This window comes from Phocoena phocoena, chromosome 5, assembly GCF_963924675.1.
Source record: "Phocoena phocoena chromosome 5, mPhoPho1.1, whole genome shotgun sequence".
Lineage (NCBI taxonomy): Eukaryota > Metazoa > Chordata > Mammalia > Artiodactyla > Phocoenidae > Phocoena > Phocoena phocoena.
In genome coordinates this window covers 13075135-13147223 of record NC_089223.1, presented here as the reverse complement: position 1 = coordinate 13147223, position 72089 = coordinate 13075135, and the positions used below count along the sequence as shown (strand labels likewise).

General features: G+C 38.4%; 1 pseudogene; it reads right to left on the bottom strand.

The window, feature by feature from the left end:
* Positions 1-14802: 14802 nt before the first annotated feature.
* LOC136123775 (pseudouridylate synthase TRUB2, mitochondrial pseudogene) lies at positions 14803-70218 on the bottom strand (annotated as a pseudogene).
* Between the last annotated feature and the right edge of the window lie 1871 nt (positions 70219-72089).

Genomic DNA, 72089 nt, shown 5'->3' with positions numbered 1-72089 from the left:
CTCTATTCTGCAGCAGTGAATTTCACCATTCTGTCTTCCAGGTCACTTATCCATTCTTCTGCCTCGGTTATTCTGCTATTGATTCCTTCTAGTGTAGTTTTCATTTCAGTTATTGTATTGTTCATCTCTGTTTGTGTGTTCTTTAATTCTTCTAGGTCTTGTTAAACATTTCTTGCATCTTCTTGATCTTTGCCTCCATTCTTTTTCCGAGGCCCTGGATCATCTTCATTATCATTATTCTGAATTCTTTTTCTGGAAGGTTGCCTATCTCCACTTCATTTAGTTGTTTTTCTGGGGTTTTATCGTGTTCCTTCATCTAGTACATAACCCTCTCCCTTTTCATCTTGTCTATCTTTCTGTGAATGTGTTTTTTGTTCCACAGGCTGCAGGATTGTAGTTTTGTTGCTTCTGCTGTCTGCCCTCTGGTGGATGAGGCTATCTAAGAGGCTTGTGCAAGTTTCCTGAGGAGAGGGACTGGTGGTGGGTAGAGCTGGGTGTTGCTCTGGTGGGCAGAGCTCAGTAAAACTTTAATCCACTTGTCTGCTGATGGGTGGGGCTGGGTTCCCTCCCTGTTGGTTGTTTGGCCTGAGGCGACCCAACACTGGCGCCTACCCAGGCTCTTAGGTGTGGCTAATGGTGGACTCTGGGAGGGCTTACGCCAAGGAGTACTTCCCAGAACTTATGCTGCCAGTGTCCTTGTCCCTATGGTGAGCCACAGCCACCCCCCACATCTTCAGGAGACCCTCCAACACTAGCGGTTAGATCTGGTTCAGTCTCCTATGGGGTCACTGCTCCTTCCTCCGGGTCCCGATGTGCACACTACTTTGTGTGTGCCCTCCAAGAGTGGAGTCTCTGTTTCCCCCAGTCCTGTTGAAGTCCTGCAATCAAATCCCACTAGCCTTCAAAGTCTGATTCTCTAGGGATTCCTCCTCCCATTGCTGGACTCCCAGGTTGGGAAGCCTGACGTGGGACTCAGAACCTTCACTCCAGTGGGTGGACTTCTGTGGTCTAAGTGTTCTCCAGTTTGTGAGTCACCCACCCAGCAGTTATGGGGTTTGATTTTATTGTGATTGTGCCCCTCCTACCGACTCACTGTGGCTTCTCCTTTGTCTTTTCATGTGGGGTATCTTTTTTGGTGAGCTCCAGTGTCTTCCAGTTGATGACTATTCAGCAGTTAGTTGTGATTCCGGTGCTTTTGCAAGAGGGAGTGAGAGCATGTCCTTCTACTCTGCCATCTTGAACCAAACCTGAGACATTTAAAATGATCTATGTTGACTGGCATTATTATATTTTCACAGGATGGCTATAGTTAGTCCACAGTTTTCTTCACATTCTCTAAAAGATTATGTTGGAGGGAAGGGTTTCCGAGTGTGAGCTGGTATAGAGTGCTTTAATATATGTCATCATGTTTGATATCTCACAAAAAAAAATAAATAATTAAATAAATAATAATACCAGCCATTTATAATACCTGCCATGTGACAGACAGTGTAGTAATCCTTACAATAACTTTATAAGACAAGTGTCATCCCATTTACAGTCAAGAAAATTGAAGTTGCAAAAGATTGCATCTTGTAACAGTTCCACAGGGCAATGACTGGAATTACCCTGTACCCATCTCTGCTTCTCCTCATCTATTTGATGCTAATACAGTTAGAGCCTGAATGAATCCAGGTTGACAAGACATCAAGAACTGCAGGCAGTTTATAGAGGTATCACTAGAGGGTAAGCATCTTTAGGTAATGAAGAGTTGAGAGTGTTATTTACCTATGCAAATTAGTGTTAGCTTAAAGACCATAGCCTGCCTCTGAATTCTCCTCTTCCTCCGACCACAGTTTAAAGCGGGGGGTGTAAGGGAAATGAACCAAATTCAAGAATGATGCATAGGTTTAAGTGCCCTCCAAAGAACCAACTGTATCAAAATGGCACAGACAGCTTGTTAAAACTGCAATTTCCTGGGCTCCAGACCCAGGATCCTTGCAGATGGGCCCCAAGAGTCTGCCTTTTTAACAAACAACCCCTCCAGGTCATCATTCAACTATAATGCTTAAAAACCACTTCCCTAGAAATATCCCTATATCCCCAATTTACTGTGTCCTGTGCGTCAGTGAAAACCATGCATCCCAGATAGCAGCAACTTATCTCAGTTTCCTCATCTTAAAAGAAATAACTGTAAATTACCTTTTGAGGTTATCATGAGGAGTAGAGATAATATATATATAAAGCACGCTTGGCACTAAGTAGGCGTTAAATAAATTGTAGCCTCAAATGTAAAATGGATAGCTAGTAGGAAGCAGCCGCATAGCACAGGGAGATCAGCTCGGTGCTTTGTGTCCACCTAGAGGGGTGGGATAGGGAGGGTGGGAGGGAGACACAAGAGGGAGGAGGTATGGGGTTATATGTATATGTATAGCTGGTTCACTTTGTTATACAGCAGAAACTAATGCACCATTGTAAAGCAATTATACTCCAATAAAGATGTTAAAAGAAAAAAAGGTAGCCATATGAAACTTTCCTAACCAATTAGATTTATTTATATATCACAAAAGACAAATAGAGAACTTTAGCATTTATTATGCAGGTACTATTTCTTGACTTACGTATATTATTTTATTCTTACAACCATATAAAGTAGGTATTTTTTTCCAAGGATGAATCAGAAAGTTGGAGATTAAGAAATTTAACCAAGGGCACACAACTAAATAGCGATAGAAGTAGAGCCGAGGGTCTGACTCCAAAAACCATGCCCTTTTCATCTCAACGCACTGCATCACAGTAAACTCAGTAAGTCATCCAGCTTAAAGACGAGAGAAAGAAGGTGGAAAGCTATAGCAACTAACATTGTTGAGGGCCATAGAGGTGCAATATGTAGCAAATTATAGAAATTAAATAAATGCTGAGTTACTTCTAAACAAGAGAAGACAAAACTCCTAAACCACTTTTGGTAGGGCATCTGCCTTAACTTGCTTTAGAATGAATTGACACTGAGCCATTCTGACTCCCCTACTCTGTCTCCCTCGTGACTAATATTTATGAAATGGTTGACCATGGTTTGAAGGTCAGTCTGTGACTACAGACTTGCAGGAAGATAACTGAACCATTGGGAAATCAGACCAATGTCCTTAACCTCATTAACACTATGGCCTAAGCAATGAGGCACTCACCACAAATAAAACCATATTAGCATCACTTTATCAAAACCAGCGCACAAAAAGCTAAATTAGAAAAGAAAAGTAGATCAAAAGATTAACTAATTTAGCAGGAAGAGTTTTTAAGAATATTCCACCTAAACAGTATTTGCCTCCATGTATAACTGTTTGCTCAAACATTTTATTATCCAATGTATGACTCAGAATCCTCTTGCAGTACTTCAAAAATAACAGAAACTTTAAATTATAAGATGGCATGGCTGTGAGGAGCTTTTACAGTTGCACCCAATAAACTATAAAGTGCCAATCTTTAAGAAGTTCCTTCGTTACTCTAAGTCAATTTATCTTTTAAGTCCTAATCCTGAAAGATAAATAAACCACTCATAGTTGTGAGTATTTAACGTTTAATATCTGGAATGGAGAGGAAGTATTAACTATTTTAATACCTAAAGAAACATTTGGTAATCTAGGGAGAAAGGCATACCGTCATTCTAAAGCTTACTACCGACTCGTGGGAGAAGGGCCAGAGCTAAAACAGGCCCAGAGAGTGGAAAGAAATAAATGGAGGAGAAAGAGTCTAAGAACAGATCCATGAAGCTTCGGTAACTGAGTAAACGCGTGCTTGAGGAAGAAGTTAAAAAGAAGTTTAAACTTGTTAAAACTAGCTTTCAAGTTTCAAGTCTGGGTTTTGGGGATGGTATTAATAACTGACTGATACTGAAGAAAGAGTGGCAAGTATTAAAATGAATATGCATTTCACTGGCAATTTCCAGTAAGCAAAAAAATCCAATTGGTAAGTGAGGGGTATCAATAAGAAGGGTAGATAGTAAAGACCCTGAAAAAAGTCCTTAGGAGCTCCAAGTTTGAGATTGCAGAAGGGGAGGAATGTTCCTCATGGTAAGATCCAGGTTTAGCCAGTCTGATGTTTTGCTCAGATAAAATCATTTCTTTCAGGAGTCTGGGGGAGTTTGAAAGGACAGACCAATATATGATTTTGGAGATGAGATAGAAACAAAACATGTAGGTCAGTCATTGAAAAAGCTGAAGAAAAATGTTATTTGAAGAAAGTCAAGAAAGTAAGAAATGGGCCTGGAGCATAACTTCCCTATTAGGTGGTACTACCAAGAAATCAATCTCCCTGGCCTGGGAGGCAAGACAGGCTGGGAAGAAACCTTATTCATTTTCCTATTTCCAATTTACCTTCACGTAAAAAGTTAAGAAGAAGTGTGTTAAGAAACCAAAAAGAGATAAATCTGAAAATTGTCAGCTTTCCATATATAACATCTTGCACATTTGTACTAAATGAGTTAAGGGAAGTGTGAAGAAAGAAGGTTTAGAATGCACATTGTGAGAGTGCTCACTTAGAAAGATTTTGCTTATAAAAGGTATTAGGTCATTTTTGGAGAATATACTGTGCCTACACCTCTATACAGTGTCCCTTTGTTAAGTCATTTTCAACTAAATACCTTTGAGGGTACCCTCTGTTCCCTCTCAGGATCCTGACTGATAACGTTGCTGGTGATTCTTTTTATCATCACCACCCTGGATAAATCATTAAAATGCTATGCATGCTTACTTATTGAGCATTTACCGTGTCCCATATTCTGTTCATATAAGTGATTTTAAAAGCAAACTCATTTGGGGGAAAATATTAGATTTTGCTTTTGGGGTTTTTTTAATGGATGACTTTATAGTAAGCATTTTCAGTTTTTTAGAAGTATTCCCATTATTAAAATGTTGTTGATGACTCACTGTCACTTAAAATCTGGAAATAAATATTTTCTTTCTATATTGTCAATTTTCTAACTAAAAGAGCTAGTAAAAATTGCAATTATTTAATACAAATAAAATACTTCTTAAATCAAGATCTTGTCTATGTATATATAATAAAGTATATACAGTGGTCATCTTTGGGAGATGGGATTATGAGGCTGTTACTTTTTTCCTTTATAATTTTCTAAATTTCAGATTTTTATAGAATATTTAATATATCTATAATGAGAATAAAGCAACACGTACTTGTTTTTTTAAAACTACATGAATTGACTAAATTCATCATAATAATATAAACTTATATTAGCCCCAAATTAATTTTAATTTAATTGGTGTTTAAATTTCTTTAAGTATGGTTTTGTCCCAAACCACTGTTGTAATCTTTACTGATCCATTAGGTAGTTTTTCACATTGTCTGGGTTTAGAATTTCTCATGCTTTTCCATGGTGGAGCCCATCAATGGTGGAGCTATGAGGACATAATTATTAACAAGACTAGTGTACAAATAAGGTCATTTAAGCAAGTGGTATTTTGGATTAGAAAAATCCTTGAGGAAATCTAATCATAGCAATCTTTATTTACAGTAAAATCTCTCCACCCAAAAAATAGTACCTCTACTGAGTATTTTTTAAATCCATTTACATACTCTGGGAAAAGCAAAGAAACTAATATTTTCATTGGAAGGTGTCCACATGTGTAGTCATAGTGGAATGCATTAAAGCATGTCATTCCTAGCCAGAATGTAAGGGCTGCTGTACAAAGAATGATGAATCAATTCATCAAAACTCTGATTAAAGCATAGAATTTTTTTTTTTTTTTTTTTTTTTTTTTTTTTGCGGTACTCGGGCCTCTCACTGCTGTGGTCTCTCCCGTTGCGGAGCACAGGCTCCGGACGCGCAGGCCCAGCAGCCATGGCTCACGGGCGCAGCCGCTCCGCGGCATGTGGGATCTTCCCGGACCGGGGCACGAACCCACGTCCCCTGCATCAGCAGGCGGACCCTCAACCACTGCGCCACCAGGGAAACCCACATAGAATTATTTTTTAAATAAGGAATGATATGAAGGAATAAATACGGACCAATAACATAAACCAAAACTATACTTAATTCCACTGAAAATGGATTATACATCACATCAAATTCTGCCAGTATGTAATATGCACATATTTATTGGCATTTAACTTCATAAAACTAATTCTAGGAAATTACTCAAAGCCATTTTCTGCCAGCTGTGAGAAGATTAACTAATGAAGAAAGTAAGCAAGACATTGTTTTAAATCTATGAGATATGAAACTGGAATCTTTAACTATCTTCATAATCTGATTATTTCATACAACAATATATCTTTAAACTATTCTTTAGCCAAAGTTCGATGTCTGCTTCATCTCAGAATTAAAAGCTTTAACAAAATAACTGCAGTTTTTGATATATAAATAGCAAAATTCATCCATTTTTGACTTAAATATTATTACTTTAGACATTAAGTCTTATGTTTTAAAAATTATAGGAAAGGTCTAGATATAAATGCTATCAGTGGTTGCCTCTGGGTAGTGAAACTTGGTGTAATTATATTTTACTTCTATTTGCTTTTTGTGCTTTTCAAATTTCCTCTGAAAACATTTTACTTTTCTAATAAACTGAAAATTAAGAGTAACATTTTTTGTATATATTAATACACATAACATTGTTATATACATTGGCATATACACATAACAAATATATTTGGAACAAATTAAAATTATGAACAATAACTCTTACTTATTAAATTCTAGTAGCTAGATACTCTTTTGAATCCTTTATATGTATTTCATCCTGATAGCAACCACAGGAGTTAGGTACTATTATTTTCAGATAAGGAAATGAAAGTACAGAGTTAATATAACTTACAGTCATACAGCCGGCTCGTATAGGCAGAGCTAGATTTTGAGACCAAAATATTTGACTATAGAGCACATGTAAAATAAGTGGGTGCTTTTACAGAGTATATTATGAAAGTTTGTATCTCTGAAAATTTCTTTTCAAGCAAGTCTGATTCAGCCCAGTGTGGGTCTAATTCAGTTTGTAAACGATGATTTTTATGTCTTCGCATAACTATTAGGTGAATAAGTTACAATAAGATAAAAAGATTGATCATAATAAAAGTCATTTCAGCATTAAGAGAGAAAACTCTAAACTTGATCATAAGGGAATTTTTCTTCAAATATTTTAATCTGAAACCATTATTTCTATGAAGATTTATAGCTTTCCCTACAGAAAAAGGCCTCGAAATAATAACATATCTTTCAATATGTGAAAAAGAGTTTTAAAAAAGCCAAATTAAAATCTCCACAGAACCTAAATGAATTTCTTCTAGGTGAGACAGGCTGGGACCCAGGACCCTTTGCTGCAGTGCTTGCACCTGGACACACCTCTTCTCGAGCTACAAAATACAAGGAAACTATATGGGAGTAAAAATAACTGCATGCATGCACAGTTAGGATAAATTCTGGACAAAAGACACAAAGAGGCCAAAAAACCCAACTGCCACTTTGGAAGAGCCTGGAGCAAAGCAGGGTACTGCGCATGCCCCCTGCACACAACACGACCTAAGGGGTGGGCAAAACACCTAAGCCACTCCTCCCCGGGGAGAGCAAGCAAGGGAACCTGTTGTTTGTTCTCACTCCCAGCTGCTGCAGCAGGGGCCCCAGTAAAGCCTTGCCTGAATTTCTTATCTGGCCTCTGATCAATTTCTATTGATTGAGGAGGCCAAGAACCCTGGTCAGTAACATGCTTTGTGGCGCCCAACATGGGGCACTTGTCCCATTCTGAGGAGAGGATCCGGGCACCTCCGGGACCACCGAACGCAGCTTCCCTGTGGGTGACAAGCAGTGGCCTGAACCTCTTGTTTCAGCATCACCCCTTTTCGTTAAGTCCACCTTCCTGGCCCCTGCGGGGCCTCAGTACCCTCATTCAGGCAACACTTCCCCTCTCCCCTTTGTCCTTTTCCCCCTCACCATTTTCCCTTTCCCCTTTGTCCCTTTCCCTCTCCTGAAATCTCTCTACTTCTCTGTCCTTTCCTCTCTCTGTCCTCTCTTACTTCTGTCCTGTCCTTCCGAGAGAGTGGACATCGGGCAGCTACAGCATCACTCCTCTCAGCTTGTGAGATCTGCTCTGAGGATCTGCTCTGGCCGGCAGCGGCTCACCTTGACAGGTGACAAGCAGAGGCGGGAGAGGCTTGCCTCACATGGTGCAGACCTTGGTCCAGTGGGCTCTTCCTGAGAGATTCATGAGAGCGATAGAGGTTCAAACCTCATGTCACGTAGTAGCTGGAAGGCCGATCATCCCAGTATTCTCACCTTTATTTTCCTGCCACCAAGAGAAGTCCCGTTGGGAATGGGCTGAAACAGCAGATTTCTGTATACTTGTGTACCCGTGGGTGAGGGTCCCACCTGTTGCTTGGGGACCCACAGACAACGTACAACTGGCTGGTTTCTGGGCTTGATCACCCCGGTGGGCAGTGGACAGGGTGCTTTATCCTTCACTGGCCCTTTCTGGAAGCACGCAGGTTGGTGCCTGAATAGACACCCGTAGGGGAGGGGTTGAAAAGGCAATCCCTCTCTTTCTGTCTCTTTCACTTTTTCAGTCTTTTCTGTCCCGCCTCCCTTTACCTCTCCCTTGGTCCTCGCACCTGCACTCCCATTCCCTTTATCCTGAAAACTTCTTGCGTGTGTCTTTAAGTTTTGTGATTGGCGTCTTTGTTTGTGTTGTAGTTCTGTCTGTCCCACTGCTCGTGCAAGCCTCTGCTGACATTGTGGTCATGGTGGAGCACTTCAGCCTTGAAATACAAACACAGCCCGCATTGCCTGAGACTCCAGCCTTGGGTTACTTAGTGGGATTTTAAAGAACAAAAAGAAAAGACAGGAGCTTGCATTCTTCCTGCCTCTGCTCTTGCAATATAACTATTCTGCCTGAGCTGGAGGGGCTTGCATCTCTCTCCTCCACCTTTGCAATGTAACTATTCTGCCTGGGCTCTCGGGAACTACCTGATTCATCTGCAGTCCCCAGACTGAGGAAAAAACAAAACAAGAGGACCATTTTAAATTCAAGCGAGGGTGGGTGGGGGGAGGGCTCCCCTGGTGGCTCAGTGGTTAAGAATCCGCCTGCCAATGCAAGGGACACGGGTTTGAGCCCTGGTCTGGGAAGATCCCACATGCCGCGGAGCAACTAAGCCCATGCACCACAACTACTGAGCCTGCACTCTAGAGCCCGTGTGCCACAACTACTGAGCCCACGTGCCACAACTACTGAGCCTGAGCTCTAGAGCCTGCAAGCCGTAACTACTGAGCCCGTGTGCCACAGCTACTGAAGCCCGTGCGCCTAGAGCCTGTGCTCCACAACAAGAGAAGCCACCGCAATGAGAAGCCCGTGCACCGCAACAAAGAGTAGACCCTGCTCACCACAACTAGAGAAAGCCCGTGCACAGTAACGAAGACCCGACGCAGCCAAAAATAAATTAATTAATTAAAAAAAGATTTTTAAATAAATAAATAAGTTCAAGCGGGAAAACTATGAGATCTCTGGTTGTATAGAAATTAACTTGTCTAGCTTAAACTTGTGGATTTAATTAATACAGACCTGTCTTTAGGGTCATCAACATAAAGTACAATACTTTCATTGTACCTAGGGTTCCTGGAAGTCAATAAGTGCATGTTGTTTCTGTTATAAGATCTGTCAACAGGGAAAAAAATCTGATATGATTACATTTTTAAGTAAATGTAACTGGGATAAGAACATTTTGGTAAACTCTATAGGAATAATTATGTTTTGGAAACATTCATCTAAACCAGTCTCTCCAAATTTTGGTAATTTGAAGCTAAATTAAGTCAAATGATAGGAATTAATTGAGTATCCAGGCCATGTCAAATAAGGTAAAATGTTGGAACATTAATTGCTAAACAGGTCAAAATTTACCTACTTTTGTCTTCTTGTGAGAGAGAAACTAAAACCGTTTGATGCTGCCTTGAGATGTTCTCTACCAGTTTATGGAACGCTAATGTAAAAGACAGTTCATGGCTGCTTAAGGAAAGTAGGACGTGTGTTTTCAAAAAGGAACGTACGAGGAACGGAAATACATTTTGTTAAGAGAAAAAGGGTGATTTTGTCCTAGAGCTGGCTGTTTCTGAGTGGGAAAAGAATAAGGGACAAAGTATGGCTACAGAAAGTTGCAGAAGGTGTGTGGAGGAGGAACATTGAGAAAAGAATTTTGTATGTGGTCAGGATTTTCTAGGGTTGGATTAAATTTAATTAGGTAAATGGATTTTATTACAAGTAGGCTGATGCAAGACTGGATTCGGTTTCTCTCTCGCATAAGAGAACAAAGTTGTCCTGGAATGCTGCTTTTGATAACAGATTGTGTGAGCTTCCGTGCCTTTTAGTGATCTCTTAACCTGGCAGGACATCACGGTTATTCTGGCCCACTGTTGCACCCCGGATGACAAGGAGCGCATACTGAGAAAGGCCAGGGAACACCCAGATGACCTACTGGCTGCCAATCCACACCAGCAAATTTATCAGGTGGGTGGGGATGCTATCCCAGAACATGACCCACGCTGGGACTGTGAAAATATGTAGGCCAGGCTAGGACGAGACATTATATTACTTGTCTATCAGAAGGAATGAAAAGGTGTATAGTGAAGCCTGTAAATGATGATAAGGTCTGAGAGGTTACGCAGGGAAAAGATGAAAACCCAGCAGTCTTCCTGAGCCGGGTGACAGAGGCATTCAGGAACTACACCAATACAGACCCTGAGCCCACAGAAGGGAGGGCACAATTGGCCATGCATTTTATCACCCAGGCCACTCCTGATATCAGGAGAAAATCACAAAAGCTTGAGGTTGGGCCCCAGACTCCGTTGTCAACGTTGGTAGAGGAGGACTTCAAGGTCGATAACGACCTGGACTTAACAGAGGCCAATAAGGATAAGAGGCTAATAAAGAAAACAGTTTTTGGCTGCTCGGATTCACCCACCATCTTGAGGGCACCCTGGAGGGCCAAGAAGCCCGGACAGACCACCAAGAAGCCGCCTGAGCCCGAACCAGCCCGAACCTTTTGTCGGAAGGAGGGCCGCTGGAAGGGGGGATGTCCTGAGCGCCCTCCTGTGGGATGCTCAAGGCGCAGCCCCAACTGGCCCCTGTTCCTTGACAATCTCGCGGATGAGAGATTCCCCTACACTGACTGGATGGGGCCCGATCGCCTGTTGGGCTCCAGATTCCACTCGATCCATCCTCATTACTCCAGTGGAGCCTTGGGGCACCCTCAATGTGGCAGGTAAGAGAACTGAATTTCTGATAGACACTGGAGCTGCCTGCTCTGTTCTGACTTGGCCAGCTGGCCCCCTCTCCAACGGGGACCGTGCTGTGACAGGAGTTGATGGACAGCCAAAGGTAAGGAGATTTACGTCTCCCCTTGCCTGCAGAATCAGGCCCATTATTATTACTCCTTTTTGTATATGCCAGAACGCCCTGTCCCTCTCCTTAGGAGAGATTTGCTAAATAAGTTATGAGCTAGTATCTTCTTAGGACCGGGTGAAGTCCAAGGAGGTAAAGAATTGAAACAGAGAATGCAACTCTTAGTAGCCCCAGATGACCCACCTGTTGGGCATCAGAATATTCCCCAAGACATCCCTCAAGAAATTAGAGAACAAGTAGATCCTGCAGTTTGGGATACCTCAGTGCTAGGAAGGGCAAAACGTGTTCCCCCAATAAAAACAAGGTTAAGGCCTGGGGAAAATACCCCTGGAAGAGACAATATCCTTTAGAGCCTGAGGCCCTAAGGGGAATCCAACCACTGCTCAGCAAATTCCTAAAACACTGACTCATTAGGCCCTGCCAATCCCCTTGTACCACCCCGATCCTCTACATTCAGAAGCCTGATGGGGAGTATCGGTTTGTGCAAGCCTTATGAGCAGTGAATGAGACAGTCATCCCTATTCACCCACTGGTGCGAAACACACACACGTCCTCGCCCAAGTGCCAGGGAGCACCCAGTAGTTCTCTATTTTGACCCTCAAAGATGCATTTTTCTGTATTCCCCTATATCCAGGCTCTTAATACCTTTTTTGCCTTTGAATGGAGGGACCCTGACACCCTGGAGGCTACACAATATGCATGGACAGTGACTTCTGCAGGGTTTTCAGGACAGCCCCCATCTTTTTGGAAGTGCATTAGCAGGGGAACTGAGGGAACTGAGCCTTGAGAAGGGAACTCTGCTACAGTATGTTGATGATTTATTGATAATTAGTGAGACCACACAAGATTCAGATCAAAATACTTTAGGGTCCTAAATTTTCTGGCTAAAAGGGGATATAAAGCCTCTACTTCCAAGGCTCAGATCTCACAACAATGGGTTCAATATTTAGGATTTGTTTTGACCCCAGGGGCACAGGCCCTGGCCATAGATAGGAAAACAGCAATTAGTGCATTACTATCTCCAACCACAAAGAGGCAACTCTGAGGCTTTCTTGGGATGGCTGGGTTCTGTCGTATCTGAATTCCAAGTTATGGCCTTAGGGCAAACCCCTATATGAGGCTTTAAAGGGAGGAGAAAGGGAACCCCTTCAATGGAATAAGGACCGCCAGCAGGGCTTTGAGACTCTAAAGCTTGAGTTGAGTAGAGCACCAGTGCTGGGGCTTCCAAACTGGGACAAGCCCTTTACACTCTACGTTCACGAGAGGTGAGGGATAGAACAAGGGGTCCTGACCCAAAAGCTGGGACCGAATCAGAGATCAGTGGCTTACTTTTCAAAACAACTGGACTCAGTGGCCCTGGGATGGCCAAGCTGCCTGTGGGGAGTAGCAGCCACAGTCCTGTTTGTTAATGAGTCTTCTAAGCTCATGCTGGGACACTTAGATGTGTTAACCCCTCATCAGGTACTATCTGTGCTGGAGGTCAAAGGACATCATTGGTTGACTGGAGGAAGGTTAACGAGATATCAGGCCCTCCTAATGGACAGTCCCGACATTACGTTAAAGGTATGCCAAACCCTGAACCCAGCGACTCTGCTTCTGGCGTTCAAGAGTGGAGACTTACTGCACCGGTGTATAGAGACCATAGAACAAACTTACTCCAACAGGACTGATCTAGATGAGCCTCTGGACAGCCCTGAGGTCAAATGATTTACTCATGGGAGCAGTTTTGTAGAAATGGGAACCCAAAAGGCAGGGTATGCCAACAGTTAGTCTAGATGAAGTCATAGAAGCCAAGGACCTGCCACCCCAGACATCAGCCCAGGAGGCTGAACTAGTTGCATTAATGAGAGCTTTGTAATTAGCAAAGGAAGAGAAATTCAGTATTTTCACTGACTCTCAATATGGGTTCCACGTGCTACACACTCATGCTGCCATGTGGAAAGAAAGAGGAATGTTAACCGCTAGAAATTCCCCCATAAAACATGAAGATTTGATTCTGGCTCTTTTAGAAGCAGTGCAGCTTCTGACCCAGGTGGCAGCAATCCACTGTAGAGGCCATCAGAGGGATGGATCCTTTGTGAGCCAAGGGAACAGCAAAGCTGATCAAATTGCAAAACAGGCAGTTCGACTGCAGGAACCTGAACAAGTTATGGCTCTAGTGAGTGGCCCCCCTGAACTCCCTAGCCTTTCCCAGTATTCCCCACAGGAACAAGAAAATGCTGAGAAATGGGGCTATGAGAAGGGAAGCACAGGCTGGTATAAAAAGGAGGATAAGGTTCTAATCCCTGAAGCCCAACAATGGAAACTCACTGAGAGTTACATGATGCCACCCACTATGGGAGGGATGCACTGTGGGACTTGATGCAAAAGGCTTTTTCAGGGAAGGGGATTAAAAGAACAGTAAAACAAGAAACGCTTGCCAGTGATTTATGTGCCCTTAATAACCCGCAGACCCATCCAATCCCTCCTTCATTTCTCAGGCCAGTTCAACACCGAGGGACATATCTGGGGGAAGACTGGCAGTTAGATTTCACCCAAATTCCCCCACAATCAGGTTATAAATATCTTCTGGTGTTTGTTGATTCTTCCACAGGATGGGTTGAAGCCTACCCGACCCAATCTGAAAAGGCTATGGAAGTCTGTAAGTCCCTCTTAAAAGAAATAATTCCTTGGTTTGGACTTGCAAAGTCCCTGCAGAACAATAATGGGCCCTCTTTTATAGCCAAAATCACACAGGGGTTCACAGTGGCCCTAGGGATAGACTACAAGCTACACACCTCTTGGCACACCGAGTTTTCAGGGAAGGTAGAGAAAATGAACCATACTTTAAAGAAAACCTTAGCAAAGCTCTGCCAAGAAACTCATGCACCCTGGACCAACTTGCTTCCTATCACACCCTTCAGGGTCCGCGTAGCCCCCAGAAGTGGTCTGAGGCTTAGCCCATCTGAAATGACCTAAGGGAGGCCTTTTCTTACTACAGACATTCTACTGGATGAGGAAGTGAACCAGGCCCTGAGATATATTCTTAATCTAGGACAAGTTCAGAAGGCCATCCAGGACTGTGCCCACAAGGCACTGCCAGCTCCCACTAAAAATACAGAGGAAGGAGTAGTTCCTTCACAAAGAAACCCCAGGGACCAAGTTCTTCTTAAAACCTGGAAAGAGACCCCCTCCCGCCCAAGACCAACTATTGCCAAAATGGAAGGGCCCCTATAAAGTTATTTTAACCACCCCTACTGCCGTCAAAGTGCAAGGGGTATCTAGTTGGGTACATTTGTCCAGACTAAAGCTTTTACCTCCAGAGACCCCGCAGGTCACAACAGAAGAACAATACACCTCTGAGCCAGTGGAAGACCCGAGACACGTATTCAAAAGACAGGCACCATCAACAGATAAGTAAAATGATGTAGTGGGTTGGTCCCTATTTGAAGCCCTAACGGGACTTGGGACTTCTCTTATTTTCTTGGCTGATGTGGTTCTTGACAATTGTCTGGCCCTTGAGTACCTTCCGGCAGAACAAGGTAGAGTTTGTGCGATAATCGATACTTCCTGCTGCACTTGGATCAATGGGACAGGACAGGTAAAAGTTAATATGAAGGAAATATATGCCTAGGCAGAGTGGCTTCTCAATTTTGGTGGGGCGATATCGCCTCCCCTGTCTGGTCAACAGTTAAGGAAGCCCAAAGTTAACCTGGTTCCTTCCCTTTCTGGCCCTTTAATGGCTATTGTTGTTCTCCTTCTTAGCCCTTGTTTGTTTAACCTTTTGGTTAAGTTTGTGTCTTTTAAGCTCCAACAGTTTGAAGGCTCACGATAGCCCAAGGAGTTCAGCCCATTCCAGTGGAAAGTGGCCCAGGTCCCTACAGGTCCTTGGAACAGTCAGCGAGGGACTTCTACAGCTCTAGGGTAGGCTAGGGTCTGCAGCCCCTGTCCAGTAGGAAGAAGTTTCAGAAGAGACCTTCGGCCCCTTACCCCTTAAGAATAAGTGTGTAGGGTCTCTTATAGGGTGATGAGACAGGCTGGGACCCGGGACCCTTTGCTGCAGTGCTGCAGTGCTTGTACCTGGACACACCTCTCCTCGAGCTACAAATACAAGGAAACTATATGGGACTAAAAATAACTGCATGCATGTGCGGTTAGGGCAAATTCCGGACAAAAGACACAAAGAGGCCAAAACACCTAACGGCCACTTTGGAAGAGCCTGGCGCAAAGCAGGGTACTGTGCATGCCCCCTGCACACAACACGACCTCAGGGGTGGGCAAAACACCTAAGCCACTCCTCCAGCCGACTCCTGGACACACTATGTGGCTTCTTTTTTTTTCTTTTTTTTAATCTTTCAACTTTTGTTCTTTTATATTTATTTATTTATTTTGGTTGTGCTGGATCTTAGTTGCAGCACGTGGCATCGACGTTGTGGCATGCAGGCTTCTTTTGTTGCGGCATGTGGGCTTCTTAGTTGCAGCATGCATGCGGGATCTAGTTCCCTGACCAGGGATCAAACCCAGGCCCCCTGCGCTGGGAGCGTGGAGTCTTACCCACTGGAGCACCAGGGAAGTCCCTTGTCTGGCTTCTGATTAATTTCTATTGATTAAGGAGGCCAAGAACCCTGGTCGGTAACATAGGAAGAAAAATTTGAGAACGTGTATATGGTTGTTCCATCAATACAAAGTCAAACATCCAAATTAAATCTGAAAAATAAAATATTCACAAATATGGTTTAGATAAAACCAAACTTTTAGATATTTTTAATATCTAATTTTATTTTATTTTTTAATTTAACCAAGGCACTTGGTATAGGTACACCTTAATCAATTTTAATAGAGCCATCTTAATCAAAGCTACATACAACATTAAAAGAAAATGTTGATAATTTTTTAAACAAACACATTCAACATACCATAGTATTAAAGTAATATGACAAAAAATACTGTGAAAAACATAGGCAAAATGAATACCACAGTGAGATAAATGAGGCACATTTTCCAAATTAACATCTGTTGAACATCTCCTTTAATGAAATTTATTAGGCTGGTAAGTCGTTCTACGTAGGATTTAATCTTTAGGGGGAGAAACAGGGCACCTCTAGTTTTCTGTCTGGTCAGATTTCTTGAAAACTGCTTGGAGCCTCGTCGTTATATTTAATATAATTTTATATTACTCATAAAGTATATTATTTATACTATTTATTCAATTTATACTATTTTGAATTTTATACTGAAATTATACAATATTATATAGTATAATATGTGAATTGTATGTATAATAATTAAATTAGTGTCGTCATTTCCGAACTTAGCCTCTGAAACACTTAAGCGTTTCTGACCTAAAGACAAGAGCATATTTCAGTTTTGAATAAGAGATCCTGTTGGTGTACAGAGGGACAGAGACCTTAGAGTACAAGGAGAACATCTAGTTATTTTAAGAGAAAACAGAAACACCCCTAGGAAAATCAAAATCCTATCTATTTCACAGATAGTTTATCTGTTTCACAGATAGCTCAATGTGATCCACAGGAGCAAACAAGTATGAACCCCTCCTGGAAGAGAAATGAGTTGGTTCATTCCACCTTGAGCCAAAGTATCACCTGTTACACACAAATCCAAATATAGTACCTCCTGGCAAAGAAAGAGCAGAGGCAAAGCTGATGGACACCTGAGAGCACTGCCCCAGCAACTTGAGCTCAAGTTTTGCTTGTTATGGAGACAGATACACTGAAAATCCAGGCAGTGAACAAATCATGTTACCTCAATTTTAGAGAGTTCTTTGAAGATGAATTTTAAATCTCCTGATATGTTTTTTTGTTTGTTTTTGTTTTACTTTTTATTGTAGAATATTCAAACATGCACAAAATAGAAAGAATAATATAAAAAACTCCCAGTGTATCCATTACCCGGCCTCAGTGATTACCAACAATAATATAATTTTAAAGTTTTACATATAGTTTTAAACAAAAATAAGTTTCATACATGACAAGATTCCCCAAACTATTTTTCAGGTTCAGTGAAAGAATGTGAATTTTAGTTCATCCATGTTACTCTTAAGGAGTTAGTAAAAAAAAAAAAAAAAGAAAACAATTGGCAGGTTTTTTCAGATTGAAACTCTCAGGGTAAATAAATCTTCGTGAGGTGGCCAACGATGAAACTGAGCATGTTCAGAACTCACATTTATTAGTCCACCTGTGGAACGGACAGACTTTCCGGGACACATTAGTGCTAAAAGTAATCTCACTAGAAGCTGATGAAAAACCCAGAAGTTCAGTTTATTAATTTATAATAAAGGATACTTGTGAAGCAATCTGGAAGGTTCTGGTCATTTCACTTCTAGGAAAGTCTAATTGAAAAATAAAATTTAGGTTCGAAGTTTGCTCAACAAGAATAGAATCAGAGTAAAATGAGGTGAATGAAGTTCAGGAGAGCCTCACCCTATTGGGGTGATCAGATGGACTTTTCCCTTGCTGGGGACTACTTCAGTAGGTCACTTATGATGCTCGGAACACACCTTCCCCAGTCCAGGGCGGGAGAACGCTAACAAGGGCTTTCTTTCAAACTTTTCCTAAAGCGGAAAGTTACTAATTTCCGCTTTTTTCCCATTACTAAAACACTTCACTATGAAGATATCCAATTTCTAAGCTTGTAGCTTACCTACCTGAGTAGCGTTTTAAATGAATGTCTTCCAATGGAAGGAAACTCCTAGCCCCGTTGCTGACGTTTATGAAGCAATCTACTTAGAAACTATTGATTCCTGGGTGCGCCATCTACCATCCCTCAGGTCATTTAGTCTGGACTACAGGCAAAACACATACAAATTTTTCCTGTTTTTCCAGCTTTCAGAGAAAGGACTCTGGCGGCTTTTTTCTGGGATTGTTAAAGAAAGACTAGCCTACAACTCAATCTCTATGGGATGGCTTCCCAAAGAATCAAAGTTCTCGCTTAGATTTTCAACTTGAACACCAAAAAAAATTTTTTTCTCATCTTTTTACAAGCTTATTGATTCTATTAATATTTGTTTCTCTATAACATTAATAAAACATACTCTTTGTTTCTCCTTTGTGCATGTACTTGCTACCAATTTGTTATTCCTATCTTAGCTTTTCCTTATCAAAGGCTTGAGAATTTAAACAATTTCAAAGAGCTCTCAGATAATAGGTTTAGAATTTCTGTTTCATTAGCTCTCTGTCTCTCACAGTAAGTAACAAATGAGACACTTTAGTTAACAGATCCAGAGGTTTTGGACTTCTTTCATTTGTTCTAAGTGACTTCCTTTTTAACCCAACTCTAGCCAATCAATAAGAATTTGACTAGATCAAACAGCCTGTCCACTGACTTTTATTTATTTATTTTTTTGGCTGCGCCCCGTGGCATGTGGGATTGTAGTTCCCCGACCAGAGAGTGAACCCGTGCCCCCTGCGTTGGAAGCACTGAACCGCCAGGGAAGTTCCTGACATGAATTCTTAAAAATCAATTCCAACCCAAAGAATAATATTGGAGAGCACTCCATTGTACCCTTAAGGGTTGCCAACACATTCAGACTCTGGCATTTATAAAGAGCAGTTTCCTTCTCTGCTAGTCTGTTCCAAGATGGTTGGCTAGTAGACCATGTAGTAACAAATGGTAGAGATGCTGAGGAATTTCTTGGGCTATAGCATTATCAGTAAGAGCTCCAAAATAATGACATTTGGTTATCTTTATGCAAATATAATGTTGGATGTAAATAATTTCACCAAAAATAATTCACTTCTTAGTTTTGAAGATTAAAAAAATACCCTGGTGAGTTCCACAAAATCTAGAGCAATCTATTCTTTTTTTTCCTTCAGGTTTATTTACCTGTGTTTATTTTCTTATCTATATAACTATAACCACTATTTGGATTGGATTGACAAATAATTTCTTTGAAGAGCCCACCTGCAAAATAACAATAACATTATCTGACAACACCAGAGCATAATATGTTTAGCTCAGACTGGCCTACACATTGAGCGTAAATGTAGTGCTTACTCTTCACATTTTTTTCCCCTTAAAAAACATTAAGTGCCACCTTGTGAGTGGGAGGATACTATCTTGCAAATGAAACCTTGCAAGTAGTACTGGGCAACATGAGGAATGACCTTTCTATGTTATTTGTTTGACAAGTTTGCTATTGTTCTATGTAGTTATAACAACTGATTATAACTGTTAAGGTTTTAATTGAAATGCATTTTTGCTTCAGGGAATTTTAATTAGCGATTGTGTTTTTGTGGGATGAAGCAATAGAAAGTGGACAGTAGAAGGAACAGAGAAAAGAGTACGAGAGGGAAAGCAAAGAAAACAAAGGAGAAGAGACAAGGAAACTGGAAAAGAAAGTGTGGAATGGGGGAAAGCAGAAATTTGCTTAGGAAAAAGAGCAAGATGGAGAAAAAAACATTCTGAGAGAATAGGAGTAGTTTGGTTGGTTCTCATGGTAGTAAGATTATTTCTGGCAACAGGACCCCAAGCACGCTCAGAAGATAAAAGGCCACCATGTAGCTGCAGTGATACATTTTCAATTCCCATCATATCCTCTTTACACTTGTCAACTTTTGCTCGTATTAATTTTTTCCATTGCTGCTACCCAAAGCTGCTGGTCTTTTCTTTTCTCTCACTTTCCTTTCAGTCTTAAGATAATGAGACACCTGATCCTGTACTGTCATAAAGCCAGAAAAGAGGAGAAAACAGATGTTTAGGTGAAAGAACAAGGTTTCAGGAACCTGACCCTAATCTGGACCATCAGGTCATCTCCTAAGCTAACAGGACTGCTCTGCTAGGCTTCTGTCATGCAAGGCCTTTGTAAGTAATATCTCCAAGGAAGCAGTAGTTTAAATGCCTTGCCTATGGCTCCCCAGTGAGCAAATAAGTCAGAAATAGAACCCAGACCTCCTGACGTCAGATTCAATGTTCTTTCCACTTCACGATGCCTAAAAATACAAACAAATAAAAAACTTCCCAAAGCAAATAAAACCGTATCCACTTGCAAGTTGCACCTTAGAAGCCCGAAGTTTAGTAAGATTGATTTTTAAAATTCTAGCTTTTTAAATATAAGACACCTGACTTTGTAACAAATCAATCCATTTAAATGTATTTTCCTAAATAAAATGTTCTTAATATTCATGTTTAGTCTAATAATCTAGTAATACCCTATAATAATAGTTTCCAACTGTAAGGACCCTGAGGAAATTTTCTTCTATCACTTTTAAATAAAAATCTCTTCAGCTGAAATGAGATCTTTCTTGTGGCTTTATTTATACATTTGAATGACTTCACTATATTCTGTCAGTGCCACCCCTCCAAATCTGTCTTGTTGACTCTAGATCTCATTTTAAATCTCACTTTCCTGGGGCAGCATTCTCTGACTCTTCCGAGCAAGTTATCCACCTCCACACACTGCATTTATTACTTCTAAAGCACCTGCACTTTCCATTCACAGCCCTTGTTAGGATAGTAGTTACACAGTAATATGAGTAATTATTGTTTAATGTCACCCTTGCCTTCCAGACCATAAGCACCATGAGGGCAGAATTTGTCTTGTTCACCAATATATCCCTAGCACCTATCAGAGTGATTGACACATAGTAGGTGTTCAATAAATATTTATGTAATAAGTGACTTTCTCTTGTGGGATGGAGCAATAGAAAAAGGATAAGTGTGTTTCTCGGTATAACTGCATGAAGTTTTTGCTTATCTAGTTTAAGAAGAATAATAAATAATAATAGTCCTCTTTCTTCTGTGCCTACTGTTTACAATGCCCTAGGTTAGATGTTCTGTGTGCATATTCTCACAACAACCCTAAGAGGCAGCAACAATTTTAAATCATACTTCTGATGAGGCCACAGATGTTCAGAAAGATTAAGTAACTTGTCCAAGGTTACCTAGCTAATGGTTGAAGTTTGGCTGATATACGAACTTAGGAAATAAAAATGCAAAGAAAACATTATGCCTTTTTTTTTAAAGAGTAATCTCTTCTTCTGTTTTTGTTTTGTTTTGTTTTTTATTGAAGTATAGTTGATTTCTCTCCTGTATTTTCATTAACGTTATACCAACACTGGGGAGGTGGTGGGAAAAGGAAATGCCTACCTCCATTAATAATCATTCAATGTCAGATTTTTGCCCTTTGCTTCCTGTTTAACAGATTCCAAATTTGTCATTCCTACCTGCACGTATTACCTATATAACTATTCAAAATGGTATCTGAGGGAATTCCCTGCAAGTCCAGTGGTTAGGACTCAGCACTTTCACTGTCATGGCCCGGGTTCAATCCCTGGTCGGGGAACTAAGATCCCGCAGGCCACTCAGGGCGGCCAAAAAAAAAAAAAAAGAAATGGTATCTGAAAGAAGATGTGGTACATATATACAATGGAATACTACTCAGCCATAAAGAAGAATGAAATAATGCCATTTGCAGCAACATGGACGGACCTAGAGATTATTATACTAAGTGAAGTAAGTCAGAAAGAGAAAGACAAATACCGTATGATATCACTTATATGTGGAATCTAAAATATGATACAAATAAACTTGTTTATGAAACAGAAAGAGACTCACAGACATAGACGACAGATTTGTGGTTGCCCCAGGGGGTGGGGGAGGGAGGGATTGGAAGTTTGGGATGAGCAGATGCAAACTATTATATATAGGATGGATAAAGAACAAGGTCCTACTGCAGAGCATAGGGATCTACATTCAATATCCTGTAATAAACCATAATGGAAAAGAATATGAAAAATAATATATCTATGTATCTATATTTATATCTAACTCTATCAACCCCCAGACATGGGAGTGAAGGGGCTTCCAGATGATTCCAGCGTGCAGCCAACAAGCTTTCCCAGCTGAGGCAACAGACATGGTAGAGAAACGACAAGCCAACCCCACTGGGCCCTGTCTGAATTCCTAACTCACAGAATCTATGAGCATTACAAAATAGCTCTATGGTAAGTCGCTAAGTTTTGAAGAGCTTGTTACACAACTAAAACAGATGGATTGCTAGATGGATAGAGGACTGGAGAAATGACCAGATATGTGATAAAGCAAGTATAGTAAAATATTAATTGTAGCATCTAGGTGGAACATGCATGGGTGTTCACTGTACAATTTTTTTCAATTTTTCTGTATATTTGAAATTTTTTACAATAGAATATTGGTGAGGGAGAAAAGAATAGGAACCACTGTGAATAATAGCAAAACCACTAGCTAGCATTTATCATGTATTATGTGTGTGAGGACCTGTGCCACGCACTTTTATATTCATTATCTCACTTAATTTTCTCAGCCCCATATTACTGCTTTCTGATGCTATTATTTCCTCCATCTTATAGACAATAAATCCGAGGCTCAGAGAGGTTAAGTCACTTTTCTGTTGTAACAATGCTTGTAAATAGTAGAGGTGGAATTCCAGTTTGGGTACCTGTGATTCCATAAATGATGCTCTTAACTCCCTCAGATTTAGAGCACTGCCATTCCAGTCTACCCTCCATCCATTTCTTTGATACAAAGATAAAGTTAAAACTACTCAAGACAAACAAACAAATAAATGGTATCTGAATTTCTACAAAGAGATAAATACTTTTGTTGCTGTTTGTTTTTTCCTAAGAGCATGAAGAAAAATAGGGAAGGAATTAATAATAGTGAATGAGGTTATAGGGAGAACCAAGAAGGCGGTTAGGAACCAAGGAAAGTGTTGTGTATCTTTTAACAGTAATATACCAAATTATAACAATGGTGATTGGTTTATAAAATTAGTTTATAGTGTAATTACTTTTACTCACACGGAAGAAGAAGCATTTTCATATTTGCCCATAGGTGCCTAAATAAACAACAATAAATACAGTCATGAATAGACTAAACCAAACTTTTCTTTACCTTTCAGACTGATTCCTTTTTTTGAGGCCTGCCCAAGAATTCCAAGTCATCCCCACTACTTGATCTCTATAAACTGTGAGGTCCCTTGAGATACGAAGAACCGTAAAACCTTGTTGAAAGAGAGCTAACGTGCTATATTGTGGAAAGTAGCTATTTATTTGGCCAAACGTGAGTGCTTTTCTGCATGGAATTACTTTTTATTTTTGGTTTGGGATGATTTTTATTCTTCAAAATAACATTGCCGAGCATCTCTTAAACTCTACCACTCCACTACTCACTGAGTAATTTTTCCTTTTATTTCCTTTGCAAGTTATAAACAAGTTCTTAATGAAAGCTATATATGCAGTAACAGATACTCAAGGATAAAAAGCTTTTCTACATGTTCTCTTTATTTCATGGCCCTGTCTAGCAAATATAAGACAATACAATATAGAATCCAAACCTGAATACAAGCATCATTTCAGAAATTAGACAACACGGCATAAAAATGAAAGAAAATCGAATTTATTGAATGCCTATTGCATGCTTAGCTCAGGGAGAAGCCCTTAATTTTGTTACAGTTTCATCAAAACCCTAGAACATTTTCCTGTTTAAAGAACAGTCTACATAGGTCACTACCAGGAGAAAGATGATTAAAGAAGACATCCAAGCTGACCTCACTACAAATGAGAGGACTAAAGAAGTACAATAGAACTTAGCTTTAATAAGGCCTATTATTACATGGATCAATTGACAATTCCACAAATATAACAACTATATCTGGAAAGCAGTCTGGTATTTTTTTTATTGACTTTTAAGGCGATTATGGGTAATCCCCATGGATTTTCAACCATGTCACCTTGTTTCCCATCAGTACCATCACAATCGCCACTTTAGACAGATTTCATTATATTTTAAACTCAAGATAAGTTTATAATCCAGTTTTTGGTAAGTCCATTCTTTCTGTTCTAGTCCCTTCCTATCTAAGGGTTTCAAATATTATGGATTTATGTCAATACCTGATTACTAGATTAAATTACTAGCCTATTTGAGACTTTATTATTTTCCTGATTAAATGAGGACCACTTAAGTGTGTGAAACCTACAAGCAACCTTCAAATCAAGACATCTTTTCATTAAGGCAGCCTTAGCAATATTTTAGACTAACATCCTAAATTTATTTTAACATCATCTGTATTTCACTGGAAACCATGAACAGAGTAAAATTTTCCCCTTTAATTGGCTGTTTTACTTAATTACTAGATGCTCTCTTGCCAGATGTATGATGGGACCAGAGAAATGGATTAAATTGTTACATATGCTGGGGGAGCAAACTGAGTGTGCTTTGGATCTCATTTGTTTAAGTTGGGGGATGTAAAGAGTGATTCAAATTTTCCTTTTAGTTATGTTGTGTATTCTTGTAGATGTAAATAGATAGAAACCATCTATTAACAATGTTGTCCAAAGTTAAGAAAGATCATCATCTCAGTCATGAAGCACACAAACTCTCAGAGAATACAGTTCTACCCTGCAATTTTAAAAAAGCCTTTGAAGATGTCCCTAGCTTTGGCAGTATTCCAGAACCAGCTGGATCAGAGTGATCCAGCTTAATATAGAACACTGCAGCCCTGAAGACTTGTGAAAGCCAGTACAGTGTCTGGAGCAAATGAATGTGTGATTAATACTGATGAACCCAACCTTCTCTGGGAGACATCTGTCAAGATTTCTTGAGGAATGAGATTGTGTGTCTAAAAAGAATAGATCAAATAACTAGCCTCTGAAATACATAAACATTAACACTATTTTTAAATTTTTTTTCTTTACCTTGAGGCAAAGATCCTAAGACATAATTAATCACCAGTCTAGTGTGTTTGATTATTGATAATATATTAAAAACCAGCAATGGACTTAGTTCAGTTATTTTTGGTTAGCTCTTTTTTTGCATCTCAGATAGAGAAAAACAACAGATACTTCTAATTGATCTGTGCTTGGTGATCACAGTAATGATTATATTTTAATGAAGTAGGAAGCATTTCATTAAACAATCTAGATAGCTAAAATGCTGAAGGTTCATTAATTCATTCAAAAAACATTTATTGAGTGTCTGTTCTATGACAGACACTGTTCCAGGAAGAGATGTAACTACTGTTAAAAGTAAACTGTTTCCTCATGGAGTTAACGTTTCCTCATGGAGTTAAGTTAAAGATGGGCAATAAAACAGGTACATACAGTATTTCAAGTGGTGATAAATGCCATAGAGATTGATAAAGCAGGTAAGGATAAGTGAGTAATGACATGATGGGATGGGGTAAGAGCTTTTGGAGGAGGTGACATTTAAGTAGACTGCTGAGTGATACAAAAGAGTGAGCCACACAAATATCTGAGGAAGAGAATTTCAGGTAGAATAAAAAGTGAAAAACAAACAAAAAAGATCTTGAGACGGAAATGCATTGAATTTGTTTTCAGAGCAGCAAGGAGGCAGGTTTTACTGGAGTGAGATGAGCTAGAAGGAGAGAAGTCTGATGTCAGATCAGGGAAGTAGCCAAAGACAAGATGACAGGCTCTGTAGCCCACAAAGAAGTCTGGCTTTCATTCCAGTATCCAGAAAGTCATTGGAAGGTTTCTAATATGGGTAGGACATAATTCCATAAGTTACCCAAACTTTAAAAGGTAAAAGTAGAATCAGGGAAACCAGTTAGGAGAAGATGGTGGCTTGAATCTAGGTGTGGTAATGGTAGATACAGTAGGAAGTTGTAGAATACTGCAATAATTTAGGAGTGGATCTGAAGTTATTTGCTTGTGGCTTAAATATGGAGTGTCATTTTTAAGATAAAGAGGAATCAAGAAGGATCCCAATATTTTTGCCTTAAGCACATGAGTGAGGATGCTGTTAACTGAGATGCAGAGGGGGTCAAGGTAAACAGAAGAGCAAAGGTTCTTAAGGAAAATCAGAGTGACGCTTGATGATATAAATATGTATAGCATGAGAAATAAGAAATCTCTAAATCTTAAGTGCCACAACATAAAGATCACATTTATACAAAAATCGGGACACTTTAACATTACTTATGTTTCTAGAAGGGAATAGACATGGGTAATGGGAAGAGATGCTTTCATTTTCTAAAATACATTTCTGGGCATGTTCAAGGCTTTTTAAAAAATCTTGTTCATGCATTATTTTTATTTAAAAATTTTTAATATGTCAAAAATTAATAAGAATTAAGTAGTTAATGAGAGATTATATGGTAAACAGAATGAAAATTCAATTGCATTTACCTGCTTAGAGAGATTTGAAAGCCATCCAACCTCTAAACCCTTTAATGAGCCTTAGAAGCAGACAGGTGCATCTTTGGCTCTCCCTTCTAACTTGACATTTGGCATTAACGTCACATTGCCCCTTAGATTAAAGTTTGCTTTCTTTCCCCAGTTATGCCTTCTGCTGTTCCGCTTGTAGTATGATATGCCCTGCCTCAGGCTCTAAAATGGTTTATACACATCTATCTCAAAAGCATTTGTCATCTGTCCTAATCCAGTGCCTGCTTAAGACCAAAACCAGCTGGCCTTGATTAGTCAAATGAGGCTTGTTTGTCTGCTCTTTGGAGCTAGGTAGAAAATACAAGGGTATTCCAACTTGCCATATTACCTGATGCTTCTGACATGAAATCAGTTAGCATAGTAGCTATTATGAAGTCACTCTTTCTGTTAAGATAAGAGAGTTGCCAAAGCTCTCAGGGACATTTTAGCAGATTTCTATAGAGAAGGGATTAGGGCCTCTATTAATATACTCAGTCCCGGGATTCCTGGAACATGGGTTATTCTGCTAATCTTTTCCACTCACATTCTTCCAATGAATTACCCTTCTCTCCACAGTGGGGTCTTATTTCAAGGGCGTTCACTAGCTCACTTATAATGTCAACTTACTATTTTTAAAATGTGATTGTCAAATCATTAATTCACTTTAATGCCAGCTTTATGGAGGGGTAGCTTTAAAAGTACAATTCGAGAAGTCTTGACAAATATATGCAGTTGTGAAACCACCATCACGTTCAAGATACAGAACAATTCCATCACCCCCTAAAGGCTCCTCCACTGCCCCTTTGTAGTGAATCTTCTTCCTGACACTCCAGCTTCTGGCAACCACTGATCTGCTCTCTGTTGCTGTATTTTTGCCTTTTCTAGAACTTCATATAAATGGAATCACATAGTGTGTAGTTTTTTCGTGGATGGCTTCTTTCCTTTAGCATAATATGTTGAGATTCATCCCTGTCTTTGCATGTTTAAGCAGTTTTTTCCTTTTTAGTGCTGTATTTCATCATATGCATATACCATTCATTCATTCACCAGTTAATGAGTATTTGAGTTGTTTAGCTTTTATAAACTTATAAAAAGGTGCTTACAAATTTTTGTGTGGACATATGTTTCTGTTCATTTGAGTGGATATCAAGAGGTAGGATTGCTGAGTTGGATTTAAATCTACTACTTTACTATTTGTCCCATTTGTTTCCAGCTCTTTCACCCCACCCTGTCCCCTGCCCCTTTCCTGAAGTCTCTTGGATTAATTATTTCTAGTATTCCATTTTGTCTCCACTATCGGTTTATTAGCCTAAGCTTTTTGTTTTATTTTCTCACGGTTTCTCAAAGGATCCACAATACATTTTGTTTTTGTTTTTGCTTTTGCGGTACGCGGGCCTCTCACTGTTGTGGCCTCTCCTGTTGCGGAGCACAGGCTCCGGACGCGCAGGCTCAGCGGCCATGGCTCACGGGCCCAGCCGCTCCGTGGCATGTGGGATCTTCCCGGACCGGGGCACTAACCCGCGTCCCCTGCATCGGCAGGCGGACTCTCAACCACTGTGCCACCAGGGAAGCCCTACAATATGTTTTTAAACTTATCATGGTGTTCATTCAAATACTATTATACCACTTCACACGTAAGAAACTTAAAAACAGTATTCTTCCATTTCCCATCTTTCTTTGTGCTTTTTTTGTCGTATACCTGACTTCTACATATATTATACACTCTGCAATGCACTATTGTTATTTTTGCTTTAAACAGTCAATAGTCTTTTAAAGGGATTTAAAATAAAAGAAAAATACCTTTTATATTCCATCTTTTACCCATATCCGGGCATCTTTACTTTTTGTGTGAATCCAAATTTCCATCTGGTCTCATTTTATTTTTGTTTTTCCTGTTACTTTTTTTTTGCAGTGTAGGTCTGCTGCTGATGAATTTTCAGTTTTTATTTGCCTGTATTTCACCTTCAATTTTAAAGAGATTTTCACTGAATTTCAATTCCAGGTTGGCAGGTTTTTTGTTTTTTGTTTTTTTCCATTTCAGGACTGTAAAGATATTGTTCCATGTCTTCTGGTTTGCATAGTTTCTGACAACAAGCTCCTGTTGTCTTTATTTTTGTTCCCCTATATTTTCTTGTTTTCTCTCTCTCAGGCTGCCTTTAAGATTTTTGTCTTCATCAGGACTTGTCAGCAATGCATTTATGATGTGCTTTGGTTTTCTTCATGTTTATTTTGCTTGGGTTTTGTTGATGTTCTTTGACCCATGGGTTTATATTTTTAATTAACTTTGGAAATTTCTCAGCCGTTGCTTTTACAGTTTTATGTGCTTCTCTTCCCATTCTGAGACACAAATACATGTATGTCAGAACACTTGATACTGTCCTTTCTGTCATGATGCTGTCTCTGTTCATTATTTTTTGATCTTTTCCTCCATGTTTGTCATTTTGGATACTTTCTATTGCTGTGTCTTCAAGATCACAAATCTTTTCTGTGGTGTCGAATCTGCTTTTAATCACACCTAGTATAATTTCTATTCAGATATTATAATTTAATCTCTAGAAAGTTCATGTGGATCTTTAAAAATATTTTCCATTTCTCTCTGCATCATGTTCATGTTTTCTTTTACCTCCTTGAACATATAGAAAATATGTTTTGATGTTCTTATCTCCTAATTCCATCATCTCTGTCATTTCTGGGCCTGTTTCTGTTGATTGAATTTTCTCCTGGTTATGGGTCATATTTTCCTGCTTCTTTGCATGCCTGGAAATTTTTGATCGAATGCTGAACTTTGAGAATTTTACCCTGATGGGCGCTATATTTTGTTGTATTCTTTTATGTAGTATAGGAATTTGTTCTGAGACACAGTTAAATTACTGGGAATTAGTTTAATCCCTTCAAGCTTGCTTTTAAAGCTTTGTTAGGATGTGTCCAGAGCAGCCTTTAGTCTGAGTTCCAAGTTTTCTCACTCCTAAGGTAATATCTTTCCAAGCACTCTATCCTATCTGTATATTAGTAGATTTTTCTGCTCTGGCTGGTGGGAACACAAACTATTCTGCGCTCTGTCTGAATCCCAGGAATTATTTGGTTTGCTGATTTCTGATGGTTCTTTCCCAAGCTGTGAGTACGTAGTTTCTTCTCACACGTGTGCAAATCAGTAGCCAGTCAAAAGTTCAGGAGAGCCTTCTGCATATCTCTGGAGCTCTCTCTTTCTCTGTGCTGCTGACTCCTGTCTTGTAAATTTAACTGCCTTGACCTCCCAGAACTCTGATCTCTGTTTCTTCAGTGCATTGAGAACTCTGGGCTCTCCTTTGGTTTCACTCCCTGTGCTGTGGTGTGGAAAATGCCTCCAGACCTTAGGCTGGGGCAGTTATAGGGTTCTTCTTGTTTGTTTTCTTCTATTGGGATGACAGTGTTACACTGCCAGTTGTCCATGTTTGAAAGGCATTGTTTCATATAGACTGTCCATTTGTTAGTTAAGATGGAAAGTAAATTTGGTCCCTGTTACTCCATCATATCCAGAAGCCTAAATCCCATTCAAACTTTTATTGCTACAAAACAGGTCTTTATACTCATTCTGAAACTCTGACAAACTCCAATATACAAGCCTGTGCACATATACATGGCCCTTGTGCATTTCATTATTTTGAAATTAGTTTGTGGCTCCCTCACAGTATCTAAAAAGCAAAAATTAAATGCTGCAAAAGAGGGGAACATTAACAAGAATAAGTAAAGAAAAGAGAATTAAAGATAATGGTGGCTTCACTTTGTTGTACAGCAGAAACTAACACACCATTGTAAAGCAATTATACTCCAATAAAGATGTTAAAAACAAACAAAAAAAAGAGATAATGGTGGCTTAACTGTGCAAGTGGTTAATAGTTTTTCTTTACCAAATAGCTGATGTACTTCCAGAACACCAAGCCATAGCACCAAACTTGGTCTCTTTTCCTTTTTTCTGATCACACGTCTAGACTATTTCTCAGCCTCCCTTGGAGTTGTTACGTGTAACGATGTGACTGAACATTTGCCAGTGAAAAATGAGGAGAAGAGATAAGTGCCACTACCAGGCCCAGGCCATGCAAACCTCCCATACACAACCCACTGTGTCTTTCCATTTGTTGGGGTGTCCCTGAAAGTCACATATGGAAGATGGCAAAGGCACAAGAAGGACGGAACCAAATTACCACTTGCAGTAAAGCTGTAAAGTTGTCCACTTATCAGAAATCCCTATTTTGACTTTATGTGAGCAAGAAAATTAAAACAAAACACATCATATTAAAGACACTGATTTGGGGGAATTTACCTGCCTTAAAAAGCGTTCTGTTATACCTCAGATATGCCATCACTAAAGAGCACCTGTAGTTTAAAATTTTTTATTAATCATTTCTTCCTGAAGATATACCAGAATATTTTCTACACAGATTGTAACAGGGTTAAATTTTAGATGAATCATTAGTAACGTAAAGAAATAAAATCTCCTTTCCATAGAAACCCCTAGGTATTATCAGTTTTAAGATAAAGAGGAAAGTTCAGAAGTATTCATAATCCTGTGGTTTGCAATCTGACTTGTGGTTCAAGGCAGAGGATAACTTAAGCCCCCCAAAGCCCACCTAATCTTGTCAGAGAAGATATAACCAGAGTGAAGAAGTGTTTTTCTTCTGTGCCTTCCCCTTTAAGTTATACTGCTACTAATGTGTCTTATCTTACAGATGGTCTGCTAAAGTGCCTGGTATTTAAGATTAAAGTCCTACGGGATGTTTGAAAACTCCAGATTAGAGTTAAATGGTCCTAATATTTTTCTAAACTGTCTCTCCAATTGAGCTTTGTGTCTAGGCCTCCAGTCCCACATTTAAAAAAATGTTTTTTATTATCAAGCATAACACTCTGTTCCTATTAATCACACAGTAAAAGGCTCATTTCATTTCAATCCTGGACCCATTCCTCAGTGACTGGAGGAGGCATCAAATTCTAAGCTAATGAACTAGAGTAATTATTTAAGCCACTTTCTTACTTATGCTGAACACCACACAAAACAGCTTAGAAGGAAAATTACAGCCTCGTCCTTGGCACGCACATACGTGTACATAAGTGCTTTTAAATGCTGCTATAAAGTTTTTTTTTTTGTTGCTGTTGTTGTTGTTTTTGCGGTACGTGGTCCTCTCACTGTTGTGGCCTCTCCTGCTGCGGAGCGCAGGCTCCGGACGCGCAGGCCCAGCGGCCATGGCTCACGGGCCCAGCCGCTCCGCGGCATGTGGGATCCTCCCAGACTGGGGCACGAACCCGTTTGGGACTCTCAACCACTGCGCCACCAGGGAAGCCCTGCTATAAAGTTTTTATTTAACTATTCCTTGGGACTTACAAGTGAGAAACAACTTAGTTACATAGGTTATAAAGTAAACAAATCGCACCAGAAGGAAAATGCAGTTTTGAAAGGATACGCTCTGAAGATAAGGTTAAATTGAGGATGTGTCTTTTTCTTTTTGGGACCGTTGAAGGAAAGAGGTTGGAGGGAGAAAATAAGAGAGACTGTGAATGAATTATAAAGGAATCACATCATGAAAATATGTTACTGAAAGAAAATAAGAGCACACTGAAGATTGTATCCTTAATACTGAACACAAATTTCCTATAACTCCTGTATGGAGTGAATGAAATACTAAATTAATCAACTAGTAACAATGGAAAATTATGTAATTTGGATTCCTCTGTAGTACACAATAATTAGCAAGGCTGAATAAGATATCTTTACCCCCAAATAATTGGGGAATCATTCAGATAAATCAGCAGTTAAGTAGATTTTAAAATTACATTTTTATTGGACTGATCTCATTTATTTTCAACTATCAATTAAACAGTTATATATGTTTAAAATTTTATAAAGTAGTTCAGACACGTGAGTATAAGATTAAGAAAACTCACCAATCCAGGGTGGGCCCAACCAACTGTGTAGAATGTTACAAATAGGATTTTATTTCTACCTTCTCAGACATTAAAGTAATTACAACAATTCTGATGACTGATTCTAGTCGTTTTAACCTCTACTTTATAATGTCAAGCAATCCCTTTGCTTTGAACTCCTGTTAGGAGGGGAGGAGAGAATCTAAATATTTCAAAATCTAAGAAAAAACTTTAATTTGATTTCATATAAAAAAACACAAAGATGAGAGTAAACAGAGCTAATGAGGTTCCCAATTTATGAGTATTATTGTGTTAGAGGAATAAAAACTTTAGGAAACCATAAGTATATTATCTTATATTCTTGAAGAGTTTCATTTTTAGTGTTTTGATTGGGATTTGTCTAGTCTTCATGTTCCAAACAATTTTTAATACGCCATAAAGCAAAGGAAATAACTGGTCTTTTATCTAATTTGGACTTCAGAACACTCACCGTGAAAGAACAAGTTCCATGTCAAAACTTGCTTATCAGTAGGAGGAACTGAGTAACTTGAAATAACTACAAAAGGAACTAAATCATAGGTTGTTGAAATTGGAGATGCTGTTTCAACCTGAGATTGTAATTCGATCAATTACCTGCATGAATGCACAACTCCCAAGTAAAAGATATCTAATTTGAAAAATTAACTACAAAAGCTCATGTGGTAATCAAACCTGGAAATAAAAACTGCAAAATGAGTGGGAATAGTTGAGACTTGCTCAAGAACAAAAAAACTGAGTGCAATATTTCCATTTGGGACAAAGAGCAAAGTCAAAATACAGACAAATAGATTAACTATTTTAGAGGAAGGACATAGTGAGTGAAAAAAGCACTTTTCCTTTTAAAATGGAGTGCTATACATTGACAGCTAAAAATCCTAAATGATTTCTACATTTTAGTAGACTTAAGTCACAACAGATCAGTACTAAAATTGGGTTTCTAGAGTGTTCATTATGTGACTCAATTGAAATATGAATATCCATTCTCAGCTGCTCAGTGTTACATTTAAGTTGACCGCTTGCAAACTAAAGTTCAAAGTTATTGTTCCTGTGAACACGTAAGACCTTTCATCTCAAACAGTAAGTTATATCATAAGGTAACATAAATAATGTCTTTACATTTTAAGGGAATGATAATGAAACAGTTTCCTCTTGAGAAAACCTAAGGATCTCAGAAAAGAACCTCATTTCTTCATGGAAGCACATAGATACAGCTTGTGTTAATCAGGGTTCTTCAGAGAAACAAAACTACTAGGATGTGGGTGTGTGTGTATTTATTATAAGGAAGTGGTTCACATGATTATGGAGGCTGGTAAGTCCCAAGATCTGCAGGGTGCGTGAGCAAGCTGGTGACTCAGGAGAACTCATGGTGTAGTTCCAGTCCAGAAGCCAGCAGGCTGGAGGCTCAGGAAGAGCCAACGTCCCAGGTGAGACAGGAGGAACTCTCTCTTTCTCAGGGGCAGGGGCAGCCTTTTTGTTCTATTAGGCCCATCCATATCAGGTGGGGCAGTCTGCTTTACTCAGTCTATTTAAATGCTAATCTCATCCTAAAATACCCTCACAGAAACACCCAGAAAAATATTTGACCAAATATTTGGGCACCCTGTGACCCAGTCAAGTAGAAACATAAATCATCACAAGTATGACGATTGGAGTCATTGGTCACACTTTCTCCACTCAAGGGTCCTCTGCATTGAAGAGGTAGTGCGTGGGGGAGTTATAACATGGGCTAAGTGTCAAAGTGCCTGTGTTAGAATCCTGTTTCCATAACTTATTCCCTTTGTGACCTTGAACAAGCTAATGCTATGTGCTTCTGATTTTTGATTAGCAAATTAGGGATAATAAGAGTCCTTACTTCATACTGTTATTATTGTTGTAAAGATTAAATTAAGTAAGATATCACATGTAAAGCACCTAGAAGAATAACTAGAACACAGTAGGAATTTGCCAATAATATAATACATTACACAAAATTCCTTGAAATAAGATTCTTCTTAAAAATCATTCCTTCATGTATTTTTCCTTTTCTACTTGACTTTTTTAGTCTCATACATAAACTCATGATTTTCACTTACTCCAACTGTTTTTCCTGTTCAGTAGCACATATCATAAAACTTTGCTAAACATTTTGACACAATCATAACACAAGTATGTCTTATATGTATATTGATAAACCAGCATTGAATGGTTATTAACTGCCATCAAGAAAATACAAAGAAAAGTAAGAAGAGTAAGATATGTTCCTTTTTCTCAAAGAATCTTTAGCCCAGTTGAAATAAATTAATAAATGGGACTTGAAAAAAGATAAAAAACAATTCTAGATGTTATTATAGTACAATGGGGACAAGAATTCCCGTTGTGTTAGAGGGGAACAAGGATTCCCAGCCTTCTCTCTTCCTCTCCATCTCAGAAGAGCAAAACTGTTTGCAAAACTGAATTTTGGGTTTTGTTTATGTACAGTAAGGAGAATGAGTAAAGCAAACAGAAAACTTTAAAAAAAAAAAAAGGCAGACAAGTTGGTAGATCAACATAATAAAGAGGAGGGAAAGGGACAAAGAAAGAAAGTGAGGAGAAACAAAATTCTTTGGGCTGAGTGTTCTGGGTGAGTGGGTAGTAGTGAGACAAGGTTTAGAGTTGCTATAAAGTGCAGGGTATTTATATGGATAGGCTGGCTATTCTTTTAAATTTCTTCCCATCTTTTCCTGCTTTTGGTTCACCCCTTGTTTCATCCTACTCTTTGATTTTGCCAAAGCCTGAGCTCAAGTTTTGAGACCTCGCTCTACTTGCATTTGTCCCCTCATTTCTTTGAGCAGGCTCCTGGCGGACTCCCTCCTGGCCCAGAACTGTCACTGATCTGTGTCATTGAGTGAACCATCTCTGCTGTGACCCCAGAAACAATCTTCTTCTTATGGCTCCTTCTCTAGGGCCAACAGCCTGGGCTGGGAGAGGAGTGCTCAGCCCTCACCTGCCAAGCCATGGCCTCGGGTCTGTGGAGTGTCAGAAAATAAGAACAAAAGTTAGTTGGTGCTAATTACTTAACACAATTGTACGAAATTTTCTTACGTATTACTATGAGGCAAGTAGCATTTAGGGTGATTAAAGGGGAGAGAAACCGAGGGGCAAGAGATTATGAGAGTCAGCTGGCGAATTACAAAGCCTTGTAAAAATAACTGCTCTGAGTCAAAGAGATGCCTAAAAACAGAACCAGCAAGCTCTGGTAACCACAAAGGTAAGGGAGGCAAAATATAATTGGGGCACTCACAGTGACTTTGAGATCTTATAATAGGATAATGGCAGGACAGTCATGAAACTGTCAAATGTGATGGTAGAGAGTGGTAGATTTGAGTGGTAGACACTGATACAACAGCATTTGTGTTTGCCAAGGTCAGCTTGACTCAGAGATGGTAATATCTTGCTGAATTGGAGTTATGTAGGAGATGGGAAACAAGACAATTTTTCTGAGTATCTTCCTAAATGTTTGCTGAAACTATAGGATGAAAAGTGCTCCCTTGGTAGAGAGAAAGTGAAAACAATTTAATCACATCAATGCAATGCCTCTAAAGAGACATCCAAACAACTCCTGAGTTATGAAGACTTTCTTAAAAAGATATGATGGTTTCTACAACTCCCACAAAGGGAAGAAAGTAAAATTAACTCTAAGTTGACCTTTTTGCAGGTACTGTCACATAAATGTATTTCTGGACTTCTTAGTTGAAGGCAGTTTTCTTGTTTGTTTTTTGTTTTTTTTTATAAAGGAAATGATTGGCACTTACTGTGTGACTTAATATTTATTTTTTATCATATTTCAAGAATAAACTGCTCATGCCTAATAATGTCTCCTACAAAGTTCAATAATCTACGTTGGGGAAGGATCAATTTCACAAACTAAGTCGAAGTTTCTGCCAAGTCAGGACCAACTTTTCTGAAGTGCTGAAAATGATTCAGGGCATCACAGGACTGAGTAAACTGTGTGCTAATTAAGGTAAAAACTTCAAGAGTTTAAATCTTGTACTCGGGTTCCAGAGCAATATGACAGTAGCAATTTTATTTTTTTTTTCTGTTTTTTTAACATATTTATTGGAGTATAATTGCTTTACAATGGTGTGCTAGTTTCTGCTGTATAACAAAGTGAATCAGCTATATGTATATATATATATCCCCATATCTCCTCCCTCTTGCATCTCCCTCCCACCCTCCCTATCCCACCCCTCTAGGTGGCACAAAGCCCAAGCTGATCTCCCTGTGCTATGCAGCTGCTTCCCACTAGCTATCTATTTTACATTTGGTAGTGTATATATGCCCATGTCACCCTCTCACTTCCTCCCAGCTTACCCTTCCCCCTCCCCGTGTCCTCAAGTCCATTCTCTACATCTACGTCTTTATTCCTCTCCTGCCCCTAGGTTCATCAGAACCATTTTCTCTCCTTTTTTTTTGGATTCCATATATATGTGTTAGCATATGGTATTTGTTTTTCTCTTTCTGACTTACTTCCCTCTGTATGAAAGACTCTAGGTCCCTCTACCTCACTACAAATAACTCAATTTCGTTTCTTTTTATGGCTGAGTAATATTCCATTGTATATATTTGCCACATTTTCTTTATCCATTCATCTGTCGATGGACACTTAAGTTGCTTCCATGTCCTGCCTATCGTAAACAGAGCTGCAATGAACGTTGTGGTACATGACTCTTTTTGAATTATGGTTTTCTCAGGGTATATGCCCCATAGTGGGAGTGCTGGGTCATATGGTAGTTCTATTTTTAGTTTTTTAAGGAACCTCCATACTGTTCTCCATAGTGGCTGTAACAATTTACATTCCCACCAACAGTGCAAGAGGGCTCCCTTTTCTCCACACCCTCTGCAGCATTTATTGTTTCTAGATTTTTTGATGATGGCCATTCTGACTGGTGTGATGTGATACCTCATTGTAGTTTTAATTTGCATTTCTCTAATGATTAGTGATGTTGACCATCCCTTCATGTGTTTGCTGGCAATCTGTATATCTTCTCCAGAAAAATGTCTATTTAGGTCTTCTGCTCATATTTAGATTGGGTTGTTTGGTTTTTTTTGCTACTGGGCTGCATTAGCTGCTTGTAAATTTTGGAGATGAATCCTTTGTCAGTTTCTTCATTTGCAAATATTTTCTCCCATTCTGAGGGTTGTCTTTTCGTCTTGTTTATGGTTTCCTTTGCTGTGCAAAAGCTTTGAAGTTTCATTAGGTCCTATTTGTTTATTTTTGTTCTTATTTCCATTTCTCTAGGGGGTGGGTCAAAAAGGATCTTGCTGTGATTTATGTCCTAGTGTGTTCTGCCTATGTTTTCCTCTAAGAGTTTGACAGTGTCTGGCCTTATATTTAGGTCTTTAATCCATTTTGAGTTTATTTTTGTGTATGGTGTTAGGGAGTGTTCTATTTTCATTCTTTTACATGTAGCTGTCCAGTTTTCCCAGCACCACTTATTGAAAAGGCTGTCTTTTCTCCATTGTATATTCTTGCCTCCTTTATCAAAGATAAGGTGACCATATATGCATGGGTTTCTCTCTGGGCTTTCTATCCTGTTCCATTGATCTATATTTCTGTTTTTGTTCCAGTACCATAGTGTCTTGATTACTGTAGCCTTGTAGTATAGTCTGAAGTCAGGGAGCCTGATTCCTTCAGCTCCGTATTTCTTTCGCAAGATTGCTTTGGCTCCTCAGGGTCTTTTGTGTTTCCATACAAATTGTGAAATTTTTTGTTCTAGTTCTGTGATAAATGGCATTGGTAGTTTGATAGAGAGTGCATTGAATCTGTAGATTGCTTTGGGTAGTATAGTCATTTTCAAATGTTGATTCTTCCAATCCAAGAACATGGTATATCTTTCCATATGTCTGTATTATTAATTTCTGTCATCAATGTCTTATAGCTTTCTGCATACAGGTCTTTTGTCTCCTTAGGTAGGTTTATTCCTAGGTATTTTATTATTTTTGTTGCAGTGGTAAATGGGTGTGTTTCCTTAATTTCTCTTTTAGACTTTTCATCATTAGTGTATAGGAATGCAAGATATTTCTGTGCATTAATTTTGTATCCCGCTACTTTACCAAATTCATTGATTAGCTCTAGTAGTTTCCTGGTAGCATCTTTAGGATTCTCTATGTATAGTATCATGTCACCTGCAAACAGTGACAATTTTACTTCTTTTCCAACTTGGATTCCTTTTATTTCTTTTTTGTCTCTGATTGCTGTGGCTAGAACTTCCAAAACTATGTTGAATAATAGTGGTGAGAGTGGAAAACCTTGTCTCGTTCCCGGTCTTAGAGGAAATGTTTTCAGTTTTTCACCATTGAGAATGATGTTGGCTGTGCTTTGTCATATATGGCCTTTATTATGTCGAGGTAAGTTCCCTCTATGCCTACGTTCTGAAGGGTTTTTATCATAAATTGGTGTTGAATTTTGTCAAAAGCTTTTTCTGAATCTATTGAGATGATCATATGGTTTTTCTCCTTCAATTTGCTAATGTGGTTTATCACATCGATTGATTTGCGTATATTGAAGAATCCTTGCATTCCTGGGGTAAACCCTACTTGATCATGGTGCACAATCCTTTTAATGTGCTGTTGGATTCTGTTTGCTAGTATTTTGTTGAGGATATTTGCATCTATGTTCATCAGTGATATTGGCCTGTAGTTTTCTTTCTTTGTGACATCTTTGTCTGGTTTTGGTATCAGGGTGATGGTGGCCTCGTAGAATGAGTTTGGGAGTGTTCATCCCTCTGCTATATTTTGGAAGAGTTTGGGAAGGATAGGTGTTAGCTCTTCTCTAAATGTTTGATAGAATTCACCTGTGAAACCGTCTGCTCCTGGGCTTTTGTTTGTTGGAAGATTTTTAATCACAGTCTCAATTTCAGTGCTTGTGGTTAGTCTGTTCATATTTTCTCTTTCTTCCAGGTTCAGTCTCAGAAGATTGTGCTTTTCTAAGAATTTGTCAATTTCTTCCAGGTTTTCCATTTTATTGGCATATTGTTGCTTGTAGTAACCTCTCATGATCTTTTGTATTTCTGCAGTGTCAGTTGTTACTTCTCCTTTTTTATTTCTAATTCTATCGATTTGAGTCTTCTCCCTTTTTTTCTTGATGATTCTGGCAAATGGTTTATCAATTTTGTTTATCTTCTCAAAGAACCAGCTTTTAGTTTTCCTGACATTTTCTATTGTTTTCTTCATTTCTTTTTCATTTATGTCTGATCTGATCTTTATGATATTTTCCTTCTTCTAACTTTGGGGTTTTTTTGTTCTTCTTTCTCTAATTGCTTTAGTTGTAAGGTTAAGTTGTTTAATTTGATTTGTTTCTTGTTTTTTGAGGTGAGATTGTATTGCTATAAACTTCCCTCTTAGAACTGTTTTTGCTGCATCCCATAGGTTTTGGGTCATTGTGTTTTCATTGTCTTTTGTTTCTAGGTATTTTTTGATGTCGTCTTTGATTTCTTCTGTGATCTCTTGGTTATTTAGTACTGTATTTTTTAGCCTCCACATGTTTGTATTTTTTACGGATTTTCTTCCTGTAATTGATATCTAGTCTCATAGCGTTGTAGTCAGAAAAGATACCTGATACAATTTCAATTTTCTTAAATTTACTGAGGCTTGATTTGTGACCCAAGGTATTATCTATCCTGGAGAAGGTTCCATGAGCACTTGAGAAGAAAGTGTATTTTGTTGTTTTTGGATGGAATGTCCTATAGATATCAATTAAGTTCGTCTTTTTTAATGTTTCATTTAAAGCTTGTGTTTCCTTATTTATTTTCATTTTGGGTGATCTGTCCATTGGTGAAAGTGGGGTGTTAAAGTCCCCTACTATTATTGTGTTACTGTAGATTTCCTCTTTTATGGCTGTTAGCATGTGCCTTATGCATTGAGGTTCTCCTGTGTTGGGTGCATAAATATTTACAATTGTTATATCTTCTTCTTGGATTGATCCCTTGATCACTATGTAGTATCCTTCTTTGTGTCTTGTAGTAGTCTTTATTTTAAAGTATTTTGTCTGAAATGAGAATTGCTACTCCAGCTTTCTTTTGATTTCCATTTGCATGGAATATCTTTCTCCATCCCCTCACTTTCAGTCTGTACGTGTCCCTAGGTCTGAAGTGGGTCTCTTGTAGACTGCATATATATGGGCCTTGTTTTTGCATCCATTCAGCCAGTCTATGTCTTTTGGTTGGAGTATTTAGTCCACTTATATTTAAGGTAATTATTGACATGTATGTTCCTATTACCATTTTCTTAATTGTTTTGGGTTTGTTTCTGTAAGTCTTTTCCTTCTCTTGTGTTTCCTGCCTAGAGAAGTTCCTTTAGAATTTGTTGTAAAGCTGGTTCTGTGGTGCTGAATTCTGTTAACTTTTGCTTGTCTGTAAAGGTTTTAATTTCTCCGTCAAATGTGAATGAGATCCTTGCTGGCTAGAGTAATCCTGGTTGTAGGTTTTTCCCTTTGATCACTTTTAATATGTTCTGCCACTCCCTTCTGGCTTGCAGAGTTTCTGCTAAAAGATCAGCTGTTAACCTTATGGAAATTCCCTTGTATGTTATTTGTTGTTTTCTCTTGCTGCCTTTTTTTTTTTTTTTTTTTTTGTGGTACGCGGGCCTCTCACTGTTGTGGCCTCTCCCGTTGCAGAGCACAGGCTCCGGACGCACAGGCTCAGCAGCCATGGCTCATGGGCCCAGCCGCTTCGCGACATGTGGGATCCTCCTGGACTGGGGCACGAACCCATGTCCCCTGCATCAGCAGGTGGACTCCCAACCACTGCGCCACCAGGGAAGCCCTCCCTTGCTGCTTTTAATATTTTTTCTTTGTATTTAATTTTTGATAGTTTGATTAATATGTGTCTTGGCGTATTTCTCCTTGGATTTATCCTGTATGGGACTCTCTGTTCTTCCTGAGCTTGATTGACTATTTCCTTTCCCATATTAGGGAAGTTTTCAATTATAATCTCTTCAAATATTTTCTCAGTCCCTTTCTTTTTCTCTTCTTTGTCTGGGACCCCTATAATTCGAATGTTGGTGTGTTTAATGTTGTCCCAGAGGTCTCTGCAACTGTCCTCAAGTCTTTTCATTCTTTTTTCTTTATTCTGCTCTGCAGTAGTTATTTCCACTATTTTATCTTCCAGGTCACTTACGTGTTCTTTTATCTCAGTTATTCTGCTATTGATTCCTTTCAGAGAATTTTTAATTTCATGTATTGTGTTGTTTATCATTGTTTGCTCTTTAGTTCTTCTAGGTCCTTGTTAAATGTTTCTTGTATTTTCTCCATTCTATTTCCAAGATTTTGGATCATCTTCACTATCATTACTCTGAATTCTTTTTCGGGTAGACTGCCTACTTCCTCTTCATTTGTTTGGTTTGGTGGGTTTTACCTTGCTCCTTCATCTGTTGTGTGTTTCCCTGTCTTCTCATTTTCCTTATATTCCTTTGTTTGGGGTCTCCATTTCGCAGGCTGCAGGTTCGTAGTTCCCGTTGTTTTTGGTGTCTGCCCCCAGTGGCTAAGGTTGCTTCAGTGGCTTGTGTAGGCTTTCCATTGGAGGGGACTGGTGCCTGTGTTCTGGAGGATGAGGTTGAGTCTTGTCTTTCTGGTGGGCAGGACCGCATCCAGTGGTGTGTTTTGTGTGTCTGTGAACTTATTATGATTTTCGGCAGCCTCTCTCCTAATGGGTGGGGTTGTGTTCCTGTCTTACTAGTTGTTTGGCATAGGGTGTCCAGCACTGGAACTTGCTGGTCGTTTAGTAGAGCTGGGTTTTAGTGTTGAGATGGAGATCTCTGGGAGAGCTTTCGCCATTTGATATTACGTGGAGCTGGGAGGTCTCTGGTGGACCAATGTCCTGAACTTGGCTCTCCCACCTTAGAGGCACAGGCCTGACACCCAGCCAGAGCACCAAGACCCTGTCAGCCACACAGCTAGTTGGGCCCCAAAGTCTCCGGTCAGGACTCGGTGGCATGGCAGTAACTTCCACTCACTCCCCCGCCCCACCTCCCTGCGGCAGCAGCGGGGGTGGCTCCTTGGTTCCTTTCAATTATGAGCAATTTTATAATGGAGAGTCTGTTGCTGGGTTTAGCTTTGAGTTATTTCTTTTCATGATCTATGACATTCATAAAAGAATATCCATTTTAAAATATTTTCAAAATGACCTTTATTACATGTCCCTATGTGCAAAGCTTTGTTGGGTACTTTTGCTAAGGGGTGTTTTTTTAAATACCATTCTTTCACAGTGTAAACAGGAAATATTTGGAGTGGGTAGATTAGTCAGAGGATGGAACTGGGGAAAGTGTTTGGGGGTGGAGGCTTACCATGGAAGTATAAAGTGAGAGAAATGACATTTCTTGGCTCAGTTCCCAGTATTGTTTGCCAGACACGTTTTGCCTGTGAAACAAGCAGCATTCACACCCGATAGTACCCCTTTCTAATCAACTGGTAGTGAATTTAAGTTTATAAGTGACAATGTTTTGGAAATTAAAATTCCAAAGGATTAAGTAAAGTTAACCTTTGATACACTTGCCAAAGGCAAACATAAAGAACAGAAGCAACACTGAGGAGCCTCACTAGTTTCGCTCCTGTCATTGTATAAAATGAATAAGCTTTGCCAAAAGCAATGTTGTCCTTACTGTGCTTTGAAGACTAGCACAGCTCAGTCTAAGACAGTGAATGTGTCCCCAAATAACTGGCAGTGAGTTGTGAAATGGTCTTCTTCAACGGGGTAAGGGTCATTTGGGCAGTGTTGCCAAATCGTAAGGCTCGTTTTCCGTGTCCCTAAACCTCAATCTTTTAAAGTTAGGCTACAGAAGAAAAGAAAAATGTGGGAAATAAATTAAATCCAGCTGTGATCATTCTGCATACCTCTACATAACCCTAGTGGTGTTTTAGAGGCTCCCGGATTTCAAGGAACATGTTATGAAAATCACTGCAAACTCTTTCTTGTTTACGTTGAAATTCCCAGGAAGAATTTGAAACTTCAGTAACTCTGAGGAAAACAGGAAAAGGGGCCTTTGGTCAACACTTAACCTCAGTTGTAGCTTTCGCTGGTAGAGTATCAGAAGAAATGACACGGGTCATCTGTTGGAAGAATTTGGGGACGGATGTTTTTATATTAAAATTTAACATATTCTCTAAAATTGCTAGCTAAGAGGACCTCTATTGTAGTAACTAGTGAAGAGCTGTGAGAGTGGGGGGCGTAGACATTGGAATGTAAGAGAGAATCAGCAAGTTTAATAAGTTAAAAATTACGTTAGTGAGGACAAGAAGGTACACTTTTAGACATGGGAAAATACTGTCTGTGTCTAAAGAAAATCTACATGAGGTAGCTTTTAAAAATCAAAAGACTAGGAAGCTTGTTCACATTAAGCCCTGATCCTGATTCTGAGCTCCAGCCCTGTTTCTGTTCCTTGTTTCATTCCCAAGCCAAGGCATAAATGAAGGGTTAAAGTGATTCTTCTAAATTCTTCACAGGAGGGAGTTGAAACAGCTAAGACTTTGATTTAAGAAACTTTCTAATTTTTAAACTTATAACCAGTTAGGTAACTGTCCAATTAATTGGTTTTTCATATATATTTATCATTTTTAATAAGTTAGAAGTCACCATGAATCAGACTGTTTTTCTGAAATGTTGTCGGAAATGTTTAACATGTTTCCTTTTCCCTTTTTCTCAAACTGACATGGGAGAAGGCTATCAGAGGGAGGTTCCAAAGTCTTCCCCTCACTCTCAGGGCTGCTACTGAATGAGGAGGAGCTGCCTTGACCAAGGACCGTATTCCTTACATGGACTTGAACAGCGTGCTCTTCAAAGATCTGTGATTGCTTGTGTCGTGCCAGCTCAGCACTGGCTGTTCTCAAGGGAAAAAGTTGTGAAACTTCACAAACCTGAGTTAGGATTAGAGATCATGGCAGCCAAGTCATAGTTCATGGTCGAGTGCCGACAGCTGACACTCAAGGAAGTCAGGATGGAGGGCATCTTATTGCTATGGATTGCCAGTGTAAGAAAGGAGAAGTTCTCCCTCCCAACTCACCACACCCATTTAAAAAGAAATTGATTGGCACTGAAGATTTGAAATGCAGAAGAGAAAGTTGCTGGGATAAGGTTTAAAAAAAAATCCACACTTTGGAACAGAAAAGAAATAAAACAGTTAAATCAGTGATGAATAAAAATAAAGTTGGGGGGCTTCCCTGGTGGTGATGTGGTTAAGAATCCACCTGCCAATGCAGGGGACACAGGTTCGATCCCTGGTCCGGGAAGATACCACATGCCACGGAGCAACTAAGTCCGTGTGCCACAACTACTGAGACTGTGCTCTAGAGCCCGTGAGCCACAGCTACTGAGCCCGCGTGCTGCAACTACTGAAGTCTGCGTGCTTAGAGCCCGTGCTCCACAACAAGAGAAGCCACCGCAATGGGAAGCCCATGCACCGCAAGGAAGAGTAGCCCCCACTCACCGCAACTAGAGAAAGCCTGCACACAGCAACGAAGACCCAACGCAGCCAAAAATAAATAAATAAAAATTTATAAATAAATAAGTAAATAAAATTGGGGATGAAGAAAATCATATGATGTGAAAATGGAGGAAAAAATTAGAAAAATACAATATAAGAGACAAGGTAATACTACAAACTTAAAAACTGCAATAATTCAGTTTCTTACTATGTTTGCCTTTTAAGTATTAACTAAATTTGAAATATTTCTAATTATGGTCAATTTAATATTTTTACTGGCAACTTAAGTTCTTGGCTAAACTTCCTAGAGCTATTTATAGACAAATTTCCCTCGCCTGCCTATAAAAATACATCACTGTAGTATTTTTAACAGCAAAGCCTGTATGAGACAATTTACTTTCATGACCTGTCAGATTCTTGTGGCTGCTTCTAAGTAGCCTCATTTGGAAACCCTTGTTTGTGGATTTTTTTTGGTCCCAAATTGATGTCATTTTTTACTAAAAAAAAAAATGTAGTAGTGTATTCATTAAGCATTCACTACATACAGCTACAACTTCATTTTATATAATTTCACACCACTGCAGGTATTTTGGTTACTTCCAGAAATAATTTTTAGATCTAGGTGACCCTGAAGAAGGATCTGCTTTCTCTTTAATACAAACCAAAGCTGCTGCTATGTTATTTTTCTTTAAGCTTCCACATGGTTTATAAGTAACAAGAAGTAGGGGGCAAAAAAAGAAATACATTTTTTATAAAATGAGCTATAGGGAGGGGGTGTTTTTGAGAGGTTGTAAAATACCATTCTTTACCTCCAGCCAGGAATATACTCACATCATATAGATCAGAAATGGCAACTAAGTTTCCTTGCATGTGCCAATCAGTTGTCACTGATCACTTGCTAGTTGCTGCTTGGAGAATCATATGGAGAAGGGTTTAGAAGTTTAGTTCAGGCTCAGCAAGAGAAAGTGATGTGATTTTGAAATCTTCAAGAATTTTTTCAAAAATGTTAATGAGTTTAGAGGAATTATGGTTATTTTTGGCAAGAAGAAACTTTCTTGTCAGTAAGCAGCACAGAGATGCTTACCTCCACCCACTACTCCTACTAGAATACTACTAGTATTCTTCTGGATGAATAAACTAATTTAAAAAAAATTAAAGATCTCCAAGGCATTTGGAAGAACTGTTATATTAGTTACTCATAGCTTAGCGGTAATTAATTAAATAATCTAACCCCTAGATGAGGTCAGTTGAGCTGTGGGAATGAAATGGAACTTGATTATGGGAGAAGAGGAGTGATAATTTGTGGGCAGGAGACATCAGAAGGCTTCCTAAAATGTAAAATATTTTTGAGAGATTTTGGCTCTCTCGGTTGCCAATGTCTTATCTAGGTCACTGATGAAAATGTCAAATAGAGCCTGGCCTTGGTTTGACACCTGCTAAACATTATTTATGTCTTAAGACCACATCAAACCATTTGTAACCATTCTATTTATAAGTTTCCTGAGCACCCTTCTGAGTTTCCAGATATAAACTATAGCAGTGTTCTTGGCACTTAGCTGATAGATTTGCCTGAAAATACAGTTCTCTGATTTAGCGTTAAGGATCTTCTTTTCATGGTTTTACTCTCCTCTGTAATTCTGGGATGGTGGAAATTGTATGTGACAAAGTTTGAAAAGACTTGTATTTTAGCTCTAGAGTTCTAGCTCTAGTTAATTGTGTAATTTTGTACAAACTGGTTAATCTCTTTGGACCTCAAATGAACGTTAGCTCAGATCAGCATTTCCCAACTGATGGGCCTCAAATTCCAGAATGTCCTATCTATTGACAAGGGCCTGCAAATAATTATGCAGCCCAGAATTGTCTGACTGAGTACCGCTACCACATGTGAAAGGTTGTAGAGTTACTGTCTCCAAAGAAGACTTTTGAAAAGGGTGGAAAACACTGCCATAAGTTATGAACAAGCTTCTCTCTCTCTCTCTTAGCTTTTTTTTTTTTCTTTTTTTTTTTCTCTTAGCTTTTAACTCATGGACCCCTCCTCTATATTCGACAAGGATAAGAATAATCACTTCTATTTTATAGTAAAATAACCTTGAGGTATAGAAAAGTATAATCAATTAAGTTCTCCCATATTATATGATGGCTTTTTCATTGATGTAGGAATTGAATGCTGTATTTTGAGTATGTTTGTTTTCCTCAGCTAAGTGCCACATATGATCTTTATTATATTTGGCTCCTTTCTCTGATAATAATTAAACAAGCATGGATTTGTGATTACGTACTTGATTTAATTAAAATGTCCTCTGGGTGATAGATTCCAATGAGAAGCAGAAGCAGAGTATGCAATGAGTTATTTTCGTAAAAGATGCAATTTGACTTTTGCCAGAATTGACTGGTGGAGTCTCACTGTCAGCTAACATGAGCTATGGAAACTTGGCTCTCTGCAGAGCTAGCCGCATGGTGCCAGATACTCTTTTCACAGTGCCAGGAGATATCTATGATGTCAAAACCCACAGGATAGTTGAGTTCAGAATGCAGGCTATGTACTCAGCAGGACACCAAAGAAAGTTGCTTGCGTCATACAGACAAACTGTATTTGGAATTGACGTCTTTGAGAGATCAAACTTCCACTGATATTTTAAAAACTTTAAGCTTAACAAGTCCTCACAGGGAGAACACATGTCGGGAGCTACAGACACACTTATGTCGGGTGTCTTAATTGATGACTGCCGGGAATTGTGGCATTTCTTGATTGTATGTAGAAAGATACACATTTTCCATTTCCAAGAGTTGGTGAGGTTAAAAAAAAAATCTAACCAAAAAATATGATGTTTCCATCTTAAAAGTGGAGGTTTAGTGGGATAACACATAAATTCAATGATTCTCTTCTTTCAGGCCCCAGACCTTATGCTACAGGTAGGGAGTACACTGTGTGTTTACTTCAAGGGATTCATGAACTTGCTTAGGCAAAGAGCCTTAACTGTTGGTTGATTAAATAATATATTTTGTCTATTTGTACTGCTATGTACACTACTGTGGCTAATACAATATTAATTCATTAAAAGGTATTACTGACATTATGTCTTTTTACAGTATTGTTTTTATGTTTATATGCGTGTGTGCATATATATATTTATTCAATCTACTGATCTTAAGAGTTCAAGAGTTATCACATGGGGGTCTGTGATATTTTGCTTGTCAAGGGCCCTCACTTTGAAAAGGTTCGGATCCACTGTCTTAATGGATTTCAGGTAGAGTGACAGCTGGTGGAGAGGTATTTTTGGCAAAGGGGCTCCCTGGCTGTAGCTGCCTGTATGCTAGGATAAAGGGCAAAACGTGTCTTGAGAAGAAGCAACCTTAACTAGTATTCTACAGGCCACAGACTAAATTTTACTTGTAAGAATAACGCTTAGTGTGAGAAATGATTTCTCTCCCAAATCCAAGGTGTCACCTTATTTCTAAGTTATAGGACCAAAATAACAATAAAAACAACAGATTCTAAATGTTTTATTCGATCTCATGATCCCAGGTATTATCCATCTAAATCACTGGTATTTTAAAGTTAGTTCAACTACATAACAGATATTTGCTCTAAGAGGAAGAAAAGGATAAAGTATTAGTTAGAAGAAATATTAAACTGCTATAGGTATCGCGGTTATGCTTGAGTGAAGCTAGTTATGTCAAGTGAGATGGCTGCCGCCCTCTAGTGGTTAGTGGTTCTCTCTCTCCCTCTCTTTCCCGATGTCTCTCTCTCACCTCAAGTGCCTGAGACATTTCCCTGAGAAGTTTCCTGTTTCCTCTTATTCAATCAAAGCACCATAAAAAAAAAAAAAGAAAGAAAAGAAACAAAAAAGAGTTTGCAGTCTATTGCCACTCTCATCTTCAAATCCCAAGAGATTTTATCCCCCTGGCTTAAAGGCACACTCATATATATTCATATATATATATATATATATATATATATATATATATATATATATATGTATATATATGTGGGTTTTGCTTGTTGCTATCATGGATTTTTACATTTAACCAAAAATATTCGTTGAATATCTACTATGAAACTACCTGTATGCGACTATTCACAGAAAAAGTATGAGATAATTCTTACCCTGAAGAAACTTTTAATATAGGAGAGGATATGAACAAACATGAAATTTTTTTTACCATGAAGGCCAAAGAGTTTTATTTACTAGAAAAACAATTCTTTGGTTTTACATGCTTGACTCACTGGTCATTGAGATAAGATGATTTTCGGATATAGCAAAATTTTAAAAAAGAAAATTATAGTGCTAGAGGATGCCCATGTTACAAAAATTGGCATAGGTGTGTGTGATGGGGGAGGATGAGGACACAGTCCTAGCTGTGTCCCTTATTTACACCTCTTCTTAAACTGTCATATTTACTCGTTGCCTTGCTTGTAAGAAGACGAAAGACTGGTAAGACATCACCGATAATTTTCATTCCTTTTCCAGGTCAATAAAGGACATTATAGGACTAATTGTCACCCTAATGCCGTACTTAGATGTGAGCACATTGTCTTGTGCATGAGTATCCAGAAAATGTCTAGCCTCCCAGCGCATTTATACCTCATGATTTCAGATTCCTTGCTCTCTAGGGATAGTTGTATGTTAAGAACAGAAATGGAGGTCTTATAAATGTTTCTATAAGTATGTTCAGTAAATTCCTATCATGCAAGTAAAAATATAATTTGTACTAAACATTGCATTTGATTGTGGACCCACACATTATAGGACTATGTAATGGCAGTCAGATAATACTGATAAAAGGTATTCTTAGAGATTTAAAATTATTCCTAAAGAGTTTTAAAAGTTTGCCCATGTGTAGAATGAATGTCTTTTAAATTTTAATAGGCTTAAAAAGTTTTCTTTTTAAAACTAAGACTATTTGGGGGGCATACATTTTAAAATATTTGAAAAAAATTGATTTAGAAGATAACCTGACTTGGAATGCCCTCATGTAAGATTTCTGAGGAACTTAGTTGATTTTATAGTATAAATATGAACAGATCGTATGATATCACAGGAAAAATATCTAATGAAGACATCAATTGCATTAATATAAGTATGCTGTTCAGATCAGTACTGTTCTCTGTCCTGGGCAGGTACATGTGAGATACTGTGTTCTATTCTGGGTATCAGAGTATAATGATGTCAACTAATCACAGAGTTTTCAGAAGCAGGAAATTTTGGAAGTTGTATGGAGAACAGCTAAACAAACTGGGGCAAAACACTAAAGATGATATTTTAGCTCGTTTTAAATATATGTAAGACTGGGCTTCCCTGGTGGCGCAGTGGTTGAGAGTCCGCCTGCCGATGCAGGGGACACGGGCTCGTGCCCGGGTCCGGGAAGATCCCACATGCCGCGGAGCGGCTGGGCCCGTGAGCCATGGCCGCTGAGCCTGCGCGTCTGGAGCCTGTGCTCCGCAATGGGAGAGGCCACAACAGTGAGAAGCTCGCGTACCGCAAAAAAAAAAAAAAAAAAAAAAAAAAAAAAATATATATATATATATATATATATGTAAGACTATGATGTAGAAGGAAAGAAAATGAAAGAGGAAACAGATATTGAGTCTAAACCTATAGTTTAAAAATTCCACTTTTTTCTATATAAAATATGTATCAAATTCATACCTTTCTTTCTTCTCACTTAATATGTCTCCTAGATTTGGCCCAGTCTTTTTATTCTCAATGTCATTACTTTAATTTGGATTATTGTAATAAATGTGTATCTGGTTTTTACAGCTCACCCCTGACCTCATCCATCTTAATGCTGTTACTAAATGATTTCTCTTAAAATATTGTTGGTGTCATGGAACTACAATTCTAAACTATGGCTGACCTTTAAACGGCCCCATTCATAGTTTATGCTGATTTCACCCTGATCTTATTTTCTATTATTTCTGATGGGCCATCTACTCAATTTAAGTTTGTTCCTCCACTATCCCACATATATGTCATGTTCTTTGTCGGTTCCATAACTGACAAAGTTATATCTTTCATTTACCCACTCCAAACCCTCTGTCCATAAATTTCTGCCTATGCATCCAATTCTTATCTATTCTTTGAGAGCCATTACATGTCGTTCTTTTCTTGAGGTCTTCTTAAACTATTCTAATCATAATAATTTTGCATCATAATTCCCATAGTGTATTTTGACTGACATTTAATACTTTTAAAATAAGGCATAGTTACAAAATAATACTTATTCCGTGATATTGCTCATCATTTCACTCTAGTCAAATTTTATACCATCGAGATAGATTTTTTTCAGTGATGACCCTGATTCATCCATGCCTCCTTGTACCTGTGGCCTTGGAGAGACTCCAAATGGATTTGGCCATTTGACATTTGGCCAAAGAGGCAATAAGCAAGTGCAATGTAAAAAGAGACTTGAAAAATGTTGTGCCCTGGAGCTTGCCTTCTCTTGCTGCTCTTTGGCACCCTGAGACCAACCATGTGAAGGAACTGAGGCTACCTTGATGGAGACATGTGGCCCAGTCAACCTTGCTCCCCAATCCAGGGTCAGTACCAACTAAACGCCAGTATCAACTGCCAGACATATGAGTGTGGCTGCCCTAGAGCCACTAGCCCCCAACCAACCCAGCCAACATACTGCAGCTGCGTGACTGAGCCCAAGCAAGACCAACAGAAGAACTGGCCAGTAGGCATTGCCAACTCATAGCATTGCTAGGTAAAGAAAAAAGAAGATTGTTGTCCTAAGTCACTACTTTTAAGGGTGGCTTGCTTTGCAGCAAAAGCTGCTGGATATATAATAATAGTTCTTTATCAGTCAGTTTTTACTTGGGTTCTAGACCTGCCTCAGCACCTAAACTGTGAGTTATCTGAGAGCAAGAACCATGAAATCTTTTCTGAAATCTTCAGGATTTTAGCTAATTGACAATGTATAGACAATTTGATTAAAATTTTCCTCTAATAATTTTAATTTTTTTTGCATCGTAAGGATGAAATTACCAATCTTTACACACAATGACATCACCTGCATTTTCTAATTTTAGGTAGGATAAAATTGTTTTAAAATATAAAATTCATGATAAGTATAACCTTGGATTAGACCTTAGATTTTTAAAAAATTTCTATAAAGAATGATACTGAGACAATTAGCAAAATCTGAATACGAACTGTATATTAGATAATAGTAATTCATCAGTGTAAAATTTCCTCGATTTTATAATTACATTATGGTTATATAAGGGAATGATTCAGTAAAAATAGTAGTACAAAATTTACTATTATTAAATAAGTATATATGGAGAGAGGAACAAGAAGGGGGTGAGACAGAGATGGAGAAAACCATTTGGCAAAATGCCAAGAATCTGGTGAGTCTTAGGTGAAGGGTACAATGGGATTCATTATACTATTCTTGTATCTTTTTGATATATTTGGAATTTTTATTCAAAAAAAAGAGGTAAGAGCCACTGCTCACCAAGTAATTTAAACATTTTAACTTATAAAAGGTATAGGTCACTGCTGTTTAAAATGGAAAGTCTGTTGGACACTAAGAATAAGCTGACAGCTACTCCATCAACTCCACTGTCATCACTCATTATCCTAAGGAATTTGTTCTTTAGTCCGTGATGAAGGATTGGAGAAGGAACAGCAGACCGTGTGCAATGAATGCTGTAGACTGAGTGGCTAGAAATAAGCTTGGGGATCTTCAGGCTTACCAGATCTTGTAATATATGCAAAAGTTACCAGTAGATTCTAAAAACAAATGCTTTCCAACATTATTCCTAGAAATAGTGTAGCACTGACCTACTATTCTACTCTAAGAGCATGTCCCGCTGCAGTGAAGAGCTGCTTACTTTGCAATTAATAAATGATAAAAGAGGAGAGAGATTACACTACAATTTTTTTTCCTTTGGGTAGGAGATACAGAATTGAAACTTATACCATTTAATGATTTCCTAAATGTTCAGAGTCCTTTTCTCTGTAGACTGAGCTATGGGATCATCAGGAATTTAACACAATGACCCCAGTTAAAATTTATCTGAAATTCCTTGACTTCTTTACTATCGTATATATGTATAAATAATAAAAATCTTCATTTGCTGGAAAAACTCTGGAATGCTACCGACTAATTTGATATGTTTACTATTTCAGGAAAATTTTGTTGTTGTTGTTTTTATTTATTTAATTTTTTTGCGGTACGAGGGCCTCTCACTGTTGTGGCCTCTCCGCTTGCGGAGCAACAGGCTCCGGACGCGCAGGCTCAGCGGCCATGGCTCACGGGCCCAGCCGCTCCGCGGCATGTGGGATCTTCCCGGACCGGGGCACGAACCCGTGTCCCCTGCATCGGCAGGCGAACTCTAAACCACTGAGCCACCATGGAAGCCCAATTTCAGGAAAATTTTTTACGATAGGAACTTTAATCTTTAATTACAAGATGTTATAGATACTGTTTTATTGAAATACACAATGAAAACAAGCAAAACAGTCTGAAATTAAACTCCAAATGTTTAATTCCAAATGCTGTTAAGAGGGTGAATATTTCCTTTAGGCATTTTAGGCATTGATTTAAACATCTTTTGCAAAGTATTGATTTTAGTAAGAAGTATATTTTAAAAATCTGAACTAATTTTATGTTTATGTTAGATTGGACTCAATTAAAAATAATGGCCTTTTCCCTAGATATTCTTAGATGAAAGCATTGAATTAAAACAAAGGGATGTTGGGACTTCCCTGGTGGTCCAGTGGTAAAGAATCTGCCTCCCAATGCAGGGGATGCGGGTTCGATCCCTGGTCGGGGAACTAATATCCCACATGCCGTGGTGCAACACAGCCCACACACCATAACTACTGAGATCACGCACCTCAACTAGAGAGCCCGCTGCCACAAACTGCAGAGCCCATGCCCTCTGGAGCCCGCGCCACAACTAGAGAGAGAAAACCCACACGCCATAACTAGAAAGAAGCTGCAATGAAGAGCCCGTGCACTGCAACAAGCACCGCAACAAGCACCACAACAAAAGATCCTGCATGCGGCAATGAAGACCTGATGCAGTCAAATAAATAAATAAATATTAAAAAAACAAAGGAATGTTAAGCTTTGCTGCAATTGACACTATTTGGGAATAAGAGATAAATACATAGGCCAGTAGCCAAAGTATGGGTTAAGTAAGGATCAAAGAGAGAAGATTGTGGTTAAAATAGAACTTTCTTTAAAAGCATGCTATGCTTTTCATTATCGATGGAAAATAAGTTCACAGCCAAGATAAAATCTCCCTGTTCGTTATCATCTACACAGTGTGCTAAGTTCAAAGGCAAATGGCCCTAAAAGTGCTGGAATCATCACTTGGCATCCATTAACAAAATCATGATCAAGACATACTGGCATGAGAACCCTTTTAACATAGACAAGTCCAAAATACGTAGCTCTAGTAAGAATAACAAAGAATTAGTGTACAAAGAGTAAAGCTCCCTTAAGAAAAAAATAAAAATTCCCACTTAGATTGTAAAAATATTTACCCTATAACTTGAACTGGGGTAGAGGCAAAAAAAATATTTCTCTTGAAATGCTCAAAAATCCAATTTCTTGTATGGTTTTGTGATATTTTTCCCCTTACGTAAATGAGATAATTGGGCCATAATGCTTATTTTAAAATACATTTTACCTTTTCTAACTGAGCCCAGATTCCACATACTTAACTATCCCTGGTTCAACTCCATTCTTTAGCACTCCATCTTGTCACTGGTTGGAAGTGATGAGGTATGCCCTGGTTTCTTCCTATTTATAGAGCAGAGGCAATGAACTGAAATGACAGATGTGGCTCATGTTAGTTAGGGCTTAAGTGAAAGTCTTATGCTCCAGGCTTGTGTGTGAACCTAAAGAATGAGGAGTGGGCTCTTCACTAACTTCTCTTCTCCTTTGCTTATCAATTTTGATTAATCAACCATATATATACTTAGGAACTGGCAAAGGTAAATTATCTTCTCTTACTTACTAAATAAGAACTTCTAAATAATTGTAAACCTCTAAATAAATGAAGCTTAGCACATCCTTGTATCTCTTATTCAGGAGCTTTTTTCCTCCATGCAGCCTGAATCATTAATTGTTCAGTTTTTTTTTTTAATTAATTAATTAATTTATTTATTTATGGCTGCATTGGGTCTTTGTCGCTGCACGCGGGCTTTTTCTAGTTGCGGTGAGTGGGGGCTACTCTTCGTTGTGGTGTGCGGGTTTCTCATTGCGGTGGCTTCTCTTGTTGGGGAACACGGTCTCTAGGTGCACGGGTTTCAGTAGTTGTGCCACGTGGGCTTCAGTAGTTGTGGCTCGCGGGCTGTAGAGCGCAGGCTCAGTAGTTGTGGTGCATGGGCTTAGGTGTTCAGCGGCATGTGGGATCTTCCCGGACCAGGGCTCGAACCCACATCCCCTGCATTGGCAGGCAGATTCTTAACCACTGCGCCACCAGGGAAATCCCAATTGTTCAGTTTTAATATTTTATATTTACTTAAGAAGAAATGGTGACCTATTATCCTCTTTAAATTTGTTCATATCCTACTGGTTTAGAATACCATCCTTTAAATGAAAGAATATGGGTTCTATTCATCTCAATTGATTATAAATCTTAAAAAGGTCAAGTTGGTCTCTGGATTATGCTATTCATTCATTCATACAACAGATATTTCTTGAGTATGTGCCACATGCCAGGTATTTACTAGCACAGCATAGAATATATAGTAAAGAATACACATTCCTCACTCCTATGGGTTTGATATCTTATGCAGGACAAAACCAAGTGTGTAGACAATTATGATACAGCACTATAAAGAAGTATAAGTTCTAGGATGAGGTTAAGTTACAAGGTGCTATGAAAGCATACAGAAAAGCAATACAACTCAACATTTGACACTGGGAAATTTCCCAGAGAAAGTAATACCTGAAATAAAAACTGAAAGACAAGTAGGAGTAAGGATCTGAAGACCAAATATGAAGGAGGGGAGGGGCAATAGAAAGATGGAAAAGCATTTCAATTAGAGGTACCAGCATGAGCAAGGCCCCAAAGGTTAGAGATAGCATGATGTGAGCCTAGACACTGGGATGGAATGAGAAGAGATGAGGTTGGCGATGTCAAATATTGAAGACAATTTCCATCCTTGTTAGGATTTCAAGCTTTGCCATGAAAGCAGTGAGCAGCCATTGTCGACTTTTAAAGTAGGAAACAGACAATATAAAAATCACACTGTCTGCAATTAGAAATGGATCAGAGCTGGGAAATACTGTTAAGAATATGATTAGGAAGATGTTGCAATGATCTCAGCAAGAATGATGGAGATTTAAATCAAGGGATGGAGAGAAGTTGATAGATTTGGGGGAGATTTAGAAAGTGGACTTTAAAAGACTTGGTAATTAACTGGTGAGAGACAGGGAGAGAGAAAGACAGAGAGAATTAAAAAATAATATGCACAATTCTTGTCAGGGCAACTGAGGGATGGTAGAGATATTAATAGTTATAAATGTGATATGGAGCACAGGAGAGAAATTCACCTTCCAGATTAAGATTTGGAAGTCATCAGCATATAGACTATAATTAAAACCGTGAGCTATGCATATAACCATGTGGGGTATGTGTAGGTGAAAAGAAGAGGAGGCCTGAAACATAACCATGAAGGAGACCAACATTAAAGGAATCAGTTGAGTGAGATGAACCTGCAAAACAAACTGAGACATGAGGAAAATCTAGGTCTTTGGGATAACCCAAAGAGACATGAGGAAAATCTAGGTCTATGGTGTCAAGGAAATCAAAAGAAGCCAGTGTCACCAATGCCAATATCATATGGAATTAAGTCATATGAATGCCAAAGCTTATCTTTATGCTTATTAATGGCCCATACCTTGAAGATACTGCTTTCCCAGCCTTTCCCTTTGACTACCTGCTTGGCCACATCTTAAAAGAAATATTGGAAGCTAAAAGCTACATATTCTATTAGTGAGTATATTAATGATGTCACTGTAATATGTGTATTGTAAGTTTTAAAAAATTGTAGTACTAAAAATAGAGCTACCATATGACCCAGCAATCCCACTCCTAGGCATATATCCAGAGAAAAGCATAATTCGAAAGGATGCATGCACCCTGATGTTCATTGCAGCACTATTTACAATAGCCAGGACATGGAAGCAACCTAAATGTCTATCAACAGAGGAATGGATAAAGAAGATGTGGTACATATATACAATGGAATATTAGTCAGCCATAAAAAGGAACAAAATTGTGCCATTTGCAGAAACGTGGATGGACCTAGAGACTGTCATACAGAGTGAAGTAAGTCAGAAAGAGAAAAACAAATATCATATAATATCATTTATATGTAGAATCTATAAAAATGATAAAGATGAACTTATTTGAGAACAGAAATACAGACACAGATGTTGAGAACAAATGTATGGATACCAAGGGGGGAGAGGTAGTGGGATGAATTGAGAGATTGGGATTGACATAAATACACTACTATGTATAAAACAGATAGCTAATGAGAAGCTACTATTTAGTATAGGGAACGCTACTCAATGATCTGTGCTGACCTAAATGGGAAGGAAATCTAAAAAAGAGTAGATATATGTATACATATAACTAATTCACTTTGCTGTACAGCAGAAACTAACACAACATTGTAAAGCAACTCTACTCGAATAAAAATTAATTTAAAAAGTAGTAGTAATCATTTAAATTTCAGCAACATATTTTCCTTCCCTTTCCAGATGTAAAGTTGTAATCAAGGGTGCATAATATATTAAATTTTTAGTTTGGAATTAATTTGGTTATGAAACAGAGGGGGAAATCCTTGTGTGGAGTGATAGACTTATTAGGCTAATTATTTAGAACTCAAATTTTGGACTCAAAAAGAGGTGGGTTTGAATATATTGCTACACATTTAGTAGTTATGTGACACTGGATAAACATCTTAAGTTTGCCAGCCTCAGTTTCCTCACCTGAAAATTGGAGATAATAACAGTATGTATCCTTAAGTGTTTTTGTAAATACTAAACGTGATAATTTATGTAACATGATTAATACATTAATTAAATAGTTATTTCTTAGTAACATCATGGGCCTTATTAACAGATTATAACTGATTGAGCTAAATATCAAATACTCTGGTGATTTTTGCTCTGGTGCTTGTGTTTCATAAAAATTACAAAAACATTTGTATGAAAATCAGTGAGGAAACAGCAGACTTGTACCAAATATAGATCAGATATGATCGGGCGTGTTCAGGGTGGTATGGCCATAGACAACAATATAAATCAAAGGACCTAACAGACACATTCAGAACAGTCCAACAGCAGCAGACTACACATTCTTTTCAAGCGCACATGGAACATTCACCAGGATAGAACATGTCAGGCGGCAAAACAAGTCTTAACAAACTTAGGAAGACCGAAGTCATATCAAGTATCTTTTCTGACCACAATGGTATGAAACTAGACATCAGTAATAGGAAGAAAATTGGAAAATTCATAGATATATGGAAATTAAAAACCCACTCTAAACAACCAATAGGTCAAAAAAGAAATCAAAAGGGAAATCAAAAATATCTTGAGACAAATGAAAATGGAAACACAATATACCAAAATTCATGGGGTGCACCAAAAGCATGTCTAAGAGGGAAGTTCATAGCAATAAATGCCTACATTAAGAAAAAAGACGATCTTAAATAAACAAACTAACTTTACACCTCATCGAACTAGAAGAAGAAGAATAAACTAAACCCAAAGTTAACAAAAGGAAGGAAATAATAAAGATCAGAGTAGAAAGAAATGAAATGAGCCTAGAAAAACAATAGAAAAGATTAATGAAACTAAGAGTTGGTTTTTTGAAAAGATAAACAAAGTTGACAAACTTCAGTTGGACTAACAGAGAAAGAAAAAGGGAAGACTCAAATAAATAAAATTATAAATGAAAGAGGAAACATTACAGCCACCACCACAGAAATACAGAGGATCATAAGAGACTATTATAAACAATTATATGCCAACAAATAGAAGAAATGGATAAATTCCTAGAAACATAAGACCTACAAAGACTGAATCACAAAGAAATAAAAGATCTAAATAGACCAATGATGAATAAGGAGTTTGAATCAGTATTCAAAAATCTCACCAAAAATAAAATCCCAGGACCTGATGGCATCACTGGTGAATTATACCAAACATTTAAAGAAAAATTAATACCAACCCTTCTCAAACTCATCCAAAAAACTGAAGAGAACACTTCCAATATCATTTTACAAGACCAGACTTAGTCTGATACCAAAACCAGACGAGGACACTACAAGAAAACAAAATTACAAGCCAATATCCCTCATGAACATAGATGCAAAAGTCTTCAATAATGTACTAACAAACTGAATTCAACAGCACAGTAAAAGGATTATACACCATAATCAAATGGGATTTGCTCCAGGGATGCAAGGATGGATCAACATACATAAATCAATAAATGTACTGTACCACATTAAAAGAATGAAGGATTTAAAATCATACCATCATCTCAATAGATACAAGAAAATCATTTGACAAAATTCAACAGCCTTTCATGATAAAAAACTCTTAACAAGACAGAGGACCTTCAAGATGGCTGAGAAGTAAGAAGTAGAGATCACCTTCCTCCCCACAAATAAATGAAAAATACATCTACATGTGGAACAACTCCTACAGAACACCTACTGAATGCTGGCAGAAGACCCCAGACTTTCCAAACAGAAAGAAACTCCCCACATACCTGGCCATGTGGCTGACAGGGTCTTGGTGCTCTGGCCGGGTGTCAGGCCTGAGCCTCTGTGGTGGGAGAGCCATGTTCAGGACACTGGACCACCAGAGACCTCCCAGCCCCATGTAATATCAATCGGAAAGAGCTCTCCCAGAGATCTCCATCTCAACACGAAGACCCAGCTCCAATGAATGACCAGCAAGCTCCACTGCTGGACACCGCATGCCAAACAACTAAAAGAGAGGAACACAACCCCACCCATTAGCAGAGAGTCTGCCTAAAATCATACTAAGTTCACAGACACCCCAAAACACACCACCAGACATGGTCCTGCCCACCAGAAAGATCCAGCCTCATCCACCAGAACAAAGGCACCAGTCTCCTCCACCAGGAAGCCTACACAACCTTTTGAAGCAACTTTACCTACTGGGGGAAGACATCAAAAACAACGGGAACTATGAACTGGCAGCTTATGAAAAGGAGACCCCAAACACAGTAAGTTAAGCAAAATGAGAAGACAGAGAAATACACAGAAGATGAAGGAGCAAGGTAAAAACCCACCAGACCAAACAAATGAAGAGGAAATAGGCAGTCTACCTGAAAAAGAATTCAGAGTAATGATAGTAAAGATGATCTAAAATCTTGGAAATAGAATGGAGAAAATACAAGAAATGATTAACAGAGACCTAGAAGACCTAAAGAGCAAACAAACAATGATGAGCAACACAATAAATGAAATTTAAAATTCTCTAGAAGGAATCAACAGCAGAATAACTGAGGCAGAAGAATGGATAAGTGACCTGTAAGACAGAATGGTAGAATTCACTGCCACAGAACAGAATAAAGAAAAAAGAATGAAAAGAATTCAGGACAGTCTCAGAGACCTCTGGGACAACATCAAACGCACCAACATTCGAATTACAGGGGTCCCAGAAGAAGAAGAGAAAAAGAAAGGGACTGAGAAAATACTTGAAGAGATTATAGTTGAAAACTTCCCTAATATCAGTAAGGAAATAGTCAATCAAGTCCAGAAAGCACAAAGAGTCCAATACAGGATAAATTCAAGGAGAAACACCCCAAGAAACATATTAATCAAACTATCAAAAATTAAATACAAAGAAAAAATATTAAAAGCAACAAGGGAAAAGCAACACATAATATACTAGGGAATCCCCATAAGATTAACAGCTGATCTTTCAGCAGAAACTCTGCAAGCCAGAAGGGAGTGGCAGGACATATTTAAAGTGATGAAAGGGAAAACCTACAACAAAGACTACTCTACCCAGCAAGGATCTCATTCAGATTTCACAGAGAAATTAAAACCTTTACAGACAGGCCAAAACTAAGAGAATTCAGCACCACCAAACCAGCTTTACAACAAATTCTAAAGGAACTTCTCTATGCAGGAAACACAAGAGAAGGAAAAGAACCTACAACAACAAACCCAAAACAATTAATAAAATGGTAATAGGAACATACATATCAATAATTACCTTAAATGTAAATGGTTTAAATGCTCCAACAAAAAGACATAGATTGGCTGAATGGATACAAAAACAAGACCCATATATATGCTGTCTACAAGAGACCCACTTCAGATGTAGGGACACATATAGACTGTAAGTGAGGGGATAGAAAAAGATATTCAATGCAAATGGAAATCAAAAGAAAGCTGGAGTAGCAATTCTCATATCAGACAAAATAGACTTTAAAATAAAGATTATTACAAGAGACAAAGAAGGACACTACATAATGATCAAGGGATCAATCCAAGAAGAAGATATAACAATTGAAAATATTTATACACCCAATATAGGAGCACCTCAATACATAAGGCAAATGCTAACAGCCATAAAAGGGGAAATCGACAGTAACATAATCATAGTAGGGGACTTTAACAACCCACTTTCACCAATGGACAGATCATCCAAAATGAAAATAAATAAGGAAACACAAGCTTTAAATGATACATTAAACAAGATGGACTTAATTGATATTTATAGGACATTCCATCCAAAAACAACAGAATACATTTTCTTCTCAAGTGCTCATGGAATATTCTCCAGGATAGATCATATCTTGGGTTACAAATCAAGCGTTGGTAAATTTAAGAAAATTGAAATCGTATCAAGTATCTTTTCCGACCACAATGCTATGAGACTAGATATATCAATTAGAGGAAGAAAAATTGTAAAAAATACAAAAATATGGAGGCTAAAAAAATTCTATTAAATAACCAGAGATCCCTGAAGAAATCAAAGAGGAAATCAAAAAACACCTAGAAACAAATGACAATGAAAACACGATGGCCCAAAACCTATGGGATGCAACGAAAGCTGTACTAAGAGGGAAGTTTATAACAATAAAATCCTACCTCAAGAAACAAGAAAAATCACAAATAAACAACCTAACCTTACACCTAAATCAATTAGAGAAAGAAGAACAAAACCCCCCCCAAAGTTAGCAGAAGGAAAGAAATCATAAAGATCAGAACAGAAATAAATGCAAAAGAATTGAAGGAAACAATAGCAAAGATCAAGAAAACTAAAAGTTGGTTCTTTGAGAAGATAAACAAAATTGATAAACCATTTGCCAGACTCATCAAGGAAAAAACGGAGAAGACTCAAGTTAATAGAATTAGAAATGAAAAAGGAGAAGTATCAGCTGACCCTGCAGAAATAAAAAGGATCTTGAGAGATAACTACAAGCAACTATATGCCAATAAAATGGACAAACAGGAAGAAATGGACAAATTCTTAGAAAAACACAACCTTCCTAGACTGAACCAGGAAGAAATAGAAAATATAACCAGACCAATCACAAGCACTGAAATAGAAACCATGTTTTAAAATCTTCCAACAAACAAAAGACCAGGACCAATGGCTTCACAGGCAAATTCTCTCAAACACTTAGAGAAGAGCTAACACCTATACTTCTCAAACTCTTTCAAGATATAGCAGAAGGAGGAACACTCCCAAACTCATTCTATGAGGCACCATCACCCTGATATCAAAACCAGACAAAGATGCCATAAAAAAAGAAAACTATATACCAATATCACTGATGAATATAGATGCAAAAATCCTCAACAAAATACTGGGAAACAGGGCTTCCCTGGTGGCGCAGCAGTTGAGAGTCTGCCTGTCAATACAGGGAACACAGGTTCGAGCCCTGGTCTGGGAAAATCCCACATGCCGCAGAGCAACTAAGCCCGTGAGCCACAACTACTGAGCCTGTGCATCTGGAGCTTGTGCTCCACAACAAGAGAGGCTGCAACAGTGAGAGGCCCATGCAACGCGATGAAGAGTGGCCCCTGCTCGCCACAACTAGAGAAAGCCCACTCACAGAAACGAAGACCCACACAGCCGAAAAAAAAAAAAATACTAGGAAACAAAATCCAACAGCACATTAAAAGGATCATACACCATGATCAAGTGGGGTTTATCCCAGAATGCAAGGATTCTTCAATTTACGCAAATCAATCAATGTGATAAACCATATTAACAAATTGAAGGAGAAAAACCATATGATCATTGCAATAGATGCAATGATCAAATAGCTTTTGTCAAATAGCTTTTGACAAAATTCAACGACAAAATTTTTATTTATGATAAAAACTCTCCGGAAAGTAGACATAGAGGGAACCTACCTCAACATAATAAAGGCCATATATGACAAACCCACAGCCAACATCGTTCTCAATGGTGAAAAACTGAAACCATTTCCTCTAAGATCAGGAACAAGACAAGGTTGCCCACTATTATTTAACATAGTTTTGGAAGTTTTAGCCACAGCAATCAGAGAAGAAAAACAAATAAAAGGAATCCAAATTGGAAAAGAAGTAAAACTGTCACTGTTTGCAGATGACATGATACTATACATAGAGAATCCTAAAGATGCTACTAGAAAACTACTAGAGCTATCAATGAATTTGGTAAAGTTGCAGGATACAAAATTAATGCACAGAAATCTCTTGCATTCTTATACACTAATGATGAAAAATCTGAAAGAGAAATTAAGGAAACACTCCCATTTACCATTGCAACAAAAAGAATAAAATATCTAGGAATAAACCTACCTAAGGAGACAAAAGACCTGTATACAGAAAACTATAAGGCACTGATGAGAGAAATTAAAGATGATACAAACAGATGGAGAGATACACCATGTTCTTGGATTGGAAGGATCAACATTGTAAAAATGACTATACTACCCAAAGCAATCTACAGATTCAATGCAATGCCTATCAAACTACCAATGGCATTTACCACAGAACTAGAATTAAAAATTTCACAATTTGTATGGAAACACAAAAGACCCCAAATAGCCAAAGCAATCTTCAAAAAGAAAAATGGAGATGGAGGAATCAAGTGCCTGAACTTCAGACTATACTACAAAGCTACAGTAATCAAGACAGTATGGTACTGGCACAAAAGCAGAAATATAGATCAATGGAACAAGATAGAAAGCCCAGAGATAAACCCACACACATATGGTCAACTTATTTTTGATAAAGAAGGCAAGAATATACAATGGAGAAAAGACAGGCTCTTCAATAAGTGGTGCTGGGAAAACTGGACAGCTACATGTAAAAGAATGACATTAGAACACTTCCTAACACCGTACACAAAAATAAAGTCAAAATGGATTAAAGACCTAAATGTAAGGTCAGACACTATCAAACTCTTACAGGAAGACATAGGCAGAATACTCTATGACATAAATCATAGCAAGATCCTTTTTGACCTATCTCCTAGAGAAATGGAAATAAAAACAAAAGTAAACAAATGGGACTTAATGACACTTAAAAGCTTTTGCACAGCAAAGGAAACCATAAACAAGACAAAAAGACAACACTCAAAATGGGAGAAAATATTTGCAAATGAATCAACTAACAAATGATTAATCTCCAAAATATACAAGCAGCTCATGTAGCTCAATATCAAAAAAACAAACAACCCAATCCAAATAATGGCAGGAATCTAAATAGACATCTCTGCAAAGAATATATACAGATCGCCAACAAACATGTGAAAGGATCCTCAACATCACTAATCATTAGAGAAATGTAAGTCAAAACTACAGTGAGGTATCACCTCACACCAGTCAGGATGGCCATAATCAAAAAGTCTACAAAGAATAAATGCCAGAGAGCGTGTGGAGAAAAGGGAACCCTTGCACTCTTGGTGGGAATATAAACTGATACAGCCACTATGGAGAACAGTATGGAAGTTCCTTAAAAAACTAAAAATAGAACTACCATATGACCCAGCAATCCCACTACTGGGCATAATATACCCTGAGAAAACCATACTTCAAAAAGAGTCATGTACCACAATGTTCATTGCAGCACTATTTACAATAGCCAGGACATGGAAGCAACCTAAGTGTCCACCAACAGATGAATGGATAAAGAAGATGTGACACATACATACAATGGAATATTACTCAGCCATAAAAAGAAATGAAACTGAGTTATTAGTAGTGAGGTGGATGGACCTAGAGTCTGTCATACAGAGTGAAGTAAGTCAGAAGGAGAAAAACAAATACCGCATGCTAACACATATATATGGAATCAAAAAAAAAAAAAAAGAAAGGTTCTGATGAACCTAGGGGCAGGACAGGAATAAATATTCAGATGTAGAGAATGAACTTGAGGATACAGGGAGGGGGAAGGGTAAGCTGGGACAAAGTGAGAGAGTGGCATGGACATATATACTACCAAATGTAGAATAGATAGCTAGTGGGAAGCAGCTGCATAGCACAGGGAGATCAGCTCAGTGCTTTGTGACCACCTAGAGGGGTGGGATAGGGAGTGTGGGAAGGAAACACAAGACAGAGGGGATATGGGGATATATGTATACATGTAGCTGATTCACTTTGTTATACAGCAGAAGCTAACACAAAAATGTAAAGCAATTATACTCCAATAAAGATGGTTTAAAAAAAAAACTCTTAACAAATTAGGTATAAAAGGAATGTACATCAACATAATAAAGGCCATGTATGACAAGCCCAATGCTAACATCATACTCAATGGTGAAAAGCTGAAAGCTTTTCCTGTAAGATCAGGAACAAAACAAGGATGCCCAGTCTTGCCACTTTTTTAATTCAATATAGTGGTGGAAGTCTTAGAGCAATTAGACAAGAACAAGAATAAAAGGCATTCAAATTAGAAAGGAAAAAGTAAAAATGTCACTATTTGCAGATGACATAATATTATATATAGAAAACTCTAAAGCATCTATAAAAACTGTTAGAACTAGTAAAAAATTCAGTAAAGTTGCAGGATACAAAATCAGCATATATAAGTCAGTTGCATTTCTATACACTAAGCATGATATATCAGAAAGAGAAATTAAGAAAATAATCGGTTACAATAGCATAAAAAAAAACCTAGGAATAAATTTAATCAAGGATAGGAAATATCTGTACACTGAAAACTATAAAATACTGATGAAAGAAATTGAAGATACAAATAAATGGAAAGATATCTCATGTTCATGGATTGAAAAAATTAATATTGTGAAAATACCCATACTACCCAAAGCAATCTAGATTCAATCAAATCCTATTAAAATTCCAATGATGTTTTCCACAGAAATAGAAAAAAATTCTAAAATTCTTATGAACCACAAAGACCACAACTAGCCAAAGTAATCTTGAGCAAGAAGAACAAAGTTGAAGGCATCACTCTTCCTGGTTTCAAAATATTCTACAAAAAAAGCTATAGTAATAAAAACAGCATGATACTGGCATAAAATCAGACATATAGACAAATGAAACAGAATAGAGAGCCCAGAAAGAAATCTACTCACTTATGGTCAACAGATTTTCAACAAAGGTGTCAAGAACTTACAATGGGGAAAGGACAGACTTTGCAATAAGTGCTGTGAGAAAACTAGTTTTCCACATGCAGAAGATTGAAATTGGACCCTTGTCTCACTCCATATGTAGTTAGAAACTTAAATGTAAGACCTGAAACTATAAAACTATTAGAAGAAAACACAGGGAAAAAGCTTCTTGACATTTGTCTGGGCAATGTGTTTTTTTTTTTTTTTTTTGTATATGACCTCAAAACTACAGGCAACAATAATAGACAAACGGGATTGCATCAAATTTAAAAGCTTCTTCACAACCAAGGAAACAACAGAGTGAAGAAACAACGTATGGATTGTGAGAAAATATTTGCAAACCATACATTTGTTAAGGGGTTAATATCCAAAATATGTAAAGAACTCAAACAACTCAATAGCAAGAAGACAAACAACTTGATTAAAAAATGGGCAACAGACCTAGATAGACACTTCTCAAAGGAAGACACACAAATGGCCAAGAGATATATGAAAAGGTGCTCAACATCTCTAATCATCAGAAAACACAATTCAAAACTACAATGAGATATCACCTCACTTCTGTTAGGATGTCTAGTATCAAAAAGACAAGAGATAGCAAATGCTGGCAAGGATGTAAAGAAAAGGGAATCCTTGTATACTGTCGATGGAAATGTAAATTGGTACAGTCATTATGGAAAACAGTATAGAGACTGCTGAAAAAATTAAAACAAGAACTGCCATATGACCCAGCGATGTCGCTTCTGGGTATATAACCAAAGGAAATGAAATCATGATCTTGAAGAGATATCTGTATTCCTATGTTCATTGCAGCATTATTCACACTAGCCAAGATATAGAAAAAACCCAAGTGTCCGTTGATGGGTGAATGGATAAAAATGGATAAAGAAGATGTGGTATATAAATACAATGGCATATTATTCAGCTATTAGAAAGAAGGAAATCCTGCCTTCTGTGAAAATATGTGTAAACCTGGAGGACATTATGCTAAGTGAAATAAGCCAGACAGAGAAAAGCAAATACTGTATAATCTCACTTATATATGGAATGTAAAAAAAAAAAAATGTTGAACTCATAGAAGCAGAGAGTCAAATGGTGGTTGCCAGGGTCTGGCAGGGAGGGGAAGAGGTGGAGGAAGTGGGAAGATGTTGGTCAAAGGGTACAAAGTTGCAGTTACGTTGGATGAATAAGTCTAGACATTAATGTACAGGCATGATGACTAAACTTAATAATACTGTATTGAACACTGGAAATAAGCTAAGAGAGTAGATTTTAGGCGAACTTATCGCACACAAAAATGGTAACTATGTAAGGAGATGACATGTTAATTAACTTGACTGTAGTAATCATTTCACCATGTATTTGTACATCAAATCATCCTGTTGTACAGCTTAACTATATATGGTTTTTATTTTGTATTTTTTTTCTTTTTCTAATTTAATTTCTGTTGGAGTATTGTTGATTTACAATGTTGTATTAGTTTCAGCTGTACAGCAAAGTGAATCAGTTATACATATACATATATCCACTGTTTTTTAGATTCTTTTCCCATATAGGCCATAACAGAGTATTGAGTAGAGTTCCCTGTGCTATACAGTAGGTCTTTATTATTCATCTATCTTATATATAGTAGTGTGTATATGTCAATCCCAATCTCCCAATTTATCCCTCCCTCCCTTGCCCTCTGGTAACCATAAGTTTGTTTTCTACATCTGTAACTCTATTTCTGTTTTGTGGATAAGTTCATTTGCACCCTTTTTTAGCTTCCATATATACGGAAGCTGTTTAATATATTTTCCAGACTAAATCTTAGTTAACATACAGATAGCATTTTGATATTTAGATATCATAAAGGAAATTTTTAAAACCTAAGTTTAAGAATGGAAGGTTTTAATGTCTAAACCTTCATAATGAAGTATAACTGGGAACTCATAACACTGAAGAAATGTTATATGATGCTAACTCTAAGCATCACAACGGGATCCAAAGGCTGTAAGTGCAGGAGTCTAAGAATGATTTATATTTATCTTGCTACTAACCACAAACTACAGGACCGAATAACTAATGTAATGCATTGAACAAAGGCATTTTATGGTTTTACGAAGATTAAGATTTGGACCCTATGCAGCCACATGGTTGTAATATGTTTCTTTAACAATGTCTATATAAAACTTTAGTTTGTAGGTATGACAGGCAAACTACAAATCACTGGAGTTTCAAATAGTAGCTGCATAAATATTTGTTGCATGAATGTAAGTCCTAAGTAGGTAGGTAGATAGATAGATATAATTGAAACAATTTCTAGTATTTTAGGTCTGTTTATATTTTCTTGATTTCTTCATTCCAATTTATGTTGTTCATTACAGTGAATTTATGTTTCATCTTTTTCTGCTAGTGAAGTAACTTTTAACATCCTAAAGACAAGTGCTTTTGAAAATGCATTATTAGCACTGCTTTTCTTCCTAATGCCTTTTATTTGTTTCATATCAGAGCTTGCAAATTATTTTTTGTGCTTTGATTTTAACAACTCTATTGTTAAAAGTAAGCAATATATTGTAAGTTCCATTTTATAGATAAGGAGACAGATTCAGAAATATTAAGTGAGATAAATTTTCATTAGAACCAAAATCTTCTGATTCTCAGACAAGTTTTTTCCTAATAACAATCTAGGTCAGCATTTCTATAAACTCAACTGTGGTGATGCTTCTATTGGGTCAGCCAAATGTTTGTTCGGGTTTTTGTAACATCTTACGGAAAAACCTGAATGAACTTTTTTGGCCAACCCAATATATATGCCTGTAAGATTTTCTACGTAGCCATAAGAGAGCATAATTTGGATGAAAACCAGTAGATTTTTATATACAATAGTTTTATGTGTAATTAGAAAGCAGCAAATATATTTATGCAGGCCTTTTCTTAAACCAGGAATAAAATGTCTTTAACCACTTCTATTTCTTTCTTTAAAAAATTAATTAATTAATTAATGTATTTATTTTTGGCTGCGTTGGGTCTTCATTGCTGTGCGCGGGCTTCCTCTAGGTGCGGTGAGCAGGGGCTACTCTTCGTTGTGGTGCATGGGCTTCTCATTGCGGTGGCTTCTCTTTGTTGCAGAGCACGGGCTCTATGCACGCGGGCTGCAGTAGTTGTGGCTCATGGACTCTAGAGCACAGGCTCAGTAGTTGTGGCGCACGGGCTTAGTTGCTCCACGGCATGTGGGATTTTCCTAGACCAGGGCTTGAACCCGTGTACCCTGCATTGGCAGGTGGATTCTTAACCACATACGTCGTCTTCTCCACCAGCCGCCCGTCCTCACAGAAGTCGTCTGTGGCTTTGCCCAGGAGGCCGTGTACTGTGTAATCCTTGGTGAGGTGAGCGTTGTACATGTCGGTGAGGAGCCTTCGTCGACGCCCCATGCCGAGCACAAGCACCGCAGGCGCCTGGGCAGCCAGTCGGTGCCCCATGCCAATCTTCAGGCTGGTGAATGCTGGTCCAGGTACCAGCGGATGGTCGATGAGGGTGGGCACACTGGTGGCTGTGAGGGTCAGCTCCTTCTCTTCACTGCCTTCCATGGGGCCCAGCAGGAAGCGAACACGATGTTCAGAGGCAGGACGCTTCCCAGCACTGAGACCTTTCAAAAACTGCAGCTCCACAGTATCGCGCAGATGCTTCCACTTTAGCACCGGGGGCTTGTAGGCGGCGAAGAGCCTATGCAGCCGTGACAGGCCGGCTAACCCCATGCCTGAAGCCTGCGACCCGGGCTCGCGGAAGAGCTGAACCCGCAACCACTTCTATTTCTTTAAAAATTAAAATTCACTTATTTACTATATTGAGCTCCTCCTTCATCTGTGCTAGACAGCATGCTACAATGTACACACATACACACACAACAAAGAGCACGCACACACACACAGACACACCAATGTATCCTACAGTTTCTCTGCTCTCTTACTTCAGAAGCTGGTCTGTTACCACATCAGGAAGAGGCAGATGGGTGGGTGCTGAACTGAGCATCAAAGGAACCTGATTAAGAAAATGGTACTGGCGGGCTTCCCTGGTGGCGCAGTGGTTGAGCGTCCGCCTGCTGATGCAGGGAACGCGGGTTCGTGCCCCGGTCCGGGAAGAGTCCACATGCGGAGCGGCTGGGCCCGTGAGCCATGGCCGCTGAGCCTGCGCGTCCGGAGCCTGTGCTCCGCAACGGGAGAGGCCACAATAGTGAGAGGCCCGCCTACGGGAAAAAAAAAAAAAAAAAAAGGTAGTGGAAGAGGAGATCTAATATCATAAGCCAGTCTGCTCTCCTGGCGTGGTATAATTTCTGCTCAGACGAACAGTCAACAACAGCAGACAATTCAGGTTGAAGTGACAGGTGGGCAGGAGAGCAGAGAGACAGAGAATCAGCTGTAGGCAATATTCATGTGATCCCTGCAGACATTCACTAGAGGACTAAACGAGATTATATATGTAATGGGATTTGGGAAGGATACAACCTAGTTTTAAATAACAACGAGTTTTTAAAAAATTTAAATCCCATATGAGGAATTGTTTAACTTCTGTGTTGTGGGCTTCTTTCTCCCTGAATCCACACCCCCTAATTCTTTTACATATATTTTTCTTCTCAAAGTTAAAGAGTTATTTTTATAAAAAAGCTAAAAATCATTTGCTCACAATTGAAGAAAGCTACTCCAAAGGCTTGAGTTCCATAAACAAGGTATTTCTCTCTTTTTTTTTTTTTCCCCCTTTTGCGGTACGCGGGCCTCTCACCGCTGCGGCCTCTCCCGTTGCGGAGCACAGGCTCCGGACGCGCAGACCCAGCGGCCATGGCTCACGGGCCCAGCCGCTCCGCGCCACTTGGGATCCTCCCGGACCGGGGCAGAAAGCCGCGTCCCCTGCATCGGCAGGCGGACTCTCAACTATTGCGCCACCAGGGAAGCCGCAAGGTACGTCTCTTTATCTGGTGGCAGCAACTTGATTTCTAGGCATAAATTCTCATATAATGGTAACACAATATACAAAAGTTTTACTGTTATGGCATTGATTGTTGGGATATTGTTTAAAATTCTAACTACATGAGAATTCTGCTTAATGAGATCCTGTGAGAGATATTTTAATCCCCAGTGCTAGGAAAAGATGTACTTGAACTAATCAACCAGAATATTTAAATCTCATGGACACGGAATTTTTTTTTTAATGGCCATCAACACACCTTTAATATACAACTCTCACAAAACAAATAGCACTAAAGTACAGTATAGACTGATCTGGGCTAGGTGGTGGACCCGGCTTCTCTGGTAGTAATAATGTAAGTGGAATGGAGCCTTCCAGGCACTATTTAACACTTTTGTAGCTCATCTGCACCATTCATGGACACTGAATTTTGAATTCATCATATCTAGTTCTAGGAAATCAAGGAATTTTGTGGCTAAACTCCAGCATTTGAGTAAGAACCTAAGATTTCCAGTAATTAACTTCATCCTTGCCCTCATCTTACTATCCTACTTTTTCTTGCCCTGATTTTTTCTATTCATTTTCTATTCCATTGTATGCATTATTTCTGCAAACAGTGTCAATTATTTTTAATGATATTGTGTGTGTGTGTGCATATATACAAAAT